Consider the following 72,089-nt stretch of genomic DNA (forward strand, 5'->3'; position numbering starts at 1 on the left):
ATTGCATTTTGATGCACCATGTGCAATAATATATGTCGAGTTGATTTGCCTCATCTGTTTTTTTTTTTTGTTCAACGTTGGGTAATAGGCAGCGCTCGTCGCTGTCACTTTTTACCAGGCCGTCCAATCACAGTGGAGGGGTGGGTCAAAAACTATACCGACCAATTATCCCACTTGTACACCAATAATGGAGAAGTTAAGACTGCTTTTTACTGCATTTTTTTATATTCAGTAATATTCTTCAAAATGAGATACTAGTAACACTACTGCCATGGATATTTTGTACCAAAGTATCTCAGCTGGAAAAACGCTGCACTTTCAAGCGCCACCAGCTGGCCGTTTTCAGAAGCTGACTAAAAATGCTTTTGTGGACACACTTTACACACTTACATAATTGAATATGAATTGCTAGGCATATGGCCTATTAGTCTCTTTAGCATTTATGCAAAATACTGGAGCCAAACCTGAGAAAGAATTCCAGAAGATTCCACAGCGTTCCTGGCCACGTCATTGGCAGTTGTAACTCATGGGCGGGGATTATGCTAATTGTGAATGAGTGCGTGCACGCGCGTCCAATTTACGAATGTTTGGAATTCATTAATATACACACGTTTAACTACCGAATCTGTGGAGTACGAAGCGTTTGTGAATCTGGAGGATCCATTTTATGCGCAAATTAGCTCATATGTTTACAAAAGTTTCATGAATGAGACCCAATTAACTTAAATGTGTTTTTTTGGACCCCACTGACTTTCATACGTACGGCCATTACCGGAAGCCAGTGATTCTAGTTTATAAAGTTATAATTATGGATATTTTTCTTACCAGAACACATCACTGGGCTTCAGAAGGCCTTTATTAACCCCCTGGAGCCGTATGTATTACTTTTATGATGGATGTGCTTTTTTGGGCTTCAAAATCTCAGTTACTATTCAGTCCCATTATAAAACTGGGAAGAGCCAGGATTTTTTTTAAATATAACTGTTTGGCTGAAAGAAGAAAGTCATATACGCCTAGGAAGGCTTGAGGATGAGTAAATTTAGGGGTTAATTATAATAAAACATTTTATGAGCTAACCCTTTAAAGGGATAGTTCACCCAAAATGTCTCTGTCCATACAATTTACATTTAGTCATTTAGCAGACGCATTACAATGAAAGTAAATGTGTTGTTTTGGACCCCGCTGACTTTCATTGTATGGACAAAAACAGTTGTAACATTCTTCAAAATATCATCTTTTGCGTTTCACAGAAGTCATTCCGGGGGGGTCAAATGTCCCTTTAATAAGGTGAGAGCCGTGTGATGATGCGGAGGCGGAGACGCCATGCCTCATAAAACACACTTCTCCATTTTATAATGTTTCCACTCCTGACATTTTGAGGGTCTGTCAGTCAATTAAACCACATTTATCAATTAAAACCGTCAGTAGTCACGGAAACTGCGTAATTGATCGCAGCCGTCAATCCCCGTGTTCTTTTTCCTCCAGGTCATTTATATAACGTTATAGACGAGGAGGAAACATAAAATTAAGTTTAATCAACGCAAAGGGATTTTCTCAATTCGCAATACAAGTTCAACCAGAGAGGCCGTAAAGAGTGTGATTGACAGACCTGCGTGAGGCTGGAGAGTTCTGGGGTGTAAATGAGTGACGTGACTGCGCACGCCGCCCCCGCTCGTCCAGACACGCGACGCTCGTTCCAGACCCCGAAATGGCACGAGACGCATTCCAAGGAAAAACCTCCAGTCTGCGAGATGACATCATAAGTGCTCGGGAGGACCGGGGGTGACCTCATAATGACTTCCTCCGGTCGGGCCCCTCTTAGCGGACTTGTCAGACACTCAACATTGACGAGACATCAGAGAGCGTCTGTCCCGCAGAGAAAAAAAACCCCTGATCTTTTACAAGCTCTGCTAGACAGTGGACAGTGAATGGGGTTTTGTTAAATCCAGGTTATGCACGGAGAGGTTTCATGAAGTGTTCCGTATATTTTGCATCCCGGCACTCCATAATTGGAGTATGACTTCAGACGATGGCATTGAAACTGTCTGGTAAAAAAAAAAAGCCCTTCTGAGGCTCTGGATGTCTATCATGGTGTGTCTCGCCCACAAGCCTGTGCGTATGTGTGTGTGTACCTGTGGTTTTCCTGTCGGTGAAACCCAATAACAGTCCCATTGCATCATTTTGAATAGTTTCAATAGAAAATGGATGCAGTCTTGGCAGTCGGTGAGTGTTTCCATTGCTTTCCCCAAACCGTTTTCCTCCTCCTGCTCACCCTCCCCGCAGGGAAAACAGTCAAAACAAACAGCAAATAGTTGGTGTTGAGAGACTTGGGCACTTGGAAGGCCACATTCCAGCATAAGTGGAAAAAATTAGAGTCCCTGCCGGAGTCCTGAAGCTCCCGCAGGCTTTGATTCACTACGTTAATTTGGGATAGCCTCCGAGAGCTGTAGGATTTGGAGCTGGCGAGGAACGATGTTGTCAGCGGATTTTTCTCAGGAATGCCCCCACGTCAAGAACGTTCTGACCCGAAACCCCAGCAGCCCACCTGAACGGCAGCTGTGCCAGTTTTCCAGATATACCGATGGGTTTTTAACTCGAGGAACCCACAAGTTAACCGCCGCCTGAAGCTCTTCACCTAATGAAATAATGCCAGTTGTACTCCTGAGATTACTTCCGCCAGATTGTTAATATCATTTATAAAATAAATGTATATGTTTATGGATTTAAATTGGATTTAAATAGGCAAATGCTTAAGAGTCTCTGATTGGATGATTATTGTCGTGATTATTATGTTTCTATCATGATATATGTTTGGCAACAGTTCTTCTAACCCTAATTGATGGAGTGTGTAGATTTTCATTTCTTAAACAACCATGTAGGAAGACCGAAATTCCAAGATGACAATGTCAAGATTCATCAGCTCAAACTGTGAAAGAATGGTTGGGAGGAGCATGAAGAATAATTTTCACCTATGAGTCCAGAGCTTAAATTCAGTGAAAGTCTTTGGGATGTGCTTATCAATACAAGATCTTGACCAAATATTGATGCACCTCTTTGATGGATATATCACATTTATTGCCATCAAGAGGTGCATCGATTTTTGGTATTTTATGGTGTTTTTTCCATTCACTTTTATTATGAACTAGGGATGCAGATATATCGGCCACTATATCGGTATCAGCCGATATATGTTCATTTTTAAAGTTATCGTTATCGACCTGATAAGAACATTTGGCTGATAAATAATGGGTTATTTCCTTCAGCTGAGACACTTTAAGTGCACACTGTTCACCATGATGATTTTGAAATGCTTGAAATATGATTGGAATCACTTCAGAATGGAAAATACGGTTAAGAGCGACATGTGCAGCGCAAGTCTGTCATATTGACTACATAAAATTATAATGAGAACATCAATTTTGTGCTTGGGGCATGGCTTCTAATAGTTAGACTTGTTTTTGTTTTTTTAATAAGGCACAAATATTATACAAATTTGGATTTAGATTTATCGACCAATATATCAGTTATCGTCTTTCAAATATAAAGAATTATTGGTATCGGTCAATTTTCATAATCGGTACATCCCTATTATGAACAGCTGGAAGCGTCTGCTAAACATTTGTTTTTGTGTTTCACAAAAGAATGTAACGAACGACAGTGTGAGTAAATTATCAATTTGAATTTGAACATGAACTATACCATTATATTTGTTGTTTCCTGGCAAGACCAACAGACAGCGGCTGTGTTTGAAATCGCCCCCTATACCCTCATTCACTATCCCCTACATTAATCCACTAATATAGTCCACTTGAAGGAGTGAGTGAGTGAATTCGGACACTGAGTGCTTATCAGAAGGGCTGCCGCTTTTGCATAGTTTGTGCTTCCTGGTTAATAATCATTTGAAAATTGGCAAACTGGCAGCTCTAGTAGTAATAAAAAAGATTTATCTTGAACACGGTCATGGAAACTATGTATACACCTTAGGCCTAGTCCACACGTACACAGGTATTTTTATAAACAGTTTTTCCCTTCATGTCCACATTAAAATGCAAAACACGCTATGAAGCGCTTTCAAGAGCATGCCAAACCAACAGGTGGCAATATAACCGTAAAGCCACGTTGGCCAATCAGAAGCCTGGAAAAAAAATGTTTTGCCGGTTTCAGTTCTGACACAACAAGCCAAAAACTGTTTTTAGAAAGAACATTTCTAAAAATGTTCACCCTGGCAGGAGTTTTCAAAAGTTTGGTTTCAGTGTCCGGATACTGCGTTTTGCATGTGGACGAACGACCAAACCGCATGGAAAAAGATGCGGTTTTGAAAATATCTGTGTTTGTGTGGACAGGGCCTCAATTAAAACACATTCGGACCAGCGGTTTGGAAAATGGATGGATGATTCGGCTGCAGATGCCATCTTCTGGTCAAACGTGAGAATTCATTCAGCGCACGACTCTCACAGTGCATTATGGGTATTCTCTAGACACTGAGCGTAGGGTGAATTCAGGGTGATTGGGACACTTTTTCCAAGTCATCTCAATGGCAAAAATTATCCCAATCACCCTGAAATCTACCTACATGAGTTGCACACTTGTTTTTGCAGTGCCTTTTGGGATTGAACGAGTGCACTTGATAACGTCCACTATGGTTTTGGATACCACTACAAATGTGCCCTTTTCAATGGTATGGGGGGTGATTTCCAGTGATGCCAGTAACGTGTTACTCTAATCTGACTACTTTTTTCCAGTATAGAGTAATCTAACGCGTTACTGTTTCCAAACCAGTAATCAGATTAAAGTAATTTATCCAAGTCACTATGAGTTACTATTTTAGTCATTTTCCTTAATAAAAATATATATTTTTGCTTTCTTCTAGTGTCTCGGGAGAGTATTTATATTAAGTGAGTCTTTATTACATTTTTTATTAAAACTTGTTTTGTTTTTTCAGGAAATATTTTTTCATTTCAACTTAATGTCAGGAGATACATTGTTGACGTTACTGTTAAAAATGCACTTCCAATAAAGTGTTTGCAGTGTTGGCAAAAGCGGTTGTCATTTCTATGTTGAGGCGGCGGGGGTGTTGTCGGCAACTGCTGAATGTAACTAATAAAGTAACTTGTAATCTAACTTAGTTACTTTTAAAATCAAGTAATCTGTAAAGTAACTAAGTTACTTTTTAAAGGAGTAATCAGATTACTTTTTCAAAGTAACTGTGGCAACACTGGTGATTTCGGACACAGCCAGCGCCTTTTTTATGCCTTTCCTTCGCTAACGTCCTTCCATCTTGTTCACTCGTATGTACGTCATTCATTGCTTGCGTTAGTGCCCACTATTGGCGGAACACTTGTAATGGGTTTAAATGGAACGCCCTAAGCCCTTGGAATCTGCTATGGGAGTTGCTGTTGTGATGTCACAATCGTGTTGCATTGTGGTCTATGCTTGAGTGTACATATTGGCTGCGTCCGAAATTGCGTACTATGCGAGTAGGTACTGCATTTAAATTTGAGCGAACTTTGCAACCGTTAAAAAAGTACGTTCTATATAGTATCAATGTGTAGTATGAATGTAATCCGGACGTACTTCATCCGGCATGTTGTCGTTATCATGTGACCTACCAGCGTCAGTTGCGTCCCATCACCTCCATAAATCGTCTCCCGTGGCCTCATGGGATAGTAAAGTGTCCATCGTATGTGCACTTCAGAATCTCGCCGGAAGGTTCTTTTCGCCTACTGTTTTTCGAATACTATGAATTCGGACATACTTCTCAGTTGGCGTACTGTCTTCTGCATACTATATAGTAGGGAAGTATTCGATTTCGGACGCAGATATTGAGTCTGTTAAAATCGAGGGGTCAGGGGACCGTCCAAATAAACTTCCCTCGTCCACTTGAAGTTGAGCACTCAAGTTTGCATATCAGCCATATTCAAACTGATGTTGAACATTATTAATTAAATTCATGTTTATTTGTATAGCACTTTTACAGTACACATCATTTCATAGCAGCTTTACTGTAAATACATGTTTCAAATGCTAATTACCAATCGTTTAAGAAGATGGTTATAGAATCAGAATGAATCAGATATATTTACTCTTACTGTTTCACAGAAATGCTGCTGGTTCTCTCACCTCTAACTGAAACATCCTGCATTTCCACTGACTTCAGAGCCAAATGATGACATCACCTGCGCTCAAATAATCATGCCACATCACCGTCTTTGTTTATGAGTGTTATGAGTTTTGAGGACATTTTAACATCCAAAGAGGTTGGATTCATGAGCCGCTTTTTTGATGCAACGGTCAAGTTATTCAAATATATTATGAATAAAATTCACCGCAATCAATTTGCACATGATATTTGTAAACAAAACCATTTTTCATTGGATGGACAGTGAAAATAGTCAAGCTGCTGTACGACACGCATGGGAACGGGATGTCCATCAACTAAACATGTTGCATCACCGCACGGCCTGTTAACATTGTAGACGGTTTCATTGATTGTAATGCAAACAATAGAATTGTGTTTAGTCTGGGAAGAGGTGTTGTTGCTGAAAACTTTACTTGGCTACCAGAAAACATTTTCTGGGTCATGACCAGATTGAGTAGCAGAGCTAACACCCTGACTGTGGAAAAGGGGTTATTGCGGGGTCCATGTTTATTAAAACATCGTCAAACAAAGTGTTTAAATGCTCAAAGATCATTTCAGATTAAGTAGTTGATTCGTTTCGAAGATTCTGGTTTTGATTTGGCTAGAAAGTTGAAGTTTCGGCTTGAATATTGTGGGCTCAATCGCTCAAGAGAAGTTTTGAGAAAGATCTCGTTTCTGTGGGTGACCATGATACTCCAAAAAAACAACACAACATGTATTTGGACACATGCTCAAACTGTGATTTTTGTCATCTGGGAATGCAGTGTGGAAATCAGACCTAAAGACTAACCCACTATACGTGAAGGGAATGTCTCCCAGAGCGAGTGAGGTTTGTTACATGGGGTTGTAGCTTGGACGGAGACGGACCCTAAAAGGATTGAGTGTACCAGCAGACCAGTCTGTCAGTTTTATTAAACTGGCTGAACAATGTGACTCATGTCAAACATCTGATCCTCTGGCTTCATAACCTAATTATTCACATTCGATGTTAGTGAAGTTCTGCATGTAAATGATACCAATGCTGGATCCCAAAGCCTTAAAGTCAACATGAAATCAAAATTGAACACTCATTATGAACAATTCATCAGCGAATGTTCCCAATTGTGCAATTTAAAGGTTCCTAATTGTGTTTTGGAGTCTCCTACACGCATCAAAGGTTAAATAGCAGTTTAATTTTCTCATAATATAGATTGCACATGACCTCATTTCTCAAAGACTCTGAAAACGGTTAGTTTGAAGATCAATGCCGCGTTCCAGGCAACCCGTGTTTTTCCAACCTACCCGTGAGAGTGCACTGGAACGGCAGTAAAAACCCATGACTTCCAACCTGTGAACTCGTACTACTGTAGATCGATGTACTCCCAGATACTCGCTCTGACGTCACATAGCCCGTGAAACAACAATGGCCACCCCTACGGATAAGTCGTACACGAATAACGTAAAATAAAAGGTATAACAGTTTCTCTTGCCTTATGTGCCGTTTTTCTCCTCCGTTTCCCTCAAATAAGCAAGGAGTAAGCACCTTTGGCGATAGAAATGATTGTAAATGACCACAAGCCCCGTACGTTCCGCCATGCTTTGTTTACAATTTACTACCACTCAGGCAGTTTGGCGTGACTTTGCCTGGAATGCTACAAAGTCGTGAGACATTTAACTTTCGGGCTCAAAAACCTGCCCGGGAACACATCAAAAGTCTTTCTAAACGCCCACTTTCCGCAAGCTATTCTGCTCTGATTGGTCAGATGGCTCAGTCTGTTGTGATTGGTCGACAGCTTACAGTACATGTCGTAAACCCAACGTCCATTACCATATCTGAATCTCAGCTCAGGATCTTCTTCAGTACTTGATAGACAGTGATACGAACAGTATTGATGCCGATGGTTGTTCCGAATCAATTCAAGTGTGAGTCCTCATGCTTTTGAAGTGTATCAAAGTGGATTCACAGCACATATCGACAACACGAGACAAGCTCTTCCAGTCTCAGCTAGAACTACAGTGTTACAGGCAGCCACTAACTGGGTTTCCATCCAAACTTGAAGCAAATCTTTTCAAAGTTTACAAAAAACAAATGTGAATTATGTTCGTTTCCATCGAGTTGTTTCAGCGGATGATAGTGGTATTGGTAACCTAGTAACCAACAGTAAATTAAACAAAGCAAGCATAGTAAATGGAGACAGGACTGCAATTAGCTACGCTTGGGCAAGTTATACATTTACTAACAGTGCAGCTTGCGACTTGTCAAGCTATCACCAGACCAAGCTCAATCTTTTAAGATTTAACATTAGCCTGGGCAGTCTGCTCTGTATTTTCAACTGCACAAGAGGCTTGATCAACGGACATAGTTCAAATGACTTGTACGCAATTGGATGGTCCTTCAACCAATCGGACCAATGATCCGGGTGACGTACAGCTGCAGGGCGAAATCAAATCGCCGGCAGAGTGGGCTGGGCTTACCCAGTCGAGTTAAACCCGGCAATAGCGCACCAGGTGGATAAGCCGGTTTGTGATTGGTCCCCGCAGATTTGTAACAGGAGCAGGATAGAAAAATGTACAGGTTTCCAGCCTGAGTTGCAGGGCGAAATCAAATCGCTGGCAGATCGGGCTGGGTATACCCAGTCTAGCTTGCGGCTGCATAGAATAATCTTTTGATGAAGGCACTAGCAGCGAGGGCATTACGGCGGCGTCAAGCCCCATACATATGGGAAAGACAACGTCAGCAGGATTTTTGGGTGGTCATAGTGACCAGACATTTTACTCATACGCTTTGACTACGACATTTCAGAATGTCAGAGGCCACATTTGAAATGTTACGCAACATTATTGACACCATCGGCGGAAACAGCCGATTAGTCACATGGGTTTAATGTTTGCTACGTCAATTTATTCGGCAAATGCGTTTCCATCTCCCATTATTCACATTCGTTTTTGACCCGAAAAAGTTATCTCAAGAAAGCGTAAACACTGTTTTATGAATTAAGGGTTTTTTTGTTTGTTTTTATTTCCATCACTTGTTTCTAATGTGATACTTCAATGTGCATAAAACAGGGTGATGGAAACATAGCTACTGAAGACATAGGCTGGCATTATGCAAATTTGTAACATAATTGTTATGTTTGTAACAGGAACTCATTTCCACAATTCAGGATAGATTCTTTCTTTAGGAATCAATAACTTTATTTGTCATGTCAACAGCTACACTATATTGACAAAGATTTTGGGACGCCTGCCTTTGCATGCACATGACATCCCATTCTTAGTCCTTAGGGTTTAATATGGAGTTGGCCTACCCTTTGCAGCTATAACAGCTTCAACTCTTCTGGGAAGGCTTTCCACAAGGTTTGGGAGTGTGTTTATGGGAATTGACCATTCTTCTAGAAGCGCATTTGTGAGGTCAGGCACTGTTGTTGGACGAGAAGGCCTGGCTCGCAGTCTCCGCTCGAATTCATCCCAAAGGTGTTCTATCAGGTTGAGGTCAGGACCAGTCAAGTTTCTCCACACCAAACTTGTTCATCCATGTGTTTATGGACCGACGCTTTGTGCACTGGTGCGCAGTCATGTTGGAACAGGAAGGGGCCATCCCCTAACTTTTCCCACAAAGTTGGGAGCATAAAATTGTCTTGGTATGCTGAAGCATTAAGAGTTCCTTTCACTGGAGCTAAGGGCCCAACCCCTGAAAAACAACCCCACACCAAACCCAGACTCGCCCATCAGGATTGCAAGACAGAGAAGCGTGATTGGTCACTCAGAGAACACGTCTACACTGCTCTAGAGTCCGGTGGCGGCGTGCTTTACCCCACTGCATTCGACGCTTTGTATTACACTTGGTGATGTAAGGCTTGGATCAGCTGCTCGGCCATGGAAACCCATTCCATGAATCTCTCTACACACTGTCTTGAGCTAATCTGAAGGCCACAGGAAGGTTGGCGGTCTGTAGCTATTGACTCTGCAGAAAGTTGGCGACTTCTGCGCACTGTGACCCTCAGCATGTGCTGACCCCGCTCTGTGATTTTAAGTTGCATATCACTTCATGGCTGAGTTGCTGTTGTTCCCAATTGCTTCCACTTTGTTATAATACCACTAACAGTTGAGCGTGGAATATTTAGTAGTGAGGACATTTCACAAATGGACTTATTGCACAGGTGGCAACCTATCACAGTACCACGCTTCACTGAGTTCACTGAGCTCCTGAGAGCGACCCTTTCTTTCACAGATGTTTGTAGAAGCGTCTGCTGCATGACTAGTGCTTGATTTATACACCTGTGGCCATGAAGTGATTGGAACACCTGAATTCAATGATTTGGAGGGGTGTCCCAATACTTCTGGCAATATAGTGTATATTACACATTACATGAAAGGTCATTTTCGAAGAAGCATAATAGGGAGATTTTAATATTGCATGAAAATGTTCATAATGACTTTGTTTCAGGTAACATCAATTCCTTTTGGATTCCTTTCTATTATTTTTCAACTTTCTGCCATTTTTCACCATCCAATGAAATCCTGATGGATGAAATCTAGTCCCATCCTACATTTTTCCCATTCAATATCCTGTTACATCCAGAAATGCACCACATCACGAAGTAAAACGGGTTGTGAATGCATTTTCTAGTTGTCCAGCTATTCAAAACGTTACTTTTTAAGGTAATGCTTATCTACAAACTGCACCGCAGCACACCAGCAGTTGAAAAATATCGCTCCGTCTGGCTTTTATTGTCAGTAACAGTGATAAAATGCTTTTACCAGGTGAGCGTCAGTCGTGTCTGGGTCAAACTTTTACCCACGCGAGTGCATTTGGCCCGTCAGCGAGGCTTCGGTCGTGAATATGACAGGCTATTTTGTTGCAGGAGTTTCAGGAGGAGAGATGAAGCTTTTACGTGACCAACTGAGAAATCCGAGCCTGAACATTCAGCATGCAAAGCCAAAGATGGATGGACGGTTCTTTTTGCATCTCAGTCGTTGAGTCATTCCAAACGGTAGCAGCCAAACACATTATTGACACAGTGAGGGCACATTAATATTTTCCTAGCATCTCATTTGAGAGAGTTTGTCATTCTTTTTTTGGAGTTCCTCTGCATCATCATGACCGCAGTGAAGAGATGAGGCCGCATCAGTGGAATCTGGAGGACTGCGACTCCGGGCCAAGTGGTTTTCGAAGGGGTCTGGTCCTGACGCAGAAATACAACCTGGTTTATTTGAGAAATCAGTGCAGTCACAAGCTCGGTGTTAATGTATAAATAAACCCGCGTAAATCTCTTCCTAACCGCACGCCAGCGCTCAGACTGAATTCTTTATGTTGTCGGCCTTTAACAGATGATGCTTTCCATATATGGCTCGATTTACACTGGAACTAAACGCTTCTTTAATCAAAGACCCTGAAAAGTTCAAATGCTTTTCACAACTCAAAATACTTCTGTAATGTGACCTTTTGAGAGAAACAGGATATTCAATATGATAAATATGTAGGAAAGGCCTTTTATTTTATTGTTTGTCATTTTACTTTATCTTTTTTTTATTTATTTTTATTTAACATTTGTACTAGACTTTTTTTTTTAAAGTTCTATTAAAGGTGCACTTTGTAAAGTTTTTGCAGTAAAATATCCAAAAACCACTAGGCCAGTGTTATGTATTTTGTTCAGTTGAGTACTTACAATATCCCAAATGTTTCCAACTATTTGTAAATCGTGAGAAAATTGTGAACAAGTGTCATAGCAGCCGTTGAGCGAACGCACAGAGTAACGTCATAACATAATTTTCAACACACTCAGATGTGTCTAATATAATAAACAGAGCTGTTACCTCATACTCCCATGACCGGAAGTGGCGCAGGCGACTGTGTCATAATAAAAGTCCCACCGGCAAATGTGTCATAATAAAAGTCCCGCTGCTCAGCTCCCAAAACACTTTGTCCAGCTCTGCTTCATACTACAGTAACGTTAATAATCGTATCCATGAACATGTTTTCTGCCTGAGTCCTATCCCGATTCTTTTCCACCGGCTGTGAGGTGAAGACCACATGTCCCACACTGTAAAAAAAAAAATCAGGTCTCCAATTGAAAATGTTCTAGTGAGCGATCACATCTAAATTTTTCAGTTGGCCAAATTGAATTTCTGTGAATTGATGCAATTTAATTCAATTAAAATTCAAGAAATTCAATTTGGCCAACTGAAAATGTTATATGTGATCGCTCACTAGAAAATGTTCAATTGGATTCTGCGCTCAAACGTGGCGTCATCAAACTACGCCTTTGTTTTGAATAGGTGACCTCTAGCGGACGGAAAAGTTACATAGTGCAGCTTTAAACTGTCTGAAAACAAAACAGGATTCACAACCCGTCTAAATATGTTCACTTTGGGCCATTTATGTACATAATAAAGAGTATAAACTCTTCTATAAAATCGCATCTTAAAGGAACACGCTGACTTTTTGGGACTTTATCTTATTCACGGTATCCCCAGCCGTTTACCTCCAGTCTTTGTGCTAAGCTAGGCTAGCGGTGGGTGCGTCAGACAGAGTTATGGCACGCACAGAGATGAGAATGGTATGTATGGACTTATCTAACTCTGGGGGATGCAGTGAATAAGCTAAAGTCCCAAAAAGTCGGTGTGTTCCTTTAAGATATGTCAACATTTTAACCACTTTAAAGATTTTTTTCACATTTGTATAATTAGATATTGGAGTAAGTTGAAACCCAATACTTGTATTCAAAGTGAAGAATCCACTCGTTCAATCCTTTGCGGCCCGGGAAGTGAAATACGCATTTGTAGGCCGCATTCGAAGGAGCTTTTGTCGTGCCGCTGTGACGCATTTTGGCCCTGAAAGGATGCAGCCATTGATTGTTCTTCAGTGTGTCGTCTTCAGGAAGGAGGAGGGGATGCTGGGATGCGCAGAGCTCATTTACAGCACCGTATCCTGCAGAGGCTGAACTCCAGATCCTATCCAGGGCCAGACTGTTCTCTCACAGATCTTCAGTCTGTCCACACTGACAATGGAGCCCTTCTTCAGCTTTGAAGACTTTGGCAGATGCTGCAAAAAAAGGAAACACATTCCTGTCCTGTCCTCTTTTTTTTTTTGGTTACTAAAACCAAAAAGGAAGTGTCCGCATATTCAATACTCCTATAAGAGACTATTATACATAACTTTTCTTATTTTGCAGCTTTATATGGGATCCAGCAGAAAGTTTGGATTTATTTATTGATTATTTACTTAAATCTTTGGAGCATATAAAACGCATAACCTTTATTATATTTATTTTATTTATTTATTTACTATATCTGTGGAGGACATAAGGACTCATTTATTGGGAAAATGAAGGCAAGACTCTAAAAATCAGGCTTTTCTTCAAAACTTTCTTCTGTAACATGCCCTCTGTAATGATGCAAATGCAAACATGTTTTTAAAAGACATTTATATGTTGTTGTTTTGAATGTATACATAAGTGCCTGTTTTTATTAGACATTTCATCAAAATGAGTTTTCAGCACTTATTTTGGCACATTAAGCACATGAATGACATCAACTATTTTATGATCAATGAATTAACATGTTTATAATAAATAATTTGCATAAAACTGTCAAAAATATAAATTCCCTACCTTATACATTGCAACTAATTTTTTTTTTTAAATAAATGTGTCTTTGGGGCAACATGTGAAAGAAAATATTGTAAAAATGAAATTAACTTTTATAAATTACTTATATTTTGGACGGATGGATGGACAGACAGACAAATAGAGATGGATAGATGGACGGACAAAGATGAATGGACGGATGGATGGACAAATATAGATTAATGGATGGGTGGTAGATAGCTAGACAGAGAGAAAAATAGAGATGGATGGATGGACGGACAAAGATGGATGGATGGATGGACGGATGGACAAATATAGATGGATGGATAGACAGACAAATAGAGATGGATGGATGGATGGATGGATGGACAAAGACGGATGGATGGATGGATGGACGAATGGACAAATATAGATGGATGGACGGACAAAGATGGATGGATGGATAGATAGACAGACAAATAGAGATGGATGGATGGATGGACAAAGACGAATGGATGGATGGATGGACAAAGATATATAGATTGATGGATGGATGGATGGATGGATGGGTGGTAGATGGATAGCTAGACAGAAAAATAGATATAGATAGACGGATGGACTGACAGAGATGAATGGATGGATGGACAAATATAGATAAATGGATGGGTGGTAGATGGATAGATAGACAGACAGAAAAATGGATATAGATATATGGATGGACAGACAAAGATGGATGGATGGATGGACAAATATAGATGGATGGGTGGTAGATGGATAGATAGACAGATAGAAAAATAGAGATAGATGGATGGACAGACAAAGATGGATGGATAGACAAATAGATGGATGGATCGATGGGTGGTAGATAGATAGATGGACAGAAAATAGAGATGATAGATGAATGGACAGACAAAGATGGATGGATGGATGAATGGGTGGTAGATGGATAGAAAGTCAGATAGATAAATAGAGATATATGGATGGATGGACAAATATAGATGGATGGATGGATGGATGGGTGGGTGGTAAATGGATAGATAGACAAAGAAATAGAGATGGATGGATGGATAGGTGGTAGATAGATGGATAGATAGACAGACAGACAGACAGACAGACAAAAAATGGATGGATGGATGGATGGATGGATGGATGGATGGATGGATGGATGGGTAGGTTGGTTGTCATGGTCAAACCTCCAAACATTCGGAGAGCACAGAGGAAATAATGGGAGAAAGAGATCCGGAAATCTCTCTAGACGGACTTTCCCAAATAAGCACCAAGGCCCAATGTGCACTGACCGCCGGGCCAGGTCTCTGACGTTAAAGAGTATCAACAGAGGGCAGCCAGATCTGATCCTCCTTGACCCCAATTTGCCGCACCTGCAGAAAGCCAAATGCTGGGAGTTTACGGCCGTTTAATTGGAGGGAAAACAGCCCTGTGAACTGCTGGCAGTCGCCTTCATTCAGATCTGTTACAAATTACTGCTAAATAGAGGAACCTTTTTCATTTTCCCCACACATGTGCTTACAACCCCGCGATGACATCATGGCACTCTAGCCGTGCAGACAGTGGTGGAAGCGAAACCGCACCGAAATTGAGTTGCCTGAGCTAATTTAGAGAAAAGTAAAAGGCTGTTCTCTGGTTACTTTAAGCAGCACATTCGATATGAAAGGGGAAGCTTTGAAGGAGAGGCCCGCCAGCGGCAGTCTCTTATTATCTGGACACGCACCGACCCGTGAGTGTGTGTGTGTGTGTGTTTGAACAGAAGCGGTTTGAGACTTTCTCACCTACTCTGGCACGGGTCAGTTTGTTTTTCTGTGTGTAACCAAATAATCACTCTAAAGAGACACAACAGATATTAGCTTTCTAAACAAATGTTAAAACTTGTTCCATTTGTTGACTCATTTTGTTCTAATACTATTACTAAGTATGGTATTAAAGGGATAGTTCACCCAAAAACCCTCAAGTTGTTCAAAAACAATTTCTTCCACAGAATAATTGAAAATTTGATCCTCCCAGAAGTCGATAACAGTGAATAATGACTCACTTTCAAGCTCAAAAAGGGTGCAAAAAAGTTTCATAATTTATAATCCAAGTCTTCCGAAGGTGTTAAGGTTTTGTGACAAAGAAATGAACGCTTTTATGGGAGTGTATAAGAGAAGCTTCTTATAATGTATGTAGCACTTTTTTTCTGTGAAAGGCACTGCACTTCAGTTGTAGCAAAAACAATGGAAGTTTCCCTATTCTTGCTTAAATATCAGCTTGTTTCTCACCATAACTGATCAGCTTCAGAAGACTTTGAATATAAGGCATGAGTCAAGTCAAGTCACCTTTACAGTATATAGCACTTTTTACAATGCAGATTGTTTCAAAGCAGCTTCACAGTGTTAAACAGGAAAATAATGCAACAGAATTTTATTCAGCCGTATAGCCGTTCTGGAGAAAACGGTGATGTCATCAGTTCATTTCAATTATCATACAGTGACAATGTCAGTACATTAGAACAGTAATTTAGTTTATATGGTTAATTTAGTTTAATATTTAGATTTAATTAGATTTATTTGGATATTTAGTTGAAAAATTTAGTGTCCCCAACGGAGCACGCCAAGCCAGAGGCAACAGTGGCAAGGAAACCAAAACCCCATCAGGTGACCTAATGGAGAAAAATAAACCTTGGGCCAATTAACAAACAGCGTAGGATTATTATTCTGACAACTTTACAGGTCAGAGGTCATAATAGATCGGAATATTCGAAAGATCGGAGGCAACACGCCGGAGACGGGTTTATTGAGGATGATGTGTCGATTAAACAATTATTAAATAGGAATAATCGAAATATCGGCGTTATTATGCCGGAGACGGGTTTATTGAGGATGCCGTATTGATGAAACAATTATTAAAGTGCAATATTCGAAAGATTGGAGGCATCATGCCGGAGACGGGTTTTATTGAGGATGACATATATATTTAACAATTCTTAAATAGGAATATTCAAACAATCAGTGTCATCACGCCGGAGACGGGTTTATTGAGGATGCCGTGTCGATGAGGCAATTTCAGGGGGAGTCTAGTTGACACCAGGTGGAGTCACATGGATGACTTTCATGATATTTTGTATCCTTTTGGAATCTTGAAAGTGGGTCACTATGCACTGCCATTGTATCGGAAAAAGACTAGCTAGTTTTACATGCTCCCAAATAATTAGTTAGTAATCCGATTGATGGCTTAATTCGAGCGAAAAGCCTTCATAGAGTCGATCAGATTGAAAGAGGTGGTGTAGACCTGAAATAATCTGATAAATAGGGAAAAAACTAAGCATATTCAGTGGGGAAAAAAAGTATTTAGTCAGCCACCAATTGTGAAAGTTCTCCCACTTAAAAAGATGAGAGAGGCCTGTAACATCATAGGTACACTTCAACTGTCAGAGACAGAATGAGAAAAAAAATCCAGAAAATCACATTGTCTGATTTTTAAAGAATTTATTTGCAAATTATGGTGGAAAGTAAGTATTTGGTCAATAACATAAGTTCATCTCAATAGTTTGTTATATACCCTTTGTTGGCAATGACAGAGGTCAAACGTTTTCTCTAAGTCTCCACAAGGTTTTTACACACTGTTGCTGGTAGTTTGGCCCATTCCTCCATGCAGATCTCCTCTAGAGCAGTGATGTTTTGGGGCTGTCGCTGGGCAACACAGATTTTCAACTCCCTCCAAAGATTTTCTATGGGCTTGAGATCTGGAGACTGGCTAGGCCACTCCAGGACCTTGAAATGCTTCTTACGAAGCCACTCCTTCGTTGCCCGGGCGGTGTTTTTGGGATCATTGTCATGCTGAAAGACCCAGCCACATTTCATGTTTAATGCCTTTGCTGATGGAAGGAGGTTTTTACTCAAAATCTCACGATACATGGCCCCATTCATTCTTTCCTTTACACGGATCAGTCGTCCTGGTCCCTTTGCAGAAAAACAGCCCCAAAGCATGATGTTTCCACCCCCATGCTTCACAGTAGGTATGGTGTTCTTTGGATGCAACTCAGCATTCTTTCTCCTCCAAACACGACATGTTGAGTTTTTACCAAAAAGTTCTATTTTGGTTTCATCTGACCATATGACATTCTCCCAATCCTCTTCTGGATCATCCAAATACTCTCTAGCAAACTTCAGACGGGCCCGGACATGTACTGGCTTAAGCAGGGGGACACGTCTGGCACTGCAGGATTTGAGTCCCTGGCGGCGTAGTGTGTTACTGATGGTAGCCTTTGTTACTTTGGTCCCAGCTCTCTGCAGGTCATTCACTAGGTCCCCCCGTCCCCGTGTGGTTCTGGGATTTTTGCTCACCGTTCTTGTGATCATTTTGACCCCACGGGGTGAGATCCTGCGTGGAGCCCCAGATCGAGGGAGATTATCAGTGGTCTTGTATGTCTTCCATTTTCTAATAATTGCTTTTTTGTAGGTGACCAAATACTTATTTTCCACCATAATTTGCAAATAAATTCTTTAAAAATCAGACAATGTGATTTTCTTTATTTTCTTTCTCATTCTGTCTCTCATAGTTGAAGTGAACCTATAGTGAAAATTACAGGCCTCTCTCATATTTTTAAGTGGGATAACTTGCACAATTGGTGGCTGACTAAATACTTTTTTGCCCCACTGTATATGCTTGAATCTGACTTCAAAAATAATTTGCTAACATGCGCAGTGCCGTTAAGCATTTGTTTACAAGTCTTGTAAACTAATGTATGTTGATTCACAATTTTTTAATGTTATGACTTTGGAATACATGTAATGCACATTTATAAAACGGTTAGTTCCAGTCCTTGATTCTGATTGGGCAATAGCTGTGTTTTATCAAAGTCCCTTTAAGACAAGTCATACACTCGGTGGCCATTATTGAAAGGCCTCTCGGTTATGCAAGTGCAGCTCCTGTCTCTTTGAATGGGGGAACATCAAATTCTCCAAAACTGTTCACTAAGCTTATGATTCAATTTCATATTTGAAATCACCAATGAAATCTGACAACAACTGGCTCATAAATTTGGTTTCTAAAACGCTTGAATCATGACAAAAAAACTGCATTTTTCAGCCCGGACAAATCCTAATAATGCGTGTTCTAGCAACAGGAGCTTGATGACTTTACTAATCAATGATTAGCTCTTTCTTTTAGAAGGCGGGGTTATTCCCCATATTGGGCGTTGCCTTTTCTCCTATTCCTAAGTAATCTGAGTGCACCAAGTGTGCTAGCCTGGTCCTACCAGACTCGTACATTTCATTTGTACAGATAGTCTGGCCACTCTCCATTGACAAGCGTTGACGTCCTTGAAGGCGGGAACTCTGTTGAAGTTTAAAACTATTGGATCTGCCCAGAGCCACTCTGGATCTGCCATAACAAGTCGCAAACGTTTGGTCGTGACTCGTGATGTATGTCATCTCAAACTAGCGCAGGACATCAACGTCATCGTTCTCAGACAACTCCTCTGTTCGCTGATTGGACCGGTTAAAATTTGGCTGGCGAAAACCAGCGAATATACCGCAATCCCAGACGGAGTACTAAAGGAAAATTAAAATTGAGCGGAAGTACCTAGGAGGGCGGAGCCAGGCTACAAGTGTGCCCAGGGCCGGCGTTTGCTATAGGCGAGCTAGGCGGTTGCCTAGGGTGACAAATGTGTTGGGGGCGCAGCCAGGCGCCCTCTAGTGGCGCCCTTAAACTTACTTCCCATTAAGCATAGAATTAAAACAAGCAAATAAAACATACTGTTTATTAAACATGATCATCCTTGGGCGCCCCCTCAGCCGCACGTTTAATTACTTAACCTGATTATTAGATTGAATTGATAGTGAGTATTGTCGAGCACAGGCGTTCAGGCGGTTGGTCAGGCATGTGCTCATCACTGGCGCGTTCTTCAAAAATGAAGCGGTCTAAACCCTCGAGTGCACAGGGACGGAAAAAGAGAAAGGCAGACGATCACAAGAAAGCCCAGTATAGAGGTAAGTCTTCTCATCTCAGCCATAAAGGTGTCAAACGAAATAAATTAACTTCGTATTATCGATATTATCAACTAATATTGGACGGCATTGGACGTTTTATTGCTGTCACTAAGCTTTCACTAGCTAGCTAGTTATCTACATATTACTACGCATTTCACTGACAATAAGGAAATCCAGACGAGCCAAATTTTAATGCTGCGTCAATTTTGAAGGTGAATAGAAATGCCAGAAACAACTGTTCATCTTTTATTATTTAAGATAGGGATAGAGCTACAAGAACTTATATATTTTAATTTTGTAGTGGTAAGTACAGTGTATCCATAATAGCACTTTTGTTTGTAGAGGGTATAGTTAATCCAGTTTATGGGTCATAATTTGCTTAAGTGTCTTTACAGGTGCTTAAGAGAGTTTTTGCACAGTTTATGGAGTTAATATTTGGTAAATATCCTTTAACATTCTTTCTAGCATTTGTGTATGAACAATTTATAGCAGTTGATCCTTCAAGTCTTAATTTTCTTGATTAAGTGTTGGAGTGACTATAAAAGCATTTTTGTTTGTTCATCCATAGTTTGAGTCATAATTTGTTCAATATCCTCCAACGTTCTTTGTAACATTTTTGTATCATTTAAGTCATAATTAGCTTTTTAAGTCTTGGAGTAACTATAGGAGCATTTTTGTTTGTATAGTTTTTATAAATACTTAACCCATTTGTTAAGTATCAATGTTAAAACTCAATCTCGCCTAGGGCAACCAAAGAGCTAGAGCCGGCCCTGAGTGTGCCACACGAGTCCTGAAAAGTGAAGCCAAAGCGTCTCGATTGCCCCCAGGTGGCTGGATGCAGTATAGGTCATAAAACCCGCTCTGTCCGTGTATTCTAATGGGACATAGACAAACTAAACAATCCAATTACGCTTCAAATGCATTTTTTCCAAAGATAGTTTCTGTCATTTTAGGTCATTTTTATCACGCTGATGTAAGTTCAAGTATTCGTTCTTTAAAAAAGTTTGGTTTTAGTTAGTTCTTTGATGCTATAAAAAGGGGGGTGTGACGTTATGATTGACGACTTCTCTGAGCGAAGTAGTCACTGAGGCACCAACGGACATTTTTTGGGAACTTCGGGAGGAGATTGGAGCTTTAACTTTAATTTCTACATTTCCATAACTGTTTATTTCACCAAAAGTTGTTAATTAGGTGGGAGTGTGGGCGGGACCATATCGCTGCTCCACTTGGGACTCCGGCTCCAGGTTTCTACTGCGCAGACTCGAGACCCAAGATGTCAGCACCATATTTGGACACTGATGGCTTCACTTACTTCAATGGAAGAAAGTGAAGGTGCGTCGTCCATCTTTTTTTTTTTTTTTACAGTCTGTGGAGTGCAACATCTTTCTATATATAAAGTCTTTGGCTGAATCTGAAATCTCCCCCTATACCCTTAAATAGGGCACTATTTGAGGGGACAGCCATTTGTAGTGGTGTCCGAAACCATAGTGGATGTTATTGAGTGCACTCATTCTATCAGCTGATGTACACACAACCCTTGTTAGAATTCACTCACTTGTTTTCATTCACTCCTTCAAGTGAACTTTATTAGTGGACTGAAGTAGGGAATAGTGAATGTTTAGGGGGCGATTTCGGATTCAGCCTTTGTTTCAGTCCTTTCAATTGAAATGTCTTCACTACTGACTGACTCACTCATAACGACGGTCTTTGCCGCCATCTAATGGCGTAATAATGTAACTTCTGTTGCTTTCCACTGTCGGGAATTCACTGTCACTATTTTTTCTAGCGGAAGAAAGGCTTTTAGTGATTTAGTGAAACTTGCATTGATCATTTTTTTTTTGCTTTAATATCTGTATTGTGTGGTAACCATTAACCCTCTGTGGTACTTCGGGTCAAAAATGACAGAAAAAAAAAAATGTTAAAAATCGTAGCTTCATCGGAATGGTCCGAAACTTGGTGGCTTTATGGGTAACCCCCCCCCCCCCCCCCCCCAAAAAAAAAAAAACATCAAGAGTGCAAAACAGACAAAAAAACTCACACACACAAAAAAACACAATTAGCTTTTGGAATGGCACGCATTCATTTGTATGTCTGTGTGTTTTTGTGTGTATAAGTGTGTGTGTGTGTGTGAGTGAGTTTTTTCGTCTGTTTTGCACTGATGTTTTAGAGATTCACCCCTTCACTGTTGAGTCCTTTTTTCTGCATCCTGGCTGATTTGTAGATTGTATACACAAAAAAACTCTGTATTTTCATATTTTTGCCAATTTCCCATTCATTTCCTATGGGGGTCATTTTTGACCCGAAGGTCCTCAGCGTGACTATTTTTTCTTTACGACCACTTAGACTTTTCAAATCATGTCCCCAATTTTTTTGGGTGTTCATATACCAAGTACCAATAAAGTCACCAAGTTTCGGACCATTCCGATGAAGCTACGATTTTTTCTTTTTAATTATAAAACGCAAGATCCACTATAGTGGTAAAAATGTGCTATTGCGTGATAGAAATGCTCAATGCGTCCACCAGATGGCACCGATCTCATTTAAAAAATTGCTTTCATAAGGCCTAGGCTTGACTCTAAAATGAAATACAGCTTTAATAAAAAAATTATATATATATATATATATATATATATTATATTTCATGGGAAAAAATTGGTCATAATTATTGCATAAATATTAATTATAAATCATAAAATGATCTCAAAACACCAAAAAAGAAAAGAAAAAATATTATTGAACAAAAATATATTTCATTGATTTTACTCAAATCTTTTTTTATCTTAATCCCGCCCTCCGGGTCATTTTTGACCCGAAGGTCCTGAGTGTGATCCATAAATGAAGTACCCTAGAGGGTTAAAGCAATAAGGTACGGGAGGCTGTGCTGTATAGTGAATAAGCAGGGCCGTGCAGAGAGTTCTTCAGAGGCAGGGGCTCAAATGTAAAAAAGGGGCAATATGTAAATATATATACATTAGGGGTGTAACGGTACACAAAACTGACGGTTCGGTACGTAGCTCGGTTTTGAAGTCACGGTTTGCTACGGATTCGGTACAGCAGTTTTACAAAATTGCTTTTTTATTAATTTTTATTCAACAGTGGTTTAATGAAAAAAAAAATTGTGTCTGTCCTTAAATTAATTCAGTTATAACTAAAAGTTTCTTAAAGATAATGCTGTAAACTATATAGGGAGCCCTTACATATTGCTATTAAAGATTAACAACAGAGCCCAAACTATTAGCCTAAATTCATTTGCTATTTATTTTTAGATATAAAAATCAACACTCATAAGCTTCACATAAGGCAGTTTTTGCATTAATATGTAAATCTAATTATTATTTTTTTTTCTCCAACTCGTTGTTGAAATATAATCATTTAGTGGCTGTAATTTTCATGACAGGTTTATTTAAACATACATTAAATAAACAAGACATCACTAACAGGCTAAGTGGAATATAATGAATATATATAGGCTAATATAACGAATATATAGGCTAATATAGTGCATGTATTCAGTGAAAGAGTTGACGTTAATCTCTCTAGTGAACTCACAGCTGTGGACACTGAATGACTTCTGAGGTAAATGTGATTCTACATGACATTTTTTGTTTACAAGCTGTTTTATTGTCTTTCCGCGGTTGAAACACAGATGGAGCGATTACACAACATATGATACGTTTCAATAAGTTGTAATGTATCCTCAACATACCTTTAGATATTCATTTCTTTAGGAAGAGATGATGGCGTTCACTCGCGCGCCGCGCGCTGCCGCTTGAAGTTGAACTGATACGCGTCTCTCTGTCACGTCACATAATAGAGCGTTAAAACGGCATTTATCGTTTGAATTTCGTGATAAAATGGACTGAATACTTAATATGTTCGTGTGGGAACTCGGATTGAAGTGTGTTCCGCGCTTTAAACAAGCCGACTGTTAACTGTTATAGATTGCATTCATAACCGTTCGGTACACGCGCGCACCATACCGAAAGCCCGAAACGTAGTTCGTCTGTCCATGTAATTTTCAACCGATTTATTAATAAGAACAGAAAATTACCGCTCCACTTCACATGCCCAATGGAATTTGAACTTGCTTTGCCAGATCACGATTGGTTGGTGTATATACATGACAAACGCGCATTGGTGAATTGTGTAATACTTTAAAATATATAATATATAGATTTGTAATTAAATCAACACATTAGCTCTGATTATGGATGAAAAAAAAATATTGGTTTACTTTTTTTCCCGCGAGGCCACACACTCTCTGAAAGGACCATATTTGGCTCGAGAGCCGCTTCCGAACAGAGGAAAATCAGCAGTCAATCAAAACGCACGCAACCCATAGCAACGCGTTATGGCAACGCCTCAACAGAAATTGTCCGACTTTTGAGCCGTTCGTTACTATTTTATACATTGTCATCAATGTCATGTTATAATAATCACATTTATTTAGTTTTATTGACCACGATATTATCATTGATATTTGTCTGAGAGGGGCACTTTTGATTCATTTTGAAAAAGGGCAGGGGCTCGAGCACCCAAAGCCCCCCCCTCTGCACGTGCCTGTGAATAAGTCACGGCTGAAGGGCGTTTTTAGGCATAGCGTGCAGCGGAAATTGCTTACGTAAATGAATATGTGAATCAGAATGCAAAGTTTAGTCATAATTAACCTTTCAGAATCTGAAATCCGATTGGGTTCATTCTGATTGACAAAAATTTGTTCATGTAAACATTTGTACTGTACATTCATAAACTTTTTTCCTTTTGTGTTGCACAAAAAAAAAAGAACACCAAGTCCCAAAACGGCATTGTATCCAGCTGACTTTCATTGAATAAACAATAAACACCTTAGTTTGTGTCCCACAAAAGAAAGTAGCCTAAATCATATAGATTTGGAACAACATGAATAAATGATGGCAGAATTTTTGGGTGAACGGTCCCTTTATGCGAGTACAACATTATGCAGAGTCTGTTGTTGACATAACCTGTAGTGTTCGAGTGCACTCGGGTAATTTGCCTTGTAATTTGAGGTTTGTGAAATTCTCCACACAGATTATGATGGAGAGGCCATCCACGGTAATTGAACATCATTAGCGTTTAGTCACATTCAGCCCCATGGGTTTGTGTCCGTGTCTGTGCTGTTTTAAATACAGAAATGTCATGCAGTAGTTTAACACAATTTACAATAGCGTTCGTGGCTCTGGCTGAGATTACACATATCCCATGATTCCCTGGCACAGCATTCTCTCTCAAACAGCACTTCTGGGAGTTTTCGTGTGGGGGTTTAAGGATGTTGTACAGATTAATAACTCTCTCCTTTTTTTTAGGTCATACCTTAAACACTCTGCCGTGCGGGTTTGTCAGGGGATATGTTGAAGTATAAGCCAGTGGGCGATAAAAATGCCTCAGTGCCCACGTCCTGGCTCGCACGGCCTGTTTCGGCACCAATTCTTCTGTAAATTGACATCGGCATCTCTCTGAAAACAGGATGTGGGGAGCGAGTTAAGCAGCAGACGGATGACCAGCGCTGGCCCGGCTCCTGTTACCCTGTTTTCTACTCCGTCAGCCTGCTGCTTCACTTATGACGGCCGGCCCGCCTGCAGGGACTGTTATGAAATCGAGCGTGTCTGTCTGTCACAAGCTGTGTGTGTGTGCGTGTGTGTGTGTGTGTCTTCCCTTACAAAATAGACGTTTATTCAAGTGTGCTATTGCTATACTTCCAATAAATAAGAAATTATAGCCTACTTTGTCTACTTCTCATAAATATATTGGATGTACTTCTCAGAAATATACTTCAAATTGCCCTTAAGTATACTTTACTTATACTGACAGAAAAGTGCCTGCATCCTATCCATCCTCAATAGTATGTGACATTAGACATATTCAGTACTATTTAGGGTGGATAGTATGCACATTGGGATGCAGGGTAAGTATATTTGGACTATACATGTACTCAGTCTTTTGATCCAGATATACTTAAAAGTATAATTAAGTATTCTATAAGTGACTAGTAGTTGTGTTTACTCTTTTGAATGAGTAGACTATTAAATACTCTTATCAACTTATGGATTTATGAAGAAAACAGATATGTTCCTAATTCTGACTATCTGAATTATTGTGTAGGCTATAGTCCACTGGTAGTGTACATAGGAATTTTACTTCAAATTTACTTCACTCTTTCCCGGCCTTTGACTCCATGGATCCTCAGTATCCTGTTATACACTAGGAGGCGCTGTTAGCTTCTGAAAGAGTACAGAATCTCCGGATCAAAACACAGGTGGTGAAGAAGGAGAAATTGATGCAAGATTGCTTACTCAAATGTAAAATAACGCGATGATTTAACATTAAACAGCATGTAAATCAAAACAGCCTTATGTTAGCCTACCCAATGAAATGTTGAACCCATGAAGAGGAAATGACTGTGTAACTTTGTTTTTTTTTGATGGACTCAATCTACTCCATCTGTGTTTTCATCATCTTTCTGAATACCATCCGGATGTAGTCTTTGACAAAAACGCGATGCATGAAGCTAGAATAAATGTTTTTAAAATGGAAAGAGTTAAAGGGAAAGTTCACCCAAAAATGTAAATTCTGTCATTACTCCACTGTTCCATTAGATCGTTCATCTTCAGAACACAATGAAGATATTTCTGATGAAATCCCAGAGCTCTCTGACCCCTCTATAGACAGCAATTTAATTAACACTTAGGCCTACAAGGCCCAGAAAGGTAAAAACATCGTCCATTTGACTACAGTGGTTCAATTGTAATGTTATGAAGTGACGAGAATACTTTTTGTGCGGAAAAACAAACAACTTTATTCAACAATTTCATCTTGTTTGTGTCAGTTTCCTACGCTTTTACATTGTAAATACAGAGCAACGCTTACGAAGCACTACGGCAGAACGGCAGGGGAGGTGAATCTTACAAAAGCAACAAACGCTGCAGTAAATACTGTATCAATTATTCAGTTAAAATGTATTTGTATTTTCACAATACATATTTTTTCAAAGCTGCTTTACAGAAAATGTTTGTCTACATTACAATTTAGAGTGATCTGTTCAGAGGTGACTGTCCAAATTGTGTAGGCCTATTTCAGAAATGTATGCAGTTAGCTAACAAAATTATAAATTTAAACAATGTATTAAACTAAGGCAGAAACAATGAGCTCATTGAAGTAATGAATAGTAGTACTACGGAGCCCCTAAAGGGACGTGGTGGTGGAAAAGATTTAGGGTGGGAGGAAAAAATATTTTTCAAATCTTTTGTGTTCCCTTGCAAAAGTTTTGCGTTTCCCCGAGAGACGTAGACACCTCTTTAACGTACACAACGAGCTAACCTAATTTCCCTCTAAACCAGGAGTCGGGAACCTATGGCTCGCGAGCCATATATGGCTCTTTTTCGGATTTTATATGGCTCTCCAATTTTCAAATGTTGACTGAAAAATACACCCTCGATGATGATAACAATTATTTTTATACTATTAGCATACTTGATTAATGTAGAATTTAACATTATGAATATGTAAAATTAAATTAAATATGTTCAAAAATATTTAGGTAAGACACTTACAGCTTAATAGGATTGACAGCGGTGTTTGGCCTGTATAGCCTACCTTTCAGAGAGCTGAATTTTCATTGGACGACGTGGTTAGGCCTGCATCATGTCTAGATCAAGTTAAGCAACTACCTATCTAAATTAAAAATCATCAACGAGAGCAAGATGGCAAAAAGAAACAAAGACGACGATTACCGTTCATTCCAGCCCGAATGGACGGATCAATTTGCATTTGTGGAGAAGTCGGGGGCTGCAATGTGTCTCATTTGCAACGAACGAATTGCGTCGCTCAAAAAGACTAATGTTAAGAGACATTTTGAGACGTGCCATGAAGCATTCGCTGCAAAATACCCCGCTGGAGAATACAGGAAAAAAGCTTGCACTGAGCTTCAGCGGAGAATGGAAACTGGACAGCAGCACCTGCTAGCATGGACTAATAAAGGCGGGAATCTGAATTCTGCAAGCTTCGCCGGCGCGCTGGAGATTGTGAGGAGTGGGAAACCATTTACAGATGGAGAGTACATTAAGGATTGCATGCTCAGTGTGGCTAAATAACTGTTTAACGACCTCCCAAACAAGGATAAAATTATCCAAAAAATCGAAGACATGCCTTTGTCTGCAAGAACTGTTCATGATCGTGCACTTGTGATGGCTAGCCAGATCAGGTAGTTGCTTTTCTCTTTCATTGGATGAGTCTACCGATGTGAGCAACGTAGCACAGCTAAGCATAGTCGGGCGGTATGTGACGGGTGATACAGTGCGTGAAGAGACTCTCGCTGTTTTGCCGATGAAAGATACAACAAGAGGCGCGGATGTGTTAAAATCTCTGATGGACTTTGCTGCGGAGAAAAAGCTACCACTGAATAAACTTGTATCTGTGTGTACTGATGGAGCACTCAGTATGTTAGGTAAACATAACGGATTCGTTGCCCTTCTGTGTGAGCATGAGAAGCGGCCCATCTTAAACTTCCATTGCATTGTGCATCAAGAGGCACTGTGTGCTCTGTCGTGTGGAGAGAAACTTTGCGAAGTGATGTCATTGGTAGTTCGCATTGTAAACTTCATTGTGGCCCGAGCTTTGAATGATCGCCAGTTTAAGGCCCAGGGGGAAAGTGCTCGTCCGCTTTGCTGCCTGTTTAAATGAAGTGAGGACATTTTTGGAAATGAAAGGAAATGTTCATCCCGAGCTCACAGACATTGAGTGGCTCCTGAAGTTTCACTACCTGGTGGATATTACATGTCATATGAACCACCTCAATGTGAAAATGCAAGGCATTGGAAACACAATCTTATCCCTGCAACAGGCAGTGTTTGCATTTGAAACAAAGCTGGAGCTGTTTATCAGGGACATTGAGAGTGGCCGTCTCCTGCACTTCGAAACATTGCGAGCATACAGAGAGGATTGCTTAGCGAGGGACCCCGCCCATCATTTCGATCTCAGGCAGCTCGCAAGCTTCACATCGGATTTACTGTTGTCATTCAAATCATGTTTTGCGGACTTCTGCAGACATGCCGATTTGTTCAAAGTGATAACTCATCCACATGTGTGCACCATGGACGCTGAAAAACTGAGTGTCATCCCTGGCATTTCCATTGGAGATTTTGAGCTGGAAGCTGCTGAACTGAAGGCGTCAGATATGTGGCTGTCAAAATTTTTCACTTTGTATTCCGAACTGGAAAGCCTTGCTCGTCAGAGGGCAGAACTGGCAACGCAGCATAAGTGGGCAGATATGAGAAAACTCCAACGTGAAGACAATCTCATCTTGAAAACTTGGAACGAACTCCCAGCCACTTTCAGCACAATGCATCGTGTCATTGTTGCTGTGCTTACAATGTTTGGCTCAACAATACACATGTGAGCAGTCCTTCTCACATCTAAACAACATCAAAACCAACCTGCGCTCAAGGTTAACGGATGAAAGCCTGAATGCCTGCATGAAGTTGAATCTCACCAGTTACGACCCCAACTTCAAAGCACTCAGTAAAATGATGCAGAAACAAAAATCTCATTAATGCAAGTATAAGGTACAATACTTCTTGTTAATCGCGTGTTTATGCTGCCCGTTTCTCATTTTTTGTGTGTTAGAAATCAGCACTATGTCAGTGAACAAAATATAATGCTTTGTATATATTGTGTAATCGTTAGTTTGGGTTACTGAAAAAAACCCTGCATTTTTGCCTCCTTCTGGTGTTCTATACAACTACCAGAACTACTAACATTGCAAGTGGTATGTAACTGCTGCTGTTATTGCATTAAAATGCATAAACATGTGCAAATAATTTCTAATAAACGAGTGTAAATTTTGCTGTGGCTCTTTTGAAAAATTTCTCAAAATTTATTTTTTTTGGCTCTTCTTGGTAAAAAGGTTCCCGACCCCTGCTCTAAACGATCCTTGTAAAATGAGAGACAAGTACGAAGGGACCGTCTGCAAAGTGCAAAACCAAAAAAGCGTTACAAAATAGGCAATAACAATGCACATTGTAATGTCTCCAAAATGAATGGAAAGAATAGGCCTACTTAGCTATGCGCTATAACTTTTATTATTTTGATGTGCTATTACTTGCCAAACTAAGCGTTAGTATAACCAGCAGGAGAGCAGTGATGTGCGAACTGAATTTGGAGACACAACAGTGTGTAACATTGAAGTTAATGACTATTTTGGTTCGCTTTTCGGATTCTGCACTTTGCAGACGGTCCCGTGATCTTCTCTCAGCCGCCTGTTAATTTAGACCAATTTCTATATGGCGTTTGCTTTTCCCAGTACGCTCACAGTTTTCCTGGTCTGCGTCTTTCTATTTTCTCCCAACAGATCAACAGAGGAATCATCCTGACAAGCTCAGGGATTCAAGCTCAATTGTGTCATGTTTGAAAAGACTGAAGATGTTTTAAAGGAAGAGCAGCTTTCTGTCATCATTTACTCATCATGTCGTTCTGAACCTGAGAGACTTTCTTCAGTGGATCACAAAAGACATTTAGAAATTGATACAAATAATTCTTCTTTGGTCCACTTGTATAGTCTATATATTAAACAATGAGATGAAACACAAACAGACACACATGAACCCAACACACCGAATACAGGGACGAATGTAAATGTGTGAATACAGGAGGAGCTCTGACATCACTGTAGTTCAGAGAGAGATTCAGAGAAAGTGAAACTAACTTGAGCAGCAACAATGTGGACGCCTGAGACGATCAACCTCTTCAAACAACAGAATATTTATTGATCCGCTCAAAGAGTCTTGTGGACACATCTGATCCTCACAGGTAATGATAGAAATATAAGAGAGATTGAGCTGAACAGGTTTCTAATGGAAGTGATCTGGTTTAGTGGGTTTATGTCAAACTGGGATAAGTTGAACAGAACCAGGTTTAATCATGTCAAATACTCGACTACTTTAGTTGTTTACTGCACTGAAATGGTATCAGAATTGTATTAAAAGTATGTCATTTGATTGGTTGTAAAGCTAAGTTTGGCGTTTCTATCATTTTGTAACATTACATAAAGACTAAAGAAACAGGAAGTAAAATGAACTGCAGACAGACTTGCTAAAATCACATTTATATTAAAGATTAAAACTACACTTAGTCATACAAGCTACACTTGGTCACACAATATTCATGTTTATATTGTGGAGATATATATTTATTCGTAGGTAAGCATGTGACCTATTTTGTGCTGTTTCTGATGTAAACAGAAGGTCATAGTTCAGATTGTTCAGTGAGTTTGAGTCTCTCACTGTATGAGTGATTGTGTTTCTCTCACTATCGGTCACCGGTGGTTGCATACAGACACACAAAGACTATGCCTAAAGTTCAACAACAGGATTTAATAATAATATTCTTTAGACAGGCAAACAGGGAAGTGTAACACACACTAAACATAAAGGAGATCAGACAAATGTGGTCAGGATGGTGACTGCTGAGATAGGGACTGCGTCCGAAAACCTAGGCAGTGACTTGTTGCCTTATCAGACAATGACTTATAAGGCAGAGTTTGGACAAGAAGGCACCTCACAAAACTGATTTCGGACAGACTTCTAAGGCACTGTAACAGTTTAATGATCTACAGCAAAATAGAGAGAGCTTTGGTGAGAACTAAACAAATATTTAATATCTATAGTAATTTCTCGCTAGAAACGACATTAGAAGTGGATAATGTTGGTTAAAAAAAAGTCCTATATTTACACACACTGACCAGCAAATGGACACCATCTTTTTTTTCTAGCTCAACTGTCACAGAATGGAACACACAGGATTGTGGTATAAAGGCAGCGAAGGATAAAAAATTCTCACCTTCAAAAAAAATTTGATCAGATCAGATGAAGGTATCTCAGGAGACAGGGAGTGAAGTTAACATTAGATTCAGATGTGTCTTGATGCCTTCCTGCCTTGAAATGAGGGCAGCATTTTCCAGGTTTCGGACACAGCCAGGGAGTGCTGTTGAGTGCTAACGATGGCTTGCAGGAATAGGATATTGAGGAATGGGTGCAAATGGTGAACCAGAGGGATTCTGGGAAGTGTAGTGTTGTGTTAGGGGTGATTGTGACAGTACACCCTCTCTAAAAAGGCGCGACCTGAACTGAAGGATGATAGATTAGGCAGTGGAGGAGGTTTTGGAGGTGGACAAGGATGAGATGAAGGGATGGTGGCAGATGGACGACGAGACCCCGGTGGTGATGATGAAGGGGGTCTGAAGGCTCAGACCCAGAGCTCACCAGTGCTGACAGCCCACGGCAGAGTAGAGGGAGGGAGGAGCCAAGATGGTGTTAGGGTGGCTGACGGCATCTGGGGGACGACCAACAGAGACAGAGCCAGTGGATCTGATGGCGCAGACGAGGGTCAACGGGGCAGAACGACATCGCTGGTGAAACACCCAGGCGAAATTGCGACGACGAGCATCGTAGGTGGTGCCAGAATACCCAAGGACTGGGACAATGACGGTGCGACCGAGGACAGAAGTGATGCTGACGGGATTTTAACACTTTAATAGAAATATTTATTAAATGGTCGTGAGAGAATATGAAGTAACCCAAAATCTGACTTTTGAGGCAAGATTTAATTTAAACTTCAGTGAACAAATACAGGAACTTAGATTGGTCTGATCAGTCTATTGGTCATAATTTATATTTTGAAATACAATATGTTTTTTTTAATTTCTTGAAATGCTTGAAGAGGGAAAGAACAATGGCAGAATCTTCACCAACATCAACAAAAGCAAGAAAAACCAGGAGACGAAGTAATGACGGTTTACCTCCATGTAAGTCAATAACCCAGAAAAGAATGAATTAGTGCATGAAGGACTTTAACTCTTCTCATATGGTGATATTTAAAGTGTACAGTTGAGGAATATACAGTACTACTGCACATTAAGGCACTGATCAGCTTGTCTGGGTTCATTTTGCAGTAATGACCAGCTTATACATGATCTCTTATATATTTGAGAAATCATATTTGATTTCTTCAAAGTTGCTCTTTACATTCAACCAACTTTATGAGGTGAATCATGGGATTCTTTTTAAACTTGTTGATTTTTCCCTTCTCTATCTGCTCTAATTCATCTGTATAATAAAATACTCTTCTTCATCTTCATCATCATCATTTCAATAATTTACACAGAAGCTCTTGAAACAAAATGTCTCTGCATGAGAAATTTGAATTCTGTGTATTTCTAAAGTGTCTCCAGACTTTAGACTAGTAGTGATTTCTCTTCTTCATTTCTCTCTCCAGTGATGTCTTCCTCCAGCGGTCGACTGACGGAGGAGCTTCAGTGCTCTATATGTCTGGACGTGTTCACTGATCCAGTCACCACTTCCTGTGGACACAACTTCTGCAAGACCTGTCTGAATAAGTGCTGGGACAACAGCCAGACCTGCAACTGTCCATATTGTAAAGAAACATTCAAGCACAAACCTGATCTCAAGATTAACACCACACTCAGAGAGCTCGTAGATCACTATAAAAAGAAAAATCCTGAGAAAAAACCTGAAGTTCTGAAAGAACCTGAAGTTGTGTGTGACGTCTGTGAGGAAAGAAAGCAGAAAGCCCTGAAGTTGTGTCTGGTGTGTCAGAGCTCTTACTGTGAAACTCACCTGGAGCCTCATTTGAGAGTGGCAGGTTTGCAGAAACACAAACTGATCAATCCTGTGAGTAATCTGGAGGACTATATCTGTCAGAAACATGAGAGACCTCTGGAGCTGTTCTGTAGAGATGATCAGACGTGTGTGTGTCCGATCTGCACTGTAACAGACCACAAGAACCACAACACTGTTCCTATAGAAGAGGAGAGTGAAGAGAAGAAGGTAGAAGTTACTGACAAAACTGATTTTAAAGGCTCTTATCATGAAGAATCACATGCTCTTTAATATAAATGAATCAGTTTTGAAAACATATTGTGTTGTTCTGTGTCTACAGACTCAACTGATGAAGACACAGAAAGACGTGCAGCAGATGATCCAGGACAGAATCAAGAAGATTCAAGACGTCAAACACTCAGCAGAAGTCAGAAAAGTGAGTTTAAAATAATGTCATTATATTAAGTTCATAGATTCAGAAGGAGCAAGTCCCATCGATCATCATTATGAATGTATATAAGCAGCCGTCATTGCACCGTCCCAGCAACAATTCTTCCAGAATACTTAATTTGAGGGATTTTGCTATAGTATAGTATGAGCAATAGTAACACTGACTCTTGTCTTATCAAACACCACTAATCATTGGTTGATTGTCCTGGTTGAGCAGAGAAACACAGAGGAGGAGAAAGCAGCCCGTGTTGAGCTCTTCACTGATCTCATCCGCTCCATTGAGAGATGTCAGACTGAACTGCTGGAGATGATGGAGGAGCAGCAGAAAGCAGCAGAGAAACAGGAGGAAGAGCTCATTGAAGAGCTGGAGCAGGAGATCACTGAGCTAAAGATGAGAAACACTGAGCTGGAGCAGCTCTCACACACTGAAGATCACCTCCACCTCCTACAGGTCAGTCAACATCTCTCTGATCAATGATAATGCAGTATATGACACCATAACACTCCCCATGCTGAAGGATTTCTCCTCTCTCCTGCTGTAGATTTACTCATCCCTGTGCAGCTCTAGAAACACCAGGAACTGGCCTGAGATCAGTGTGAAGACTGATGAGAGTCTGGAGACTCTGAGGAGAGCTCTGACTCAACTGCAGGACACTCTACAGGAGAAACTCACACTAACTGGTACGACAATATCAAATACACTATACAGATACATATATTCATCATCTTTGAACATCAGCAGTGTTGGGGAAAATTACTTTTAAAAGTTATGCTTTACAATATTGCGTTAGTCTCTAAAAAAGTAACTAATTGTTACTTAGTTCATTTTTATGGAAAAAAATGTTGCATTACATTTTCTTGCTTGTTTGTTTTTAAATAACAAAAAAACAGGAGATCTATTTTTGGCAAATGTCAAGGCCTTTTCACAACTAAAGTGTAATAATAATCCTGAGGCTGAAGGAAATGCAGATTCACGTCTGTACAGTAGAGGCTCAAACTAACCTTTCAGCTGTGCTGCGGACGCAGAAGAAAAAAAAATTCAAGACTCTTACTTCAAGAATAAAAACAACAAAAAATTAAACACAAATGTGATGTTTATCAAAAGTAATTTTGCTTATAAGGATAGTTGAAATGGATCATCGAAGGTCAGCAGCAAATATATTGCTTAATAAAGTGAGATTAAATACCTCACTTATTTAAAGGGGTCAGAATTCCTATGAAAGTCCATATGCGATGTGAAAATGTGCCAGACTGGACACGAGCCCTGAATGACGGCCGCGCTTCCCTCAGCTCTGCCGCGGTGGGCAAGTGATAACCAGTAGCCGTGGCTTTGGGAGTGGCCTCGTTGGGCAGCGAAGCAAGTGCATTCTGGGAGTTGTTGTCTTTTATCCACATGAGACAAAATTAAATGTTCTGTCTTTTCTCAGTCTAGAAGGCACCAAATTCAAAAATAATTCCACAATTCTACTACATAAATAAATTACCCAGTTTAAATACACATTCATCTTCCCAGCGCTGAAGTGCCCTTTAAGCAAAGATGATGTTTTTCCACAGCACAACGTCTGCGTGACATCGCAATCTAGTTATTATCACAATCTTATTATCACAATCTTATCGTAAACAACTACTTTAGATCCACTCGCTGCTCATCGACTGAACACCAGTGGGCGGGAGAACGATGTGATGATGTAAAAGTCAGCGTTGTTGTCTTCAAACAAAGCTTTTTTAGAGCTTGATTATATAAATGCTTTTCTATTGAAGGTTTTCAGTTATGGAACTTGCAGGATGTATTAATGATACAAAGACTTCTTATGTGCCAAAAGAAAAAGGAACATTTCACAATACACAACCTGTTCTCACTCCCAAGGCGTCAAAATCTGAAGCATGGTCAAGTGCCTTCTAAGGGTGTGAACCTACACTGGTCTCACGGTTCGATTACAATTATCATGCCTTCGATTCGGTTCTGTTCAATATCATGATGCATTGATGTTGCACTGCATCCTCATGTATATAATGTCTGCTAAATGCATAAATGTAAATATAATTTTGTCAGTCAGTTATATGAACAGAACCTTTAATTTTACCTGCTCAAATAAAACACGCTTCTTAACTAAAGTCTAAATGCATCTGGTTGTTGAAACATTTTACCCCTCCCAACAATGCTAAAAAATAAACGTGTGAGGGTGTTATGGACTACTATATGACGTTATAGTCAGATATGACAGCACTACTGAAGCACCGCAGACGAGCAGCTGCACATCTCTCCATCAAGCCAGCGCACAAACTACCGCAAATGAAACCGAAAGCAAGTCACTGTGCTCAACATACAATCATATTCATTAAAAGTAAAGAAACTGAATGATCTTATCAGTGCTGTTGCTGCGCTCGCTCCTATTGTGGTCTTTGATTTTGAAATTAATAAAATGCAGCTCATATCTGTTGTTTGGCGTTAACTCCATTAAATCTGCATATAGTGCGTGATTGGAGATCGGATTTATATCCGTTTTGCGGAGATACATTTATGAGACCAATGTAAATGAAATTGTTTTGATAAATCAGAGAGATAACTGATCTGTAAAAACACATGAAGAGACCATGTGTAAACTGGCCCTTTAAGAACTCTAACGCTGATATAATTTGATCTATTTTGGCTGAGCTGGGTCCACCTCGGCACTGACAGGCGTAACAGCTCATGATGAAAACGGCTGACGTGGTTTCTCAAGATAGTGGTATTATTACCCCATGCACATTTTATTTGTGCGTGCTAATGTGTTTTCTCTTAATCCGTGCTCACATACTGTATTTTAAAAGAATACAATACAGCCAACTGTCTAATAAATATGTTCTCATTTCCTATATCTTTTTTTCATACAGTAGAACGAGTATGATTTAGTGAATTACATTTTTTTTTAACAATCTGAGAGATGTCTGAAACTCGATGAACTAAAGCTCTGTGAGAGTGAGTAATATACGTGATAAGCACAAGAGAAGAATGGAAATCATAACGGGTCAAACTAAATTCTTTAAATATAAAACAAAGCCAGTTGTAACTTGCTATCAGGTAGTAAGCCTCACCAGGCCTCCCTGAAGGCAATTTCCGATGTATAGCATCTGGACAGCTAGCCTGACTGGCTCTCAGGTAGGGGTACTCCCTGAAGGGGAGTTCCCGGGGTATTTTGGTCACTCTGACAGTTAGCATGAATTGCTATCAGATAGTAGGCCTTACCAGGCCTCTCTAGAGTTGAGTTCCCAGGTCTCAGTCACTCTGGTAGTTAGCAGGTATTGCTAGCAGGTAGTAGGCCTCACCAGGCCTCCCTGAGGGCTTGCTATCAGGTAATAGACCTAACCAGGCCTCCCTGAAGGTGAGTTCCGATGTATATCATCTGGACAGCTAGCCTGACTGGCTATCAGGTAGTAGGCCTCAACAGGCCTCCCTGGTGGTGTGCTTTTAGGTAGTAGGCCTCACCAGGCCTCCCTGAAGGCGAGTTTCAGGGTTTGGATACTCTGGTAGCTAGCATGGCTCGCTGTCAGGTAGCTATCAGGTAGTAGGCCTCACCAGGCCTCCCTGAAGGTGAGTTCCAGCGTGTGGATACTCTGGTAGCTAGTATGACTTGCTATCAGGTAGCAGGCCTCACCAGGCCTCCCTGAAGGCGAGTTCTTATGTGTAGCATCTGGACAGCTAGCCTGACTGACTATTAGGTATTAGGCCTTACCAGGCCTCCCTGAAGGTGAGTTCCGATGTATAGCATCTGGACAGCTAACCTGACTGACTATCAGGTAGTAGGCCTCACCAGGCCTCCCTGAGGGCTTGCTATCAGGTGGTAGGCCTCACCAGGCCTCCCTGAAGGCGAGTTCTGATGTATAGCATCTGGACAGCTAGCCTGACTAACTATCAGGTAGTAGGCCTCACCAGGCCTCCCTGAGGGTGTAAATTTCCATCCATTAGCCCAAAAACCGGATACTAATGACTTGGTCAGAAGGAATTCTGCGTGTAAGCCTTTTCAGCCTTTCGGTGAAGTTCTCTTAATTTATTGATATCTCATTTTAAATCTGACTCCATTAATAATTTTATCTGACTCCAATTCTAAGTGACTCCATAAAGTGTGCTACATTTAGAGTTTATCAGCTGATTTTACGATTAGTTGCGATTTAATTTAGATCGTTGATTTTCTTTATATCTTCCTAGTTTTTATATTCGTTCATCGAGAGACCCTAAATCGCAGAGAGACATGACGCGTCCGGATCCGCGCGCTCACGGGCACAAAACGGTTACTTCTGTGATTAGTCAGAGGGTGTAGAGTGAATATTTTACCTTTAAGTGGTTGCACATGCTCACTCAACAAAAAGTGTAATTTTAGTAATATTCACGGACTACAACGTGTTAACCCAGCGATAGTCAGGAATCGGAATATCGCGTACGCTGCGCTCCATGCTTCAGTCGTACCGTCATCGGTGTGATCTATCATAACACTAGATTTTGCTGTAATAAAGGAGTATACATCGATCCATACTAGAATAATGATTTCGGAACCATACAAGAGAAATCAAGGTTAACATTTATTTTGGCCAGACAGGAAAAGTAAATACGTAAACAAGAATCCATGGTAAACAACTGATCAGCGTAAAAACATAAAACCCAATTGCAAAGCAATATGAAAATAATTTAAAAGAGTCATCATGTCTGGCACATCTACATGCAGTTTGCACGGGGGGTCTGACTACAGAATATTCCCCCAGAGAGTTAGAACATCCAGCCTTAAATACTCCAACTAGAACAAAAGGTTTGTAAATATTTGCAACACCCCCACCTGGTTTTGGGGGAGTGGATCAGATATCTTTGAAGAGACTACTCAAAGGAGAACTGAATTCTCATTAGTTTTCCAATCTTTCTAATACTACCAGTGACTGCAGTGAAACTGAGACCATTTTACCGTTCGCACTGAGACCTTTAAAAAGACATCAAACATGAAAGGGATAAAACAATAGATTTACAAAATACATCATCACTGATATATCTGCATTTGGTGACTTGAAACCAGGACAAGGAGAGGGCAAAATGGGGAGAGGGGAGGAATGTTTGTCAGGGTGTTGTCACAGTTTCTGTGTGATCTTTTTCTCAAGATTAGTGGCTTTTATTGTTCAATTGGTGAGGTGTGTATCTCAACTTTTGTCTTAGCACCAAAACCGACTCTTACAAGGGCTTGCTATCAGGTAATAGTCCTCACTAGGCCTCCCTGAAGACGAGTTCCAGGGTTTGGATACTCTGGTAGCTAGCATGGCTCGCTGTCAGGTAGCTATCAGGTAGTAGGCCTCACCAGGCCTCCCTGAGGGTGAACTCCGTCACTTGACAGTTAGCAATGTATTGCTGGCAGGTGGAAGGCCTCACCAGGCCTCCTGGGATGCGAGTTCCTGACTTTTTTGCCAGGTCAGGTTTGATACTCCCCTCCCTGAGTCTGATCAGATGGTTGCATGCCTCTCATGATGCCTCCTAGTTAGATCAGTCTGTAGGCCTGCCGGGCCTCCTCAGCGCTTTGAACATAAGTGCTTTGTAGATCCTTGGATCGAGCAGTTAGACTCCCCTCGCTAAAAAGGGTTGTAAAGCGCTACGCTGAGTATTGCTCTCCAGGATACCCATTTCTGAGATCCGGTTTGAGGAGTACTGCCAGTTTTCAGTCCCTCTGTCTGGATGCCTCACAGAGGCAGTGTCCGGAGGCTCTGTTCTGAACAGACAGGGTTGGCCAGACCGTAATGTCCAATATAAGGGGCACCAGATCAGGCCTCCCTGGTGGCATGCAGGTAAATATGTTCCCCGAGTAGTGATTTCGCTGGGGCTCCCTCGGGTCCCCTAGCCACATTCCCTTAAAGGGACCCCTTCTGTTGAAGTGTTTGGTCCCAGGCCTTTGAGCAGCCTGGGTAGGACCTCATGTTGAGTGCATTAAGGTTCCTCTTGAGGCTTATAGCTTGGGCTATGATCGTAGGGAATGCTGTCACTGACAGCCCAGTGTTACCAGAGGGGGAGCGGTTTGAGCATTTCAGTTGAATTTGCTTGTTCTGACAGTTGTCACTGCCAGTGGGCATGCACTCCCCTCAGCATGGCGGCATTGGTACATCGTTCCGCAATGCGTTCTAGGACGCAGTGCAAGTTTCCTTTTGAAAGGGAACGTCTCAGGTTACGTATGTAACCTCTGTTCCCTGAGAACAGGGATCGAGACACTGCGTCTCGTTGCCATGCCTCGGGGCTTGCCTGCCAAACAGTCCCTTCAGATGATAAGGTGAATGTGTGTTTCCTGGTCGCACATTGATGACATCATGGGCTGTCGTCGGTCAATAGGATTGCCGTGATTTGATAGTAGCTTCAGACACCCGTCACGCTGAGGCGTTCCCCCAATGCATTCTAGGACGCAGTGTATCGTTCCCTGTTCTCAGGGAACAGAGGTTACATACGTAACCTGAGACGTTTTGCTATCCTGGATCAGGTAATCCATCTTACTTTTGTGCCGGTTATTAAAAGCCAAATTGGATTGGATCACCCTGATCCAGATACACACTTTTCAGATTACCAAATCTGGATTACTAATACTCTATGGAGCCCCTAAAGTAAGGGTGTGAACCTACACTGGTCTCAGGGTTCAGTTCGATTTTATCATGCCATCGATTCGGTTCGGTTCGATATCACAATGCATCACGATGCATTGACGATGCACTGCATCCTCATGTATATAATTTTATCAGTCAGTTATATGAACTGAACCTTTAATTTTACCTGCTCAAAGAAAGCACGCTTCTTGAATGTATCAAACATCAAACAAAACTCAAGTCTGAGCACAAAAGACAACAGGAGCGTTTAGAACAAATAAACAATATACTAAAAGCCACTTCAGGAGGTGGTCTGGGCCGCATTACATAGCCAATCACAGCAGCCGGTGTTTACACTGAAGTCTCACAGCAGCCAATCACTGCAGTGGGTGTTTACACTGAAGTGTCACAGCAGCCAATCACAGCTGTGGGTGTTTACACTGAAGTCTCACGCAGCCAATCACAGCAGCCGGTGTTTACACTGAAGTCTCACAGCAGCCAATCACTGCAGTGGGTGTTTACACTGAAGTGTCACAGCAGCCAATCACAGCAGTGGGTGTTTACACTGAAGTGTCACAGCAGCCAATAACAGCAGTGGGTGTTTCCAATGAAGTGTCACAGCAGCCAATCACTGCAGTGGGTGTTTACACTGAAGTGTCACAGCAGCCAATCACAGCAGCCGGTGTTTACACTGTAGTGTCACAGCAGCCAATCACAGCAGCCAATCACAGCAGTGGGCGTTTACACTGAAGTCTCACAGCAGCCAATCACAGCAGGGGGTGTTTACACTGGAGTCTCACAGCAGCCAATCACAGCAGTGGGTGTTTACACTGAAGTCTCACAGCAGCCAATCACAGCAGCCGGTGTTTACACTGAAGTCTCACAGCAGCCAATCACAGCAGTGAGCGTTTACACTGAAGTCTCACAGCAGCCAATCACAGCAGCCGGTGTTTACACTGAAGTCTCACAGCAGCCAATCACAGCAGCCGGTGTTTACAATGAAGTCTCACAGCAGCCAATCACAGCAGCCGGTGTTTACACTGGAGTCTCACAACAGCCAATCACAGCAGTAGGTGTTTACACTGAAGTCTCACAGCAGCCAATCACAGCAGTGGGTGTTTACACTGGAGTCTCACAGCAGCCAATCACAGCAGTAGGTGTTTACACTGAAGTCTCACAGCAGCCAATCACAGCAGTGGGTGTTTACACTGGAGTCTCACAGCAGCCAATCACAGCAGTAGGTGTTTACACTGAAGTCTCACAGCAGCCAATCACAGCAGTGGGTGTTTACACTGGAGTCTCACAGCAGCCAATCACAGCAGTGGGTGTTTAGACTGAAGTGTCACAGCAGCCAATCACAGCAGTGGGTGTTTAGACTGAAGTGTCACAGCAGCCAATCACAGCAGCCAGTGTTTACACTGGAGTCTCACAGCAGCCAATCACAGCAGTGGGTGTTTAGACTGAAGTGTCACAGCAGCCAATCACAGCAGCCAGTGTTTACACTGAAGTGTCACATCAGCCAATCACAGCAGTGGGTGTTTAAACTGAAGTGTCACAGCAGCCAATCACAGCAGTGGGTGTTTACACTGGAGTCTCACAGCAGCCAATCACAGCAGTGGGTGTTTACACTGAAGTCTCACAGCAGCCAATCACAGCAGCTGGTGTTTACACTGGAGTCTCACAGCAGCCAATCACAGCAGCCGGTGTTTACACTGGAGTCTCACAGCAGCCAATCACAGCAGCCGGTGTTTACACTGAAGTCTCACAGCAGCCAATCACAGCAGCCAGTGTTTACACTGGAGTCTCACAGCAGCCAATCACAGCAGTGGGTTTTTACACTGAAGTGTCACAGCAGCCAATCACAGCTGTGGGTGTTTACACTGGAGTCTCACAGCAGCCAATCACAGCAGTGGGTGTTTACACTGGAGTCTCACAGCAGCCAATCACAGCAGCCGGTGTTTACACTGGAGTCTCACAGCAGCCAATCACAGCAGTGGGCGTTTACACTGAAGTCTCACAGCAGCCAATCACAGCAGTGGGCGTTTACACTGAAGTCTCACAGCAGCCAATCACAGCAGTGGGCGTTTACAGTGAAGTCTCACAGCAGCCAATCACAGCAGTGGGTGTTTACACTGAAGTGTCACAGCAGCCAATCACAGCAGTGGGTGTTTACACTGAAGTGTCACAGCAGCCAATCACAGCAGCCGGTGTTTACACTGGAGTCTCACAGCAGCCAATCACAGCAGTGGGTATTTACACTGAAGTGTCACAGCAGCCAATCACAGCAGCCGGTGTTTACACTGGAGTCTCACAGCAGCCAATCACAGCAGTGAGCGTTTACACTGAAGTGTCACAGCAGCCAATCACAGCAGTGGGTGTTTTCACTGAAGTCTCACAGCAGCCAATCACAGCAGTGGGTGTTTACAATGAAGTGTCACAGCAGCCAATCACAGCAGTGGGTGTTTACACTGAATTGTCACAGCAGCCAATCATAGCAGCCGGTGTTTACACTGGAGTCTCACAGCAGCCAATCACAGCAGTGGGCGTTTACACTGAAGTCTCACAGCAGCCAATCACAGCAGTGGGCGTTTACACTGAAGTCTCACAGCAGCCAATCACAGCAGTGGGTGTTTACACTGAAGTCTCACAGCAGCCAATCACAGCAGTGGGCGTTTACACTGAAGTCTCACAGCAGCCAATCACAGCAGTGGGCATTTACACTGAAGTCTCACAGCAGCCAATCACAGCAGTGGGCGTTTACACTGAAGTCTCACAGCAGCCAATCAGAGCAGTGGGCGTTTACACTGAAGTGTCACAGCAGCCAATCACAGCAGTGTGTGTTTACACTGAAGTCTCACAGCAGCCAATCACAGCAGTGGGTGTTTACACTGAAGTCTCACAGCAGCCAATCACAGCAGCCGGTGTTTACACTGAAGTCTCACAGCAGCCAATCACAGCAGTGGGCGTTTACACTGAAGTCTCACAGCAGCCAATCACAGCAGTGGGTGTTTACACTGAAGTCTCACAGCAGCCAATCACAGCAGTGGGCGTTTACACTGAAGTCTCACAGCAGCCAATCACAGCAGTGGGCATTTACACTGAAGTCTCACAGCAGCCAATCACAGCAGTGGGTGTTTACACTGAAGTCTCACAGCAGCCAATCAGAGCAGTGGGCGTTTACACTGAAGTGTCACAGCAGCCAATCACAGCAGTGTGTGTTTACACTGAAGTCTCACAGCAGCCAATCACAGCAGTGGGTGTTTACACTGAAGTCTCACAGCAGCCAATCACAGCAGCCGGTGTTTACACTGAAGTCTCACAGCAGCCAATCACAGCAGTGGGCGTTTGTGAATATGTTTTAGATAAAAATAATTTCAGCAGAAGAAAATCAAACTGATATTATTTATAGATTTATATTTGCTGAATAACATCAGACACAAAAATAACTTAATAAAACATTTCAACAAACATTTGTAAAGTTAAATCTGTTTGTAAAAAGGAGGAATATTAAGAGCTGAAGCTCAAAGCAATAGTTTCTGTTTGATTCTCTGAATATCAGCAGAGACACACACATTGATCAGATAAAACATGATATTGAGCTCAACTCTTAAATATAACCTTAAATCTCGTCTATAATTCCACACATAAACATGTCAAAGATCTGATGATGTTTTATTGTCATTTGTCTCTACAGATCTGAAGAGGATGCAGCAGTATGCAGGTACAGTGTGTGTGTGTGTGTGTGTGTGTGTGTGTGTGTGTGTGTGTGTGTGTGTGTGTGTGTGTGTGTGTGTGTGTGTGTGTGTGTGATTAAACACTGAATAAATATTACAAACATCATCACAGAATGTGTGTATTGAGTTATGATTCATATTCTCTGTTTTCTCAGTGGATGTGACTCTGGATCCTGATACAGCTCATCCTGAACTCATCCTGTCTGATGATGGAAAACAAGTGAGACATGGAGACATTAGACAGAAACTCCCAGACAAACCACAGAGATTTGATAGATATGGAATTGTCCTGGGAAAGGAGGGATTCTCCTCAGGGAGATTTTATTTTGAGGTGCAGGTAAAAGGAAAGACTGACTGGACTTTAGGAGTGGTCAGAGAATCCGTTGACAGGAAGGGAGAGATCCCACTGAGTCCCAGTGATGGATTCTGGACTGTGGCTCTGAGGAATGGGAATGAATATTGGGCCTTTGCTGATTCTGCTGTCTCTCTGTCTCTGAGAGTGAAGCCGCAGCGGGTCGGTGTGTTTGTGGATTATGAGGAGGGTCTGGTCTCCTTTTATGATGTGGAGTCCAGCTCTCATATCTACTCTTTCACTGCTCAGTCTTTCACTGAAAAACTCTATCCATTTTTTAGCCCATATCTAAACAATAAAGGTAAAAACTCAACTCCTCTGATCATCACACCTGTCAGATACAATAAATGAATTTACAGCCCAATATGAAACAGGAGATGAAAGTAATGATCTTAATAATTAAATCTGAAAACATTATGCATGTGCTGATATTTTTTTATATATTTTAATTTGTCAGCTATAATTACATATTTTAATGTAAAATATAATGCTTGTTCAATAAATGATTTTTTTCATAAATATTTCATAATTTCATGGCATTTTTCCCTCATCTCTACTTGACAGTGAAACTGCCTGTAAAAGTTGAACATTAAAGTCTAACTCTAGTAACCAGTGTTACGCAGCAGCTTGAGCTCAATCATTTTACTGTTCTTACACAAAATACACATCAAATATACTTTGAGTAAGAGTAAAATAAGAATGTTTTCTGTAAATACACTAAACCTTCACTTAAATTATGCTTGTGTTTAGCATATTTCTTAAAAGCTTAACTAAGAATATATTTATCACTAAAGTTCTTCTACACTCTAAAAAAAAGAAAAGGTTCTGTATGGCACCAAAAATGGTTCTTCGTCATAATCACTTTTGGTTCTATATAGCACCATATCTTAACATGTTCTGTATATGGTAGCGATGCTATACAGCACCTTAGTCAAAGAACCGCTGAAGAACCGCTGAAGCACCAAAATTGGCTCTATATAGCACTTAAAAAGGTTCCCCTATATGATTACGAGCCAAGAACCATTTTTGGAGCCAAATAGAACCTTTTTTTTTTTTTTTAAGAGTGGTTTACTTTTAGAAATATATTAAAATGCATACTACTTGAATCTTTGAGGTCATCACACCACGATAACGACACATTTTAAATGTCACTTCAACACGGCATTAAATCAAATCACCTGATCAGATTCCGACTATCGGATTGGATCAAATCATGAAAATGGGTTGATCAAAAGAAAAAGGATTCTGAAATCAGATTAGATCACAAAATCCAATCTTGGTTTTGATCTGGATCAAATCATCAGTTTGTGTTGTTCAAAACTTTTTAATAAGATTGAGAGACCTTTGATCCAAAAAAAATCAGGATTATCCTGATCCCTGCAGAAGGGTGGATTTCAGGAACAAAAATGTAATAAAACTTAAAAAAAACTGGTCAAAAAATACAACATTTGTATATCATGTAACACGCACGCACGCACGCACGCACGCACGCACGCACGCAAGCCCGATGACCCATAGTGGTTAAACGAGCCGGGGGTGCATGGAGAAGACCCAATGAGGAAGAGCGAAGAGTTCGAGAAGGGGTGTAGGGCTGTAAGAGAGCTGAAAGGTAGGATGGAGCAAGGTTATGAAGAGATTTGTAAGTGAGGAGAAGAATTTTAAATTCAATCCGGGATTTGATAGGAAGCCAGTGAAGCTGCTGAAGTGATGGAGTAATATGTTGAACTGATGGAGTCCGGGTTATTATTCGTGCAGCAGAATTTTGAATAAGTTGAAGTTTATGAAGAGATTTGTGTGGTAAACCAGATAAAAGAGAATTACAGTAATCAATGCGAGAGGTGATAAGCGAATGAACAAGAATAGCAGAACTACGCGGAGTGAGAAATGGACGGAGGCGAGAAACATTACGGAGATGAAAATAACAAGACCTGGTTATGTTGTTAATGTGTGCTTCAAATGAAAGGGTGCTGTCAAAGATGACTCCCAAGTTCCTAACCTGACGGGAAGGAAAAACGGAGGAACCGTCAATGGATAAAGCAAAATCGCCGGACCTGGACAGAATAGAATTAGTGCCTATGAGGAGTACTTCAGTTTTACTGCCATTCAGTTTGAGAAAGTTGGCAGAAAACCAGACTGTTATTTCCTGGAGGCAGTTGGTGAGACAGGCCGGCGGAAGAATGGAATCAGGGTGTGTGGATACGTAAAGCTGTGTATCATCAGCATAACAGCGGAATTTAAGACCAAATTTAGAGAAAATACTACCAAGCGGGATGAGATAAATTAGGAACAATAGGGGACCTAGGACAGAACCTTGGGGGACACCACAACTAACAGAAGAAGGTTGGGATTGAAAATTATTTAGTTGTACAAACTGTGTTCGGTTTGAAAGGTAAGACGTGAACCAGGCATAAGGAATACCATTGATACCAATAGCAGTTAAACGATTCAACAGAATATTGTGTGAAATGGTATCAAAGGCAGCACTTAAGTCCAGCAAAACAAGAATAGATAAAGACCCGCCATCAGCCGCCATTAACAGATCGTTAGTTACTCTCAGTAAGGCGGTTTCTGTACTATGCTTAGGACGAAACCCTGACTGAAAGCACTCGTATAAGTTATTATTACAAAGGTGAGCATGGATCTGTGCTGCCACTGTTTTTTCAAGAATTTTAGAAATAAAAGGAAGATTAGAAATGGGACGAAAATTATCTAAATTGTTAGGGTCTGCACCAGGTTTCTTAAGGATTGGAATTATAGCAGCTTTTTTGAAAGATGATGGAACAATACCGGAACTAAGAGAGGAATGAATAATGCGAGTTATAAGAGAAGAAAGAAAAGATGAACAGTCCTTTACCAAATTAGTAGGTATAGGATCAAGTGAACATGTGGAAGATTTAGATTTATGAATAAGATGAGAAATATGTTGTTCAGATGGCAAGATAAAAGAAGAAAGAAAAGTAAGGGAAGAATCAATTGTGACATTGTATGGTGAATAGGTAGCCAAAGAGGCCAACTGTTGATGTATGGCGGTTATTTTGTCATTAAAAAAGGACATAAATCTTTCACAGTGAGCAGTGCAGTACAGATGTGCAGGAAGTGTGTCAGGTGGTTTCAAAATACGATTTACAGTGGAGAACAAGGCTTTAGTGTTACCATCTCCAGACTCAATTAAATGTGAATAAAAGTCATTTTTTGTAGCAGAAAGAGCATTTTTATAGAGATGAAGATGTTCACTATACAATTCTCTGTGTACCATAAGTCCAGTTCGTTTATAAAGACGTTCCAGGCGCCGGCCTCTAGTTTTGAGCTGGCGAAGTTCAGGAGTAAACCAAGGCGCAGAGTGAGTGAATGATACAGTTCGCGTTTTAAGAGGTGCAAGAGTATCAAGAAGCTGCTGTAATTCAGTGTTATAAAAAGAGACCAAATCGTCAGGAGAAGTGAGATGGTCACTGAGTGGAAGATCAGTGATTGCAGCAGACAAGACTGATGGGTTGATATTTTTTATATTCCGAAATGTCATCAAGCGTTGTTGTCTGGATTTGGAGAGTGTAACCTTTACTTTAAGAGAAAGCATTGTATGGTCAGATATAGGCATTGGAACTGCAGTACAGTCCAGTGGTGTAATGCCTGAACAGCAAACGAGGTCCAGAGTGTGGCCTTTAGAGTGGGTGGGAAAATCCACATATTGCTGAAGACCAAAACTGTCAAGGCAGGAAATGAAATCCCTTGTAAGTGGGTTAGTGGCATTGTCCACGTGAATGTTAAAATCACCCAGTAGAATAATGTTAGGTGAAAGTGTACATAGAGAGGTTAAGAATGCACCAAATTCATCTAAAAAAGTATTGCAGTATTTCGGAGGTCGATAGATAACAGCCAATACTGTAGGTGTTGGACCACTGATAAGTAAAGCAGCTGATTCAAAGGAAGCATGCACTGGAACAGACAGCGGAGATGCTTTATAGATCGATTTGTGTAGTATCGCGAGACCTCCTCCTCGTTTGGATATACGAGGCTGTGAGATGTAAACAAACCCAGGAGGGCACGCGTGGTTCAACTCTAAGAAGTCATTTTCTTGCTGCCAGGTCTCAACCAAGCAGAAGAAGTCAAACTTACGTTCAACGATGATGTCATTGATGAGGAGACCCTTGTTGGATAGTGAACGGATGTTGAAAAGTCCCACTTTGAGTACATTTCCCAGCGGAGAACTATTGTTAGTCGATCTGGCTACGCTAGTTAGCGCACCCTGATCAACAGTCCGCCGTGTTTTCCTTGCTGCACGGGGAGCCGAGGTCCAAAAAGATTGTATAGCCTTCGAGTCATCATACCTGAAACCTCGTCGAGACCCGCGATGGATGTATTTCGGACGAGGACGATGAACAATGTCCTGATACAGGTAGAGAGAAGGCGGGGGCTCGGCAGAGTAGCACCGCAGCCGATGAAGTTCAGTCACTGTATACAGGAACAGCGAGGTCGCTGAGTGGAACACTGATGCCAAGATAGTCCAAACAATGATGATACGTGTGAAAGGATGGTAAATCCACATTATGCCAGTCCACAGCAGAGTTTAGCAGGAGTAAAAAATGATAAAATAGAACTATAATAAAAGTAAACAATTAAAACACTTAAAACACCGAAGAGCAGCGGCAGCCAAAGTGCGCCAGCGTTCGCCCCCAGCCTTCAACCTATGATAAACAGAACATTATCGTCCCCGAGTGGTTAGCATGTTCAGGTGTGTTTTATTAGGTTTGGAGCTAAACTCTGAAGAACATTGGCCCTCCAGGGAGAGGCGGTATTAACATTAAGTGACATGGCATCTGACGCACAGAGGCAATAGGCTTGTTTGAGATGAACAAAATCTGCGCAGAACCGATCACCGGTGATCAGCGCGAGATGCATTCCGGTTAGAAAAGTGTCCGAGGGCGGTCCGCCTTGCTCTGATGTCATGCTGACGTATGACAAAAAACTCTCGCGAGCGAAAGGCGGATGTGTCGGATTCTGCAGACGAGCGCAGCTGCTCTCCACCGACTGCGCGGAGCAAAAGCATGATGGGAAACGACTTGCTGACGACACAGCTTAATGCTTATTGGTTTAAACAACCGTGATGTATGGTTCTTTTTTTTAAATGTTTGATTTTAAAACTCTGAGATCATGTTTTTATGTGTGAATATTCCCAAACTCTCTAGCAAAAACTCTCTGTGGGTTATGTGATTTTGTCATATTTATAAAATAAATATATATAAAAACATGTATGTAGGCCTAATTAAAGTAAAAATGATTGATAAACATGTCTTTCGAATGGAAATAAATAACAAAAACTTTGGGTGTCTTGTTCATAATATTTATTTTCATATACAAGTAACAGAACTTAAATTACATCCAGTTTATCAGCAACAAAGCGCACGAGTGTGAATCCCGCGATATCCGCCTTTGATCTCGCAGGTGTCTGATCCACTACGAGAAGAGAGAACTGTCCGGCTTGCCTGCACTTTTTTCACTCCTCCCCTCACTGCAGCCGCCTAGTCTCGGCTGAATTTCAGGCGAGGCGAGGCGCATCTCAAACAAGCCTATTGGCACATGTCGCTATGCTTAGTGACACACCCGGTGGCACTTCCGGTTCTCAGTGGCGTGTGTCAGTGGATAGTGGCATGTGTCACTGACATTGTCGCGAAACACTGACTCTGACAGTGACAGTGAGTCGCGGAACATGTCGCTGTATGTTGTTACACTCAGCAGTGACTGTCAGATGATCTCAGATGAACCCTCTCTGCCACAAAAACCTAAATAAATATCCTATTTTCGAGATGTGTTTGAAATAAATGTCAATTGAACGTGTTAAAGATAGTAATATATGACGTGTTGGTTTGTGACAATCTGTATCTGAGTGGTATGTTCCACTGAATGTTAAATGTAGCCTAATGCCATGAATGTTGTTGATCAAGCAAACTGCACATCCTATAAAACACGAATAAACCATTCATCATAAGTCACTACAAATACCGCATTAACAATCGCACACGTTACTGTAAACCTTAAATTGTGCATGATGCCTCACGCTCGCCTATAGTTGTCAGTTTACACATTAGCCAGCGCAAAGACACACCATAACTTATAACAGTTGAGGAACATCAACGGGTGGTGTATTTGACATTTTGTTTGCGAGTTAGACGGCAATGCAGGGTCTGATATATAAATAGGCTAATTTGTAAATACTTTATCTGATTTAAACTATATAATGTTATGTAGGCCTATATATAATTTATATTCTATTAATGACTTACTAATTATTTATATTAATATCAGTCTCTGATTACTTGTTTATTTTTGCATACCTACCTACTCATGGCTTTAATATTTCACAACTAATTTTATGGAATTATGTAATAAGAAATAAACACATTTTTACAAATGTGAACGCTTTCCTTCTGGAGATGCCTGAATGTCACACCATGGTAGACAGTGGCATAAGTCACAAGTTTTAGTGGCACATGCCACTGTCCACTGACAAATGTCACAAGTTTTAGTGGCACATGCCACTGTCCACTGACAAATGTCACAAGTTTTAGTGGCACATGTCATGTCCCACTGACATTTATGCGGAGCATGTCGCTGTATGACGTGGCCCACTGACACTGTCTGCCCATTTTGTAGATGGTGTGGCATACGCACTTAACGTAAGAAGGACATTTAATTAATAATACGCTGATTTCAAACATTACATCAAAGTATTAATTGTTTTGCGTGTATGTATATTTACTAGAAGTTTCTTTCTTTTTGTAAAAAAAAAATTTGACTATGTATTTAACTATATATTGTTTTGATAAAAAAATGTATTTGCACATAGGACTGACACTTCAGCTTGGAACTATAAAAGAATATTTAAACTATTTAGCCTCAACAAAAAAGTGAAACGTTCTAATCAAAGTGGTACCAACCACCATGGGTATGTGGCATGTGCCACCACAAATTGACACTTACCAATCGGGTATTTCATATAATTTTAAACTAGCATGAGAGAAAATGACCATTGTAAAGTGACATTTGCCATTGTTAAAAGAATTATGAAAACCGGCACCAACCGTTCTGAAGTGTGCTGGAGCTTGACACTCACCAACTCTGCTTGTAGACAGGCTACTATCTTAAACTGGATATCTATTATAATGTGGCCTCAGCAAGTCAAACATTTTATCAAAACATCTCCAGATGCCATCTCCAGAAGGAATGCATGTTCACATTGTAAAAAATTGGTTTATTTCTTATTACATAATTCCATAAAATTAGTTGTGAAATATTAAAAGCCATAGATGAGAACCACTTACCACATATTAAATGATATCTATTTTAAAACAATTTGCGGTTATTGTAAATTAATCCCCAATGTTAAGTCAATCATAGCATATTAATTGTTTACACATTTTTCAGTAAAGCAGAGACAGAAAAGAGACTCAACAAAAATGCAAGTTTTTTAATAGATAGATGCATACTTCAAATTAGTCAAACTTGACTATGCCAGAGGCCATTAAAAGTTCAACCGCATAGCGGCAAATCTTCTCCTTTCTTTGTACAAGAAGTATGGTCACCTTAAAAAAAAGGGGGAAAATTTTTTCCATCAAACAGCAAATAACACAAATCAACATCAAGCATTAAGATAATTAATGATTCCACATTCCTCTGGAATCATAACATCAAATATAGTTCAGGTTTTCAAAATCTTCATCTGCATCCACTGCTCTCTTTATCTTATCAGCAAGTTTGATGAGCTATTAAATATGAGAAATTTAGGATAATAAGGAACCTCTTGTAGTAATATAACAATACAATATACTGTAGCTAAAATGTGAAAAGCTTTTAACAATGAGCTTTTTACTCACATCACTTTCGCTGAAATAGCACTGTTTTGGCTTCAAGTGCTGCTTGAATTTCAGTGATGTCTCTGGATGTTTCCACAGATAAAACCGACAGGATTTGATGTCTTCATTGTGAAAAGCTTCATGTAAAGCTTGTTGGAACAGAATATGTAAAATAATTTTATATATACACATGGCAAAAATGTTCATTGTATGGGATTTGATAGTACTCACTTGTATGTCTTGATCTGAGATTATGTTTTCAATCCCAAGTCTCAGAGCCTTCTGAGTGCTACAAAGAAACAATTATGTAAATTGTATCAACATCAAGTAATTACATAGCATATAACAAAAAAAGGCTAAAGAATAGTTGCTGATCATTAAAAAGATGACAATGGGGCACAGGGGTGGACTGGGGCAAAAAAGTGGCCCTGGACTTTCTGGCACAAAGCGGCCCATCACACCTGGTCTGCAACACACCTCACCATAAACCCACCAGCTCATTATACACAGGGCAATTTTAAACACAGAAGCTATTTATACAAAAATATGAATTATATTAATTGTTTTATTGAAATGCTTTTCATACTGAATGACTGGCATACTTCTTCAGGTTATAATTTCTTTCCTGGTGCACTTGTTTGTTTTTTTAATACAAATTTTGATTTCTCTTTTCCATACACTGTAGTTTAATATCATTAAGTTCAATACCTACCATAAAATCAGACCGTATACAATGCTATGGTCTAGAAGACTTAGGATGTAGTGCAGAATGTGGACTGCTTTAGGGTGCCTTTCTAATGGTTATAGTATCTAGACATCTGTAATTTTATGGAATAGAGCTCAAAGAGTGGAAAAGAGTTTAGAAATTATATGAAAAAATACAGCATATTAAAATGATTTCTGAAGGATCATGTGACACTTACTGAAGTAATGATGCTAAAAAGTCAGCTTTTACATAAATTAATTACATTTACAATACATTCTCATAGAAAACAACTAGGCCTATTGGAAATTGTATTAATATTTCTTAATATTTGTGGTTTTACTGTATTTTTGATCAAATAAATTCAGCCTTCTTCTTTCAAAAACATTTGAAAAAGTCTTAATTATTTCAAACTTTTGATTACCAGTGTGTAAAATAATGCATGTGAACTAACTAGCAAATTATATATTTATTTTCATGTATGACACTTTCCGTAGGCTACTTGAATATGAAAGTTGCCAGTTTTAGCATGATGTATGTGTAGGCTAAGCCTACGTTTCAGAAATATATTTAGAGTATTATGAATAATTTGAAAATGATTGTGAAATTACTGAAGAAAGCCTGGAAACAGAAAGACAAACATTCCCTCTGATATGCTGAAAACTGCGACACCTACGCTAATGTTTCTTTGTGATTTCTGTGACGAATAACGTAAAAGGCATTACAATCTGATTAATTCTAAAAGGTCAGCAGTAGTTTACATCCCTGGAAATTAATGTCCGCCGTTTAACATTTTTAAAATCATTAACAGGCGGGAAATATTGCTGTAGCCCATTGACTCATATTCAGCTCTTACCTCGGCTCGCTTTCAAGTGCCGCCCGCGCTGCTCGGCTGCTGTGCACAGTAAATCCCGCCTCCTTCAATTTGATTGGATATCGCAAACATTTTGACATTGACGAGCGCTTTTACACCACTGAGACACTGGGACTGAGCAGGCTATAGATTAGAGTTTTGCCTCAAGTGGGCTGCGCGGGCCATTCATCTGGGCTGACGGAAGGATATAGGCTATGTAGTTTTACTATAATTTATTCTTCATATATATTTACGTAGCAACGGGCCGGCCCACAAATCGTGCCTAGAATTCGGGCCCGGTAACTCTCACGTCATCCTGAGACCCCGGCCCGGATACGTGCCCAAGGTTCCTACCACTCCCTTTCGGGACCAGGTGGTGAACCTGCAAGCACTGCCCTCGGAGGAGGCAGACCCAGCCCTGGCTTTGTTATGTCCCGTCCGCGCTCTTCGCGCTTACGTTGACCGGACACACAGCTTTAGGACCTCAGAGCAGCTCTTCGTCTGTTATGGAGGCAGCAGAAGGGAAAGGCTGTCTCCAAGCAGAGGTTAGCCCACTGGATAGTGGATGCTATCGTCTTTAGCGTACCAATCGCAAGACGTGCCTTGCCCGTTCGGGTTGCGAGTGCACTCCACAAGGAGTGTTGCCTCCTCCTGGGCGCTGGCTCAAGGCGCCTCGCTGACAGACATCTGTAGAGCTGCGGGCTGGGCGACACCTAACACGTTCGCTAGATTCTATAGCCTCCGTGTGGAGCCGTTTTCTTCCCGTGTACTCGCCTCCAACTGCCGGTAGACGTGAAGTGCCCGTTCCTGTGTCGGCTTGCTACGCCACTCCCGCCTATGGCCGGATTCGTGCGTTTATCTTCTCCAGTTGTGTTCCCCAGGAATGGTGAACCCTGTCGAGCTCCTCCGTCACCCCTTCGGTGTCAGACGTTGTGGCCGTCTGACGCCAGGCCTGCACCCGTATGCTTGTGGAACGTGTGTGTAGGCTGGGTTCCATATGTGTTGGTCCCCTCACGGCGACCCCATATGTGTATTTCCACGGTACCTGCTACCCTACTCGGCTAGCCCCGTGTCTTTCCCTTGACAGAGCCCGCTCTGTCGTCTCTGGGTGTGTTCTTTCCCCCCTGGGACCAGGTTGGATCCACCCCAGAGACTGCCATATGTTGCACTACCCTGATAGGTTAGTCCTTATGAGTATTCCACCTCTCCTCCCTTGGAGGACGTGGCTCCGCAGCGTTCCATCTCCCTGAGACTGGCACGCTTCCCAGCGTTATCCAGTAGTCACGCAGAGTGGGTCTTGCAGGAACAGCAGTGACTGACCTTCCCTGCCGGGAGCCCTGACTCCCACTCCAACATAGGAGTGGTCCAGTGAGCTCAGGCAGGGCGCTGGAAGGGCCAGCATCTCTGGCGTGTTGGTAGGGATCCCAATTCGTCGGTCAGTTCCGACGTACGTCAGGTGCTGTGCTTCCGCTGAAGGGCCGAGTCACTTATTCGGCTCCTCAGTTGGAAAAGCAATATGCGGTACTCCACTTCCGTGTTTATACCCGTGGTGCGGGGCGGTGCGTGGACCGCATGCCAATACAATTGGCTCGTTTCTAATACACTCGAAGTAGACTGGTCTCTGAAGACAGATCCCAATTCGTCGGTCAGTTCCGACGTACGTCGAACGTGACCGACTGAAAGGGAACCCAAAATATAAGAGATTTGGTTAGCTAAATCAAAGTTTATGTAGCATCATACTGATTATGTAACGAATTGAAGTACCATATTATTAATGCTGTGTATCTTTTGTTCCTGCTCTTTTGATCTTACACTTTTCAGTGAAAATAAAAATGTAATCCTGGTCTAGACCACGATTCAACTCCATGTTTCTCAATGACAGAGCAAACTTTCCATAAAAACTTACCCATCAAAAGTGTATGGTTGTGTCAAATCACATCCACATTTAAAAGTGCCTCTTTTGGCCTCAGTTTCTTTCACTCCAGCACAATCTGTGTATAGCCAGCCCAAACACATGTCACACTGTACCCACAGGGTCTTCACAACACTGGGATACAATGCCCTGTAAATAAGATACACGGTATTGTATTCACCTAAAAAATATAAAGTAAAAACAAACAAGGCCCACCCATCACCGACTTTTTGAAAACAGCACACACGCAAGTCACCTGCCATACACTCCATTGGTTTTTCTGTTTTTTTCATTGAATCCTACAATGAAAAATAATAATAATGTTCTGTTTCTGTAAATTCCTAGTTTGGAACATTTTCAAGCTAAAACGATAATATCAATATCTAAGACAACCAACCTCTACAACAACATCTTTTACTAAGACTGTTGCATGATATTCTCCTAGATATTGTGCTTGTGATAGACCAATGGTCTCTTTGCTCAACCGGTTGCCCTTCAGCTCCATCTCTGCCATCTGTTCAAGGTGAACAAATTAAACAAAGTTAAAGTTAACACTTTGTTGGTGTATTTCTTTTAAATCAGTCACACCATAACATTCTACCACTCTTTTTCTGATTAAATAAAAACATGTTCTTAAAAGCTAGCTGAAAATGTTGGAAATACAAATATAAAATATAAGTTTTATTAATGTCTTACAGTGCAAACAAACACTCCACAATTGTTTGCATCACCTTGGCTCTGAAGCCACTGTGGTGGATAAGAGATCCTCCAATCAGCAAGTTTCCATGTGTTACTGAAGGCATGACTAATGAAGACAAAGATGCATAGATAGAGACACAGACAAAAAAACAAGAACATTATTAGCCACTGCTGATCTGAATGTAACAAACTGCATTCAGACTGATCATTTATATTAAAAGTAAATTAAGATTACCCTGCCTTTATATTTATGTGAAATATAGTAATTCATGAGTAAGAAATTATGTATGGTTACTTTACAGTAGACAAAAATAGATCTTCAATACATTTTGACTGAATGGTCAATGTGCTTTATATGTACCTAGTTGTTGTGGCAAAGACATTTTAAAAAGGGGACAAATACATTACCAAAGTATTTCCATATGACGCTGTGGTATATCTTTGTAAAGCCACATGGAATCAAATACCCGGATCTCATGACTTTGACCACAGAACACCTTTGAGTTTGAAGATATTAAAAGGAAAAAACTTACATAAAATTGACAGAAAAAATTGTTCATGTTAAGACATTTGTAGGATCTAAATATTTCAACTAACCCACAAAATGAAGTGGTTCCCTTTCTCGGGGTTCTTACTGTCATTGACACATCGAGGAAAAACCACAGTGTCGCTGCCTTTAAGGTTCTTTTCAAAATAAAAAATACATTCTGTGTAATTATTGCTATTACAAAAACAGTCCATAACAATCCATAAATACACAGACACACACACACATATGTATGTGTGTGTGTGTGTGTGATTGCTTATAAAGTATACCTTCAAGCATGATACATTTCGAGGGGATATTTTTTTTTCAGTGATCCAGTCTCTCCACCAGCTAATAAATGTATATGTCGGGAGCATCACAACCTTGCAGAAAGTTAATTTAAGTTAATTCAGAAAAAAACAGTAAATAATTAATTCAGTAAGTATTTTTTTAATCTCTTAAAAATAATATATGTACTTACATTGGGTGTCGTAGATGCAAGCTGTGCTACTCTAGTATTGACAGTCTATTACAAATAAATTTGTGTAAATATGCTTTGCGATTTCTTAAACACACACTCACACTCGGTTTACATTGTAATACCCATGTTATTATACACGTATCCTTGTAATCCATATATACAAAAACACATTAACACACAAAAAAAACATACTTCATTAGCCAGCCATGGTTGGTTGGGTAGGATGTCTTCTGAATCAGGGAAAATGGATTGCGCTGGATAGAGTGTCTGTAGGGCTTTAACTGTTGCCATACAGTTGTCAATTCGCACAAGGACTGAATTATGATTTTGTACAGTGTAGTACAATTCAGAAAGCTTGTCCTACAAGTAAATAATGACATGTAATATGATAACACAATTATTATGACATTTCCAACATGGCATGGTTTCGTATTTGTTAAACAATTTGTGCTAAACCAAATGTAAATATGTCCAATTATACCTTGTTTTCCTTCAAGATGGGGAAAAGTGATGTGCTAAAGTGGAGTCCTCCCCCTGAGACCAATTCTCTCTTCTTTTCCTTGACATGTTTAGGAATTTGCAATCTTGAGTCAGTGTCTCTATCTGTAACAATTCAGTGATTAGATCAACTTTTTGCAAGGTAGTTAAAAGGTTAAATGCACAAATTAAGATATATCAATCTCACATGTAGTGAAGAGACTCAGTCTGCCATCCAAGCCAACCTCAGCGGCCCCTTGTGTCTGTCTCAGCATTTTGTCCATGAATGATTTGTTCACTCTGCTGTAATGCAAATGGAACACCAAGCGAAGTGCAAACATAAAATGTACATCTTTAAGCTGACAAAGAAAGTACAGAGAGTTGGCAAGTTCCCGATTTAGTTGCTCTGCCACTGAAGAGTTTATAAGACCAATGAGATCTGGGGCAAGATCAAGGCTTCTCAGTCTCTCTTTTTCCTGTTTTTGGTTACGTTGATGAAAGCGGTCATATAGTGAAAATCTATCTGAAGTTCCTGTGATAGGGTGAGGCTTGTCAAGTGCTTCAGTGGCTTCATTATTTTGACTTTGGACACATCCACCTAATGTCATGGTTTTAACCCAGGGCAAATGAACACAAAGCTCCTTAGCTGAGGCCTTGGCCACTTTTCAGCCGTGGGATCACACAGTCTGCCATCAAAAGGCCTGAAAAATGCCTGTCGAGTTCTGTTGTTGGCATGTCGTGCTACACGCCCAGGTACATCTGAAATGTAGAGAGTCGGTGGAGTTTTAAAGCTCAAAAGTGCATCAACCTGGTCCCTTGCTGACTCTTGCCACCAAAGAGGAGAACAAATGTAAACAATGGCATGTGGGCAGCCGGCATGAAGAACACCACCTGAAAAAAGAATTGACAGAAGCTAAAACATTTCTACTTACAAACTCAATTGAAAAACTGTATATGACTACCATACCTCCAGTCTGCTGTTGTTTGATAAACATTTTGGGGTAAATGTCTTTGTATAGAAGCAGCTCCTCCAAGCGATTAATGATATCTGAGGCAGAGCCAGCAACAGATACTCCAAGCTGTGCACATGCTGCCAGCAGCTCACTTCTGGAAGGCTTGAAAAAGAAATGTAACTTTTTTGTTTTTTGCTTTAAAATTAAATGTGAGTATATGAGTAATAATTATGGCAGAGAAATACCTTTTTGGAATCGAGCAATTTCAGCACTGTGTCCTCAACAGCATGTGAGTCTACATCTAGGTGACTTGTCACTTAGATGATCTGAAACCCCTTTGAGGATCTCTGTTTTTGGTAAAACTCTTCCGGCTCTGCAGGAGGATCCAAGCCATGGGGCAAAAGATGACTAGGACAGGTCACTGGTGAAAGGGTTTCTCTCCTTTGTTTCTATAGGTGATGTAGGGGTAAAGGCCAAATTATCTCTACTAGCAATTCTGCAGTATTTAAATGATTCATAATCACATAAATCAATGTTTGTGAGTATAGTTTTTACCATAACAGAAACCAACACAAATAAGCTCCTTTTCTAATGATGACCATCTCACATCAACATCAACTCGAATGTCACTTGGTTGTACATTCTGAGTATATGGTCTCTTCAGGAGATTGACTAGTGGAAAAAAAAAATCTAATTTAACAATTAGCTACACCAGCTATCATAAAAAAATTGTTATTTGTTTATTATTACACTGTAATTTCTATAAACCAGCTTACCATGTAAATCAAAGGCCACATTCCAATTAGCATCAGCAATTACGATGGGTGGTTCATGGCCACAGCGAATGCATGAAAAGTCATAGCTAAATCTTGTCATTGCCCAGAAATGAAAAATGGCTTTCCTCAGGGTGTTGTGGTGAATTGTTACCTCAAGAAGGTCCTCCATCATTGACAGAAATCGCCCAATAGCTGTGTTTGTCTACAAAAAAGTGTGGTAATTAAAAGTTTACCTTAAAATACTTACCTTAAAATATAGTTGACATGCTGTACATAAGAATTACAAATAACTTTTTCTTACCTTTAGGGCAGATGTCATCATTGCACAAAGACGGGTTGTCAAAATAATGCTAATATTGAAATTATGAAAACCTAAAGTGTACTCTTGAAACCTGACCGGTGTCTTGCAGATCAGGCAGTTTTTTACATACACTGTAAAACCTTTATTAGGAGAGAATGAAAAGAAAAGAAAATTACTATGGCATTATCACACATTTACAAATTAGCTTTTTTAATTTAATGTACAAACCTTTCTTGACTGAATCTATGTCGTAGACCGATGCATTCTTTGTGACAACCACTGGTTCTGTGAGACATGGTGGGGTTGGCCCAGGGCAATAATGACATGTTTCCTCTGTGGGCTCAAACCTTTTCGGGACCTCACTTGCCTGAGTCCTTAATTTCTGTGGCAAATTGTCTGGAATTTTTTTGTTTTGCCAGAGATAGTTGGTCATTGAAACCAGTTGGTGCTTCGTCAGTCCCTCCCCTACAACACCAGGTTCAATTTCTTCATTTTCAGAGGGGTCACCTGACAAGACACTGTCTGCTCTGGAAGACTCGATTAATAAATCTTCTCTTTCTTGGAAGAGCCATCACATCGCCATATAGATATGGCGCCATCTATACTGTCTCTTCGAACTCTTACAAAGGCAATACCAGTTCCCCAACAATTTGTCAAAGGACACTCTTGTCCGCCCAAAGAGACACCACCTTTCCTTCTTTCCTGAATAAATAGAAAAGTAAACAAACCTGCCAGAATATCCATGTTTCTCAAAGAAAATTGGAAACACAGAGCTGATTCCCTCTACTGATGCTGAATTTTTATGTCCTAAGCACTCAGTCATTCTGGTGGTGGAAATCAGTCCTTTTTCCTGCATCATCTTTAAGGATTCTTCCCTCAGAGGCTCAGGAGGAATGTATGGTGGAGCAGAAGAAACTCTGATCAAATGCTCACACTCTGCTCCAGGCTTTCCACTAAGTTTGTCCAGAGTCATGAACTCCCGGCACTCTGCTACTTCGCAGGCAATTACTTGAGAGGTGGTGCTTTTTTGTACATGTATTGGGACTCTTTGGCCTCTACTATTTTTTGCTGTGATAAAGACACCTTGCTGTACATCAACACAAAACACCGGATCTGATGTTGCATGAAACTCCCTTTCATGTCTTCGAAGACTCCCTGCTGTAGCAAAAGAGGATGAACAGTGGCAACACAGAAAGCTCCGCTCACCAACAGAAGCACTCGTTGCATTTTCGTCATTTTTCTTTGGCTCACCTAAAAATGTAAATAAATTACAGTAGCAGTTTCAGAATTAGCTGGTGAGTTTGATTAGTATGTCATATACATTAAGTACCAGGTTTAATTAAAAGCTATGGACCATGTTATGTACACATTGTAGACCAAGATTAAATGCCATTATCTGTGACAACAATCAGTTTCCAATCTGAGTATTATGAAAAGTCTGAAAACACTATGTAAGTTAGGCTTGAAATAGCAACAAAAAATAAACGAATACATACTTTTCTTTGGCAGGTCGTTGAATGGTGTTACCATGCAACCTGAAAGACAAGTACCGGTATATTAAGTCAGTGAAAACAGTCATTTTAAATGGTTATGTGTTTGGCAATAGCATGATCAATAATCAGATAATAGCATAATTAACTCCTACCATATTTTTGCAGATGTTCTTCAAATGCATTCCGCCTTTGTAAAATCCTGTCACACTTAAAGCAATGCCAGCGACTTCTTTTTAATTGGACAATTTTGTCACAAAAGCATGGTACTGTGAACAAAACTGTGAAGAAGCACATAAAGAGAATAGATTATAATAAAACAAATATTTTAATGCATGGAATATGTTACAGAACCAATATGCTCACCAAAATCGCCCTCTTTGAAGTGCACAGCATATTTAAAATGCCTTTTTTCCAGGTGCTCTTCTGACCCATTCACAGCCTGCCTGCATAGCTGACAGTTTTTTCCTTCGTTGGCCTTAATTAAACTAATATGGTCTTTGAACGTTTGAGGACCTAGGGGGACAAAAGAATACAACACTGCACCTAATATACAATTGCGTTAATCTATCTATATTTTTTAATAATATTATATTATATAATTACATTTCTATACTATAGTTCAGAAATTATAGTAGTAGCTGCGATCAAGATTTTACGATAAATTAGCCTAACCTCTCTTATACTACTAATTCCATAAGCTATAGTAGGCTATAGGATACCACTGCATATTGTATGCCTAAATAATGTAATAAGCAATGGACTTATCATGCTAAGTTATTTATATTTTCGGTTTTTCTACTTTTGGCATGGAATTTTTATCTCGATGTAACATTACATTGAATAGTCATCCTCAGTCGCGACGACAAAGAAACCGCTTTACTTACCATTCATGTTTGACCGAAAGTAGTACAACCGTTCATTATCTGTAGTTAATATCAATCATATTAATTAATCAAATCAGACTCTAGATAATGTTTTTTTGCTACCGTCTAACTCACAAACAAAATGTCAAATACACCACCCGTTGATGTTCCTCAACTGTTATAAGTTCCCCTTCAAGGGAACTCGAGCTGCGTCACCGCTTTGGGAACGCCCCTGCGTGATTGCGTCGTGAAGCACGTATGTCATCAGTCCAATAGAGAGACGGAACGTCATAGGCGGGTGACGTCATAGACCCGGAAGCTATAAAGCACACCGGCAAACACACGCCGTTAGCTTCTGTTGCCTTCAACAAGCGCTCTGTGTTATTCTGTCCAAGTGTCTTTGTGTTGTGTCTGAGTTCAGACTGTTTTGTTACGTTTGCACTATTCACCACATTGATACAAGAGAAAAAAAAAAAAAAAAAAAAGTATGACGAGCGAACAGCGTTACAGACAGTGTGTTCCTCCCTGCTCACGCTACATCCCGAGCGGGGATACACACTTGATGTGCGTTGTTTGTTTGGGAGAGCAGCACGCGCAGTCGGCACTCGAGGGTGCCGGCTGCGAGCATTGTGAGGCTCTGCCTCTTCGCGTGCTGCGATCCCGCCGGGCGCTCTTCGAGGAGGGCGTCCCGGTTAACGCTCCCCACGGCACGGGTCCCGCTGCGGCTGAGGCTCAGCGGCGACTCATGTCGTGGGGTTCGCAAAAGGATCTGACGGAGGGGATGGAGACGGGCCCCGCCCTATCTCTTCCTTCACCCGCCAGATCCAGCGCTGCCTCTCTGGGTTCGGGAGCCCGCTCTGCGGCTTCTCCCGCCCGGGGAGCGGCCGCGATACTGCAGCTATCTTCCTCCGAGGAGGTTGATGTCTGTAGCATCGATGCAGGGGGTGGAGACTCGTCACTTCATTCCCCTGCAAGTGAGGAGCTCATGGAGGTGCTGAGCAGAGCGGTGGCCAGACTTCACATTGACTGGCCACATGAACATCATGAGCGAGCTGCTGTAAAAAGCAGACTCGACGAGCGCTTTCTCCCCGCGCGCTCTGTTCAGCCTCCCCGAAGGAGTCTGCCGTTTTTCCCGGACCTCCACACCGAGGTGTCGAGGTCTTGGAAGCGGCCCGTGTCTGCACGCATTTTCACCCCGCAAACGTCCGTGTATAGTAATATCGCGGGGTGTAAGAGACACGGTTATGGTCAGCTGCCTCGGGTTGAACAGACGCTTGCGAGCCATCTGTCACCCGAGTCTGCGTCGACCGTAAAGGCTCCGTCTTTGCCCACAAAGCCTCTTAAAGTGACATCATCTTTTGTGGGCAAAGCATACTCGGCAGCAGGTCAAGCCGCCGCGTGTCTGCACACGATGTCTATTGTGCAGGCATATCAGGCTGATCTGCTAAGGGACCTGGGGGAAAGCCACGAGATCGGAGTCGATACTATTAATGAACTTCGATCGACTGCCGATCTCGCTCTCCGTGCCACCAAGGAGACGGCTCGATGCGTCGGCCGTTCTATGGCAGCCCTAGTGGCCACGGAGAGGCATTTATGGCTAAACCTTACAGATATTAAGGAAAGGGACAAGAGCTTTTTGCTTGATGCGCCGTTGTCTCCGGAGGGCCTGTTCGGTGACGCTGTCACCACGGTTACCGACAGGTTCCTGGAGGTGAAAAAACAGGCAGCGGCGCTCAAGCAGTTCCTTCCCCGTAAGCCCCAGGTCTCGTCTGCTGCTGGGCGGGAGCAGCAGATGCCGAGTACAAGCTCCTCGCACAGGGCGCAGCAAAAAGTGAGTGTCGCCACTCGTACACCCCCGCAGAAAGGGTCGTCGGGTGCGCGGCGCTCACAGGCGCAGCCTTCTAACCCCAGGGCTGATCTGAGGACAGTCATTGTGGCGAGGAAGGCTGCGTCAAAGAAGTCCTGACGCCTCTGGGCCCAGGACAGTGAGGGTGGTCCCCTCCGCGGGCGCACGGTGCTTACCGCTGTACACGGTACCCGTGCGTCCGCGGTACCCTCACGGGGTCAGTCCGCCAACCCCGCCCGAGTGCCGGGGCACTCATTCAAGGATGGCCCGCACCCTCTTTGGAGGGAAATTATGCCGTCGAGTCAGTCGTTCCCTGCCGGTTCGCCGCTTCAGGGCGCTGCACTCGCGGTGCAGAGTACATCAGAGACCAGCCTCGAGGGGCTGGTTCCCTTAGTAGATTTTGTGTCAGAGTGGGAAAATCTGCCTCACATATCTCGTTGGGTCCTGCGATGTGTAAAGTTGGGGTACGCGATTCAGTTCAGATGCCGTCCCCCCAACTTCAACGGGGTCCTCTCCACTGTGGTGGACCCGGTGCAGGCTCTGGTGATGACTCAAGAAGTACAGACTCTGCTGCAAAAGGGGGCTATAGAGAGGGTTCCCCCCCCCGGACAGGGAGTCAGGCTTTTACAGCCGGTACTTCATAGTGCCAAAGAAGGATGGTGGGCTGCGCCCCATCTTGGATCTTCGCGTCCTGAACCGAGCCGTGGCAAAGCTCAAGTTCAGGATGCTGACACTCAAACAGATCGTGTCTCAGATCAGGTCCGAGGACTGGTTTGTCACGATAGATCTCAAAGATGCGTATTTCCATGTCTCCATCCTTCCGCAGCACAGGAAGTTCCTGAGGTTCGCTTTCAGGGGAGAAGCGTACCAATATCGGGTGCTTCCTTTCGGTTTAGCCCTTTCACCCCGCACGTTCACGAAGTGTGTGGACGCTGCTCTGGTCCCCTTGCGTTTGCAGGGGATCCGCATCCTCAATTACATCGACGACTGGCTGATACTAGCACAGTCAGCGCGTCTCGCGGTTCAGCATCGAGATGTTGTTCTCGCGCATATGAGGAGGTTGGGGCTGAGGCTCAACTCCAAGAAGAGTGTTCTCTCTCCTGTGCAGAAGATCACTTATCTCGGGGTGAGTTGGGATTCGGTCGCTATGCAGGCTCGTCTGTCGGAGCCTCGCGTGGGGTCAATCCTCTCAGCCGTGAAAGGGGTGAAGCTAGACCAGCCGCTCACTGTAAAGCAGTTTCAGAGACTGTTGGGTCTGATGGCAGCCGCGTCCAATGTTATTCCTTCGGGCCTGCTGTTCATGAGGCCGCTACAGTGGTGGCTCAAGACCAGGGGTTTTTCCCCGAGGGGGAACCCCTTTCGCGTAATCAAGGCAACGCGGCGGTGTCTCCGCACCTTGGTTATGTGGAAGGACCCCAGGTTCCTGACCCAGGGCCCGTCGCTGGGGGCACCGTGTCAGCGTACTTCTCTGACCACGGATGCCTCCCTGACGGGCTGGGGGGCGACCATGAGTGGTCGCTCGGCCCAGGGTCTGTGGCAGGAGCACCAGCGTTCATGGCATATAAATTGCCTGGAAATGTTGGCGGTGTTTCAGGCTCTGAAGCACTTCCTGCCGCATCTCAGGGGCCATCATGTGCTTGTACGCACAGACAGCACAACCATCAGGGGGGCTTGAGGTCTCGTCGCTTATACAAGCTGGCGCGCCTTATCCTCCTCTGGGCTCAGGGAAAATTGCTGTCAGTCAGGGCTATGTACATTCCTGGGCGGTTGAACGTGGAAGCAGACATCCTGTCGAGGCAGGGGCCAAGGCCCGGGGAGTGGAGACTCCACACCGATGTGGTGGAGCTCCTTTGGGAGAAGTTTGGCAGGGCCCAAGTGGACCTGTTCGCCACTCACGAGAACTCTCATTGTCATCTGTGGTTCTCCCTGTCGCCTCCAGCTCCTCTCGGACTGGATGCGATGGTACAGGAGTGGCCGAGGCTGCCCCTGTACGCTTTCCCCCCGATCGCTCTGCTTCCGGGAGTTCTAGAGAGAGTGCGCCGGGACGGGGCCCGTCTCCTTCTAGTAGCCCCGTTCTGGCCGGGCCGGGTATGGTTCTCGGATCTGGTGTCTCTCCTCGACGGCTCTCCCCTGGAGATTCCGTTCCGGAGGGACCTTCTCTCTCAGGCGGGCGGAGTTTTTGTTCACCCCCGCCCGGAGTTGTGGAAACTGTGGGCTTGGCCTCTGAGGGGGCCCAGCTCATAAGTTCCGGTCTCTCAACTGAGGTTGTTGAGACCATTCTACACTCCAGAGCTCCTTCTACGAGGAAACTTTACTACCTGAAGTGGAGACTCTTCACCTTATGGTGTCGAGATCGCCTGCGGGATCCAGTTAACTGCCCTGCGAGCGTGGTGCTGGAGTTCCTGCAGGAGAGATTCTCTGCTGGGTTAGCCCCCTCCACACTAAAGGTGTACGTGGCGGCCATAGCTGCTTACCACACTCCTTTGAGTGGTGTTTCATTAGGGCGACACCCTCTAGTAACTCGTTTCCTCCGTGGAACCTTGAGGCTGAGACCTGTGACACGCACCAGGGTGCCGGCCTGGGACTTATCCATCGTCCTTCGAGGCCTTTCCGAGGCTCCCTTCGAGCCGCTCGAGGAAGTTCCTGAGAAATTTCTCACTTTCAAAACTATTTTTCTTCTTGCTATTTCTTCTCTTAAAAGAATTGGGGACTTGCAAGCCCTCTCTGTCGCACCCTCGTGCTTGGAGTTTGCCCCGGGTATGGCTAAGGCCTTTCTCTCTCCGAGGCCCGGGTATATTCCTAAGGTCCTCACTAATCCTGTGAGACCTATTGTGCTCCAGGCCTTCTGTCCTCCTCCCTTTGTGACGTCAGACCAGGAAAAGTTAAATCTGCTTTGTCCAGTTCGCGCCTTAGACGCCTATATCCACAGAGCTGCCCTGTGGAGAAAAACTGATCAGTTGTTTGTTTGCTACGGACCTCCATCCCGTGGGGGTCCGGTGTCAAAGCAGAGGATGAGCAAGTGGGTAGTCGAGGCTATCTCACTGGCTTATGTGGCGGCCGGACAGCCCTCTCCTTTGGCTGTTCGGTCCCATTCCACTAGGAGTATGGCTGCTTCTCAAGCTCTCTTGGCAGGGGCCTCCCTGCAGGAAGTGTGTGATGCGGCGGGGTGGTCCTCGCCGCATACATTTGTCAGGTTCTATGAACTAGATGTTTCTGCTACTCCGGGGTCTCGGGTGCTCGCCTCGTAGCTGTTACAGGCGGGCATCCAGACTCGCATGGGGACGTGGGTATTCTCGTTCCCAAAGCGGTGACGCAGCTCGAGTTCCCTTGAAGGGGAACGTCTCGGTTACGACTGTAACCTTAGTTCCCTGATGGGAACGAGACGCTGCGTCACCCGGCCATACTCCTCGCATGCCCGCAAGCGCCTTGTTTCAGGCCTTCTTCAGAACCTAACGGCGTGTGTTTGCCGGTGTGCTTTATAGCTTCCGGGTCTATGACGTCACCCGCCTATGACGTTCCGTCTCTCTATTGGACTGATGACATACGTGCTTCACGACGCAATCACGCAGGGGCGTTCCCAAAGCGGTGACGCAGCGTCTCATTCCCATCAGGGAACTAAGGTTACAGTCGTAACCGAGACGTTATGGTGTGTCTTTGCGCTGGCTAATGTGTATACTGACACCTATAGGCGAGTGTGCAGCATCATACACAATTTAAGGTTTACAGTAACGTGTGCGACTGTTAATGCGGTATTTGTAGTGACTTATGATGAATGGTTTATTCATGTTTTATAGGATGTGCAGTTTGTGTGATCAACAACATTCATGGCATTACATTTAACATTCAGTGGCACATACCACTCAGATACAGATTGTCACAAACCAACACGTCATATATTACTATCTTTAACACGTTCAATTGACATTTATTTCAAACATGTCTCGAAAATAGGATATTTATTTAGGTTTTTGTGGCACAATTACACCAGAACAGCTGCTCAGCTCATCTGTCAGTCAGTGTCACAACATACAGCGACATGTTCCACAACTGACTGTCACTGTCAGAGTCAGTGTTTGTGACAATGTCAGTGACACATGCCACTATCCACTGACACACGCCACTGAGAACCAGAAGTGCCACCGGATGTGTCACTAAGCATAGCGACATGTGCCATTGGCCTCTGTGCGTCAGATGCCATGTCACTTAATGTTAATACTGCTACTGCCTCCAGGGCAAGATTTGAATAACCCTGGTGTAAAGAATAGGCCTACTTAGCTATGCGCTATTACTTTTATTATTTTTTATGTGCTATCACTTGCCAAACTAAGCGTTGTAGTATAACCAGCAGGAGAGTGTGATGTAAGAGCTGAATTTGGTGACAGTAGCTACAGTGCATTTCAGTAAAGTTAGCTGAATATTTTTCATAATAAAAAAATCCTAACAATTATGCAAAAGCAAATTTTATCAAACTAAGTTTTGTAGTATGACTAGTAGGAGACCATTGTGTAAACTGAATTTGGAGACACGACAGTGTGTAACATTGAAGTGAATTACTATTTTTGTAACGCTTCTCGGGTTCTGCACTTTGTAGACGGTCCCTTCGTACTTCTCTCAGCCGCTTGTTCATTTAGACCAATTTATATTATAAGTCGTTTGCTTTTCCCAGTACGCTCACAGTTTTCCTGGTCTGCGTCTTTCTATTTTCTCCCAACAGATCAACAGAGGAATCATCCTGACAAGCTCAGGGATTCAAGCTCAATTGTGTCATGTTTGAAAAGACTGAAGATATTTTAAAGGAAGAGCAGCTTTCTGTCATCATTTACTCATCATGTCGTTCTGAACCTGAGGGACTTTCTTCAGTGGATCACAAAAGACATTTAGAAATTCATACAAATATTTCTTCTTTGGTCCACTTGTATAGTCTATATATTAAACAATGAGATTAAACACAAACAGACACACATGAACCCAACACACCGAATACAGGGACGAATGTAAATGTGTGAATACAGGAGGAGCTCTGACATCACTGTAGTTCAGAGAGAGATTCAGAGAAAGTGAAACTAACTTGAGCAGCCACAATATGGACGCCTGAGACGATCAACCTCTTCAAACAACAGAATATTTATTGATCCGTTCAAAGAGTCTTGTGGACACATCTGATCCTCACAGGTAATGATAGAAATATAAGAGAGATTGAGCTGAACAGGTTTCTAATGGAAGTGATCTGGTTTAGTGGGTTTATGTCAAACTGGGATAAGTTGAACAGAACCAGGTTTAATCATGTCAAATACTCGACTACGTTAGTTGTTTACTGCACTGAAATGTTATCAGAATTGTATTAAAAGTATGTCATTTGATTGGTTGTAAAGCAAAGTTTGGTGTTTCTGTCATTTTGTCACGTTACATAAAGACTAAAGAAGCAGGAAGTAAAATGAACTCCAGACAGACTTGACAAACCTGCTAAAATCCTGCTAAAACTACACTTTTTCATTCAAGCTACACTTGGTCACACAATATTTATGTTTATTTTGTGGAGATATTCGTAGGTAAATATTTGACCTACTTTGTACTGTTTCTGATGTAAACAAAAGGTCATAGTTCAGATTGTTCAGTGAGTTTATGAGTCTCTCACTGAATGAGAAGTGATTGTGTTTCCCTCACTATCAATGAGATTTTAACACTTTAATAGAAATATTTATTAAATGGTCATGAGAGAATATGAGAGAGAACTCCAAATCTGACTTTTGAGGCAAGATTTCATTTAAAAGGGTCATGAATTGAGAAATACATTTTTCCTTGAGCCTTTGATATATAAAAGTTCATCCTGATATAAGAATATCCTGCCATACGGAGCTGAAAACTTCCTTGTTAGTCAAAGAAAAGCTTTTATTGACACCAGGCCCAACAAATGCTCGATCTCAGAATGCCGGCTGTGACATCAGAGTGTCGTGAAAACTCCTCCTCAACACAAGAATAATGCTGCGTTCCAGGCAGGTTTTTGAGCCCATTAGTCACGACTTCATACCACGACTCACAACTTCACGCCAAACGCCAAACTGCCTGAGCGCAAGTAATTGGGGTAACTAGATGTAAACAAAGCATGGTGGACCGTACGGGGCTTGTGCTCGTTTACAATAATTTCTATCGCCCAAGGTGCTTATTCCTTGCTTATTTGAGGGAAACGGAGGAGAAAAACGGTGCATAAGGCAAGAGAAGCTGTTATACCTTTTATTTTACGTTATTTGTAAAATATCCTGTACGACTTCTATAAACACCACATCCGTAGGGGCGGCCATTGTTGTTTTGCGGGCTATGTGACGTCAGAGTAACTGGGAGTACATCGATCTAGTACGAGTTCACGGGTGGTAAGTCACAGGTTTGACTGCCATTCCAGTGCACTTTCACGGGTAGAAGGTTGGAAAAACACGGGTTACGGGTTGCCTGGAACGTGGCATAAGTACGCCTGATTCTGTAGCCCCGCCCACCGACTCGTGGAGCTAAACAGATCGCGCTACAGAGCAATAAACATGCCGAAGATAAGATATTAAGCTGTGCCAGGTTGTGGAAGAACACAATGTTGGGTTTGTGTATTTGTCAGGAGATGGCGCTGTAGTTCACATGTTGTTACCTATAAAAGGTGTAGAGTAAGAATGTAAGGTTGTTGCACCTCCTGTCAATCATGTAAGCGCCTGGCACTGTTGGCTTGCTTGTCCTGCTTGTGGATTGAATAAATCTTTAAGAAATGGGAACTTTCTTGTCCTCGTGTTTACCTGGATTTAAACCTAACAAAATGTCTCTGCGTGAGAAACTTGAATTCTGTGTTTTTCAAGTGTCTCCAGACTTTAGACTAGTAGTGATTTATCTTCTTTATTTCTCTCTACAGCGATGTCTTCCTCCAGCGGTCGACTGACGGAGGAGCTTCAGTGCTCTATATGTCTGGACGTGTTCACTGATCCAGTCACCACTTCTTGTGGACACAACTTCTGCAAGACCTGTCTGAATAAGTGCTGGGACAACAGCCAGACCTGCAACTGTCCATATTGTAAAGAAACATTCAAGCACAAACCTGATCTCAAGATTAACACCACACTCAGAGAGCTCGTAGATCACTATAAAAAGAAAAATCCTGAGAAAAAACCTGAAGTTCTGAAAAAACCTGAAGTTGTGTGTGACTTCTGTGAGGAAAGAAAGCTGAAAGCCCTGAAGTCGTGTCTGGTGTGTCAGAGCTCTTACTGTGAAACTCACCTGGAGCCTCATTTGAGAGTGGCAGGTTTAAAGAAACACAAACTGATCAATCCTGTGAGTAATCTGGAGGACTATATCTGTCAGAAACATGAGAGACCTCTGGAGCTGTTCTGTAGAGATGATCAGATGTGTGTGTGTCTCTTCTGCACTGAAGTACATCACAAGAACCACAACACTGTTCCTATAGAAGAAGAGATTGAAGAGAAGAAGGTAGAAGTTACTGACAAAACTGATTTTAAAGGCTCTTATCATGAAGAATCACATGCTCTTTAATATAAATGAATCAGTTTTGAAAACATATTGTGTTTTTCTGTGTCTATAGACTCAACTGATGAAGACACAAACAGATGTGCAGCAGATGATCCAGGACAGAGTCAAGAAGATTCAAGACGTCAAACACTCAGCAGAAGTCAGAAAAGTGAGTTCAAAATAATGTCATTATATGAAGTTCTAAACATAGATTTAGGAGGAGCCAGACCCATCGATCATCATTACGAATGTACACCGATCAGGCATAACATTATGTCCTATACTGTATTGTGTTGGTCCCCCTTTTGCTGCCAAAACATCCCTGACCCGTTGAGACATGGACTTCACTAGACCCCTGAAAGTAGTAGTAGTATTAGTAGTACTTTTATTGATCCCAGTTGAAATTAAAGTGCGTTAGCAGCAATAAATGAAGACAGTAAAGTACTCACAGT

The 72,089-nt window shown here is 41.8% G+C and overlaps 2 protein-coding genes across 3 annotated transcripts in view; both read left to right on the forward strand.

The window, feature by feature from the left end:
• The first annotated feature begins 30,350 nt into the window (after nt 1-30,350).
• Nucleotides 30,351-45,034, forward strand: LOC307134269 (E3 ubiquitin-protein ligase TRIM39-like). 2 transcript variants are annotated; one of them, XM_079829870.1, is made up of 8 exons: nt 30,351-30,491; nt 32,400-32,484; nt 32,955-33,526; nt 33,639-33,734; nt 33,966-34,199; nt 34,291-34,429; nt 44,019-44,045; nt 44,214-45,034. In XM_079829870.1, the coding sequence occupies exons 2-8, from the start codon at nt 32,412-32,414 to the stop codon at nt 44,759-44,761; spliced, it is 1,689 nt and encodes a 562-aa protein (XP_079685996.1). In that variant the 5' UTR covers nt 30,351-30,491; nt 32,400-32,411; the 3' UTR covers nt 44,762-45,034. The 2 variants fall into 2 exon arrangements, with proteins under 2 accessions (XP_079685996.1, XP_079685997.1); XM_079829871.1 differs by lacking the exon at nt 32,400-32,484 and having other exon boundaries at nt 30,364-30,491; nt 44,214-45,033.
• A 24,144-nt stretch (nt 45,035-69,178) lies between these two features.
• Nucleotides 69,179-72,089, forward strand: part of LOC307134274 (E3 ubiquitin-protein ligase TRIM39-like) — a 13,236-nt gene continuing 10,325 nt past the window's right edge. The window contains exons 1-3 of the mRNA XM_079829880.1: nt 69,179-69,312; nt 71,027-71,598; nt 71,711-71,806. Coding sequence (XP_079686006.1) covers nt 71,029-71,598; nt 71,711-71,806 — 666 coding nt within the window. The 5' untranslated portion in view covers nt 69,179-69,312; nt 71,027-71,028. The remainder of the gene's footprint in view (nt 69,313-71,026; nt 71,599-71,710; nt 71,807-72,089) is intronic.

This window comes from Gobio gobio (assembly GCF_949357685.1).
Source record: "Gobio gobio genome assembly, chromosome: 11".
Taxonomy (NCBI): domain Eukaryota; kingdom Metazoa; phylum Chordata; class Actinopteri; order Cypriniformes; family Gobionidae; genus Gobio; species Gobio gobio.

Bases quoted from the DNA above. Each gene is read 5' to 3' on its own strand.
- LOC307134269 (XM_079829870.1), top strand. From the start codon at position 32,412: ATGGCAGAATCTTCACCAACATCAACAAAAGCAAGAAAAACCAGGAGA. The intron at 33,735-33,965 runs GTGAGTTTAAAA...CTGGTTGAGCAG, and splicing joins ACTCAGCAGAAGTCAGAAAA to AGAAACACAGAGGAGGAGAA. The intron at 44,046-44,213 runs GTACAGTGTGTG...CTGTTTTCTCAG, and splicing joins GAGGATGCAGCAGTATGCAG to TGGATGTGACTCTGGATCCT.